Source organism: Triticum urartu, chromosome 2A (assembly GCF_056163025.1).
Source record: "Triticum urartu cultivar PI428250 chromosome 2A, HENAU_Tu73, whole genome shotgun sequence".
Lineage (NCBI taxonomy): Eukaryota > Viridiplantae > Streptophyta > Magnoliopsida > Poales > Poaceae > Triticum > Triticum urartu.
The window spans coordinates 25,477,118-25,549,206 of NC_141874.1; the positions used below are offsets into that span (position 1 = coordinate 25,477,118).

At 44.4% G+C, this 72,089-nt stretch overlaps 2 protein-coding genes and 1 long non-coding RNA gene across 6 annotated transcripts; 1 reads left to right on the forward strand and 2 right to left on the reverse strand.

Moving 5' to 3' along the window:
- Positions 1-1,625: 1,625 nt before the first annotated feature.
- Positions 1,626-7,352, forward strand: LOC125528299 (ELMO/CED-12 family protein). 2 transcript variants are annotated; one of them, XM_048692793.2, is made up of 11 exons: positions 1,626-2,110; positions 2,897-2,938; positions 3,028-3,115; positions 3,871-3,977; positions 4,276-4,344; positions 4,465-4,580; positions 5,821-5,875; positions 6,002-6,122; positions 6,785-6,832; positions 6,923-7,017; positions 7,121-7,352. In XM_048692793.2, the coding sequence occupies exons 1-11, from the start codon at positions 2,078-2,080 to the stop codon at positions 7,220-7,222; spliced, it is 876 nt and encodes a 291-aa protein (XP_048548750.1). In that variant the 5' UTR covers positions 1,626-2,077; the 3' UTR covers positions 7,223-7,352. The 2 variants fall into 2 exon arrangements, with proteins under 2 accessions (XP_048548750.1, XP_048548749.1); XM_048692792.2 differs by having other exon boundaries at positions 1,627-2,110; positions 2,888-2,938.
- Positions 7,353-9,341: 1,989 nt separating this feature from the next.
- LOC147983113 (Zinc finger (C3HC4-type RING finger) family protein) lies at positions 9,342-13,072 on the reverse strand. Its single transcript, XM_087542850.1, has 2 exons — positions 12,406-13,072; positions 9,342-11,565 (listed from the first exon to the last, which is right to left on the reverse strand). Exons 1-2 carry the CDS (start codon positions 12,781-12,783, stop codon positions 9,658-9,660), a joined length of 2,286 nt encoding a protein of 761 aa, XP_087398976.1. The 5' UTR covers positions 12,784-13,072; the 3' UTR covers positions 9,342-9,657.
- Positions 13,073-66,461: 53,389 nt separating this feature from the next.
- On the reverse strand, positions 66,462-69,429 carry LOC125535245 (uncharacterized). Of its 3 annotated transcripts, none has more exons than XR_015614942.1 (6): positions 68,998-69,429; positions 68,533-68,930; positions 68,322-68,402; positions 68,015-68,151; positions 67,649-67,714; positions 66,462-66,754 (listed from the first exon to the last, which is right to left on the reverse strand). It is a non-coding gene; the product is annotated as an uncharacterized LOC125535245 (long non-coding RNA). The 3 variants fall into 3 exon arrangements; XR_007294606.2 differs by having other exon boundaries at positions 68,865-68,930; positions 68,998-69,426; XR_007294605.2 differs by having other exon boundaries at positions 68,322-68,930.
- Positions 69,430-72,089: the final 2,660 nt, after the last annotated feature.

The following is a 72,089-nucleotide window of genomic DNA, read 5'->3' on the forward strand; positions in this document are numbered from 1 at the left end:
TGGCCTAATAAACATTCAGTTATTTTTTTATCCTCTTCCCTTTTTTTGTTCTTTCACAAAAAGTTACTTTAAGCTTTTTATTATTTTGTTAAATAAATAGAAGTCACCTTTCATTATTTTTTTTCATGGAATTGGTACATGGGAGATTCAGAGGTGATCCAATGTGCCCTAGGTCTCGTTAGTAGGAGAGCTTCCATATCGTCCTCCTCCAGGTCCGATCTCCATCTAAAGTGCGATCCTCGATCCCTACATGTTCCCGCAACCCTAAACCAACCACATAAACCTTTCGTGTGTTCATTAAGTCTAGTCCTCGGTGCACTGGGAACGACTTTCAAATGATTGGCAGTGAATTTTGAGGCAATCTCGTATAGCACATAACACAGACAAATAGGGAAAAATAGCAAGCAACATCGAATTTTTTTACCTTGGAAATTAGTACTAAAATAGTTTTCTTGATCTTTGTTGCACTCTCAACTCCCTCCACAATCCGAAGCACTATCTTTGTAATTTCACTTCCACATATTTCCCAATGTTGTTGAAAATAATTTGTTGAGAAACCATCGTAGCTCGGGGCTTTTGTGGGAAACATCTAAAATAAAGCCCGCTTTACCTCCTCAGCCGAGTATGGAGCCATCAACTTCTTGTGCATCTCTCGAGTGATCTTGCATGGGATTGTCTGCAAACACTTCGTCTGTATTGGACACCCTCTTCGCCGAATAGAGGTTGATCTAGAATTATGTCGCCATTGCCATCCCCTCCAACTCTAACATCCTCCGTCACCTGCCCAACATCCATAACCAGGGATGAAATTTTTTCTGTGTCTAGTCACTCTGAGGTGTAAAAACTTGGAGTTTTTATCCCCGTCTCTTGGCCAGTCAACCCTAGTTCATTGTCGTTGCATCATCTCCTCCTTGTGGAACAATTAAGCCAATCGATCACTTATTGTTGCTTCTTCCCAAGTCAGAACTACTCTTCCCAGAATATTCCTCAAAATTTCAAAATCTTTTTTGAATTTACGAGTCTCGTTTCTGACATGAACAAACGTGTCTCTGTCCCACGCCGATGGCAAAGATGCCGGTGACAAAAGTTTTCCATTAATACCACTAACTGAGAGGCTCTCTTGTTTGCAGTTCCAAGAAGAAGCAATAAGATTGTGTAGACCATCGTGCATTTCCCACATTGTTCCATACTTGAAGGATCAAACGTGTCGCTCCTGCCCCACGTTTGCAAACAAGTTCACCAAAATATCCTCGTGGACTGAAGACACCGCATTCACCAAAAATTATGAAGCTTTTGGTTTGCCTATAAAATAAGGGGGGTTTTTAGAACAAAAAATAAGGGTGTGCGTACGGTTGTAATGTTGGGCCTCTTGTGGACTGTCGAGATTAATGATGGGCTAGATAATGTAACGCAGCCCAAAAGCCCCAGCTCCCATTGCATTACCAAGAGGCCTAGCCCAAGCACACATCATCGGCGATGACGTCAGCTTCTTCCTCCCCACGTCGCCTCCTCCACTCCTCCACTCCACCGCAACCAACGCAACGAGGCGAGCACGAACGGAGGGAGGGGAGGGGAGGGAACGGATGGTGGGGCGAGATCGGCGGCGGCTATTCCCAAAACGCCATCCGTCCAGAGAGGCGAAGGAGGCAGGGCCAGGATTTGCGGGCACAAATACCATCACCAGCCCGTCCCTCTCTCCCCGCTGGAAGCTCCAATCTAAACCGAACCAAAGGAAGGAAGGAGGAGGCGGCCGGATTGGAAACCCTATTTCCAATTCCTCCGTCCTCCTCTTCCTCCCTCCCTCCCTCCCTCCCAACCTCCCTCAATCCGTCTCCCTTGTCCCGCGGCAAGGGCAAGGACAAGCGGTCGGAAAAGAGTGATTCTTTGGCCGGCGGCGGGAGGGCGCCGCGCGCAAGAGGCGGCGATTCCCCCCGCTGATGCGCGGGCGTCCAGACACCGCTGACTGCCTTCTCCTAGCGCGCGCGTCGGGGAGGGTCGGGCGAGGAGGACGACGGGGAGGGGCGGCGGCGGGCGAGAGGGGGCCGGAGGAGCCAGCGCCATAGCTCCCTCTTCTTTGATGGGCATTCCATTCCAGCTCCAATCCCAGCAGGTAGCACCGTCGTCGTCATCTCCCCTTCCCACACTTCTACAGTTTTTTTTCTCAAGATTAGTAGTGCAACTAACATTCGAGATCTCTGAATGCATCATGTCCCATATGTGCAGAGCCGGTCTGTTTTTCTCTTGGTAGAATTTCACGATGCTGTTGTATATATGTTCATCCATCTCTGCTTATGTTAGTTCCTGGTACAAGAAATTTACTCTTTTTGCACAATGTTACCGGTTGTGTTTCTGATAAACGGGAGAAATCATGTTGCCCTGGATTGCATTTTGCTGACACTTTTCATGGAACGTCCAGTCAGAATTGTCGAGTCGCAATCCAAAACTGAAATATACTTAAAATTGTGTTTGCGGATGTAAGTATATCTTTGGAATTTGCACGGCTCTTTGCCCCAATAAGTGCACAGTCGACCTCTAGTTCAGGCACCAAGTCAGCATCAAAGTCCTGCATTTTTATGGTGTATCACACATACATGTACACGTCGTGAGAGCCTCGTGTAGCACCAGCACATTCTTCTAGCACCGGAATGTGCAGGCATCCGTGTAGTTGCGATAAATATGGCACACTATGTTGATCATGGGTGGGTGGGGGTGAACATCCTCTCTCCGAGTACTAAGCTAGAAGCCCGTGCATTATAATTTATCCATTGGAGTTTTCTTTTGTGCTTTGATTTTACTTTTGAATGTAAAATGTTTACAACTACCCAAAAAAATAAGCTCCGTGTGATGTGATTATTAACTTATCTCTTTTTTTTCCCTCTTTTTGAAGGGAATACAGCAAGCGAAGGCCCTGCTAGCAGAAAACAAAATAATGATCAAAGTATGTATGAATTATTTACATGTACACCGGGCAGTGTCCTTGTTAGCTGTTTGCCTAGCTTTAACTCTTTATAACTGTACATCTTGTAGAAGGAAACTTCTCCATCTGAACCTTTTGGGGGGCAACCTGCGAAAAATGCATCCACTCCGAAGCCAAATATGGCAACTGCTGCCAAGGGTGATTAATTCTCTCAAGAGCCTTCTCACCAATATTTATATATTTGTTCTTGCTTGCTACATATTTCTACATTTTGCTTGTCAGATATTTCTACAATTTGGCTTCTTAAATGTACAACTAATTTTAACTTTAAATCGGCAACACATTATTGTATACTGAAGTACACGTAGAATATTTTGGGAATATCTTATGTCAATCTGGTGAGCAAACCGGAAATTAGTTATATGATTCCACCACAAGGTAGTTGCACATCATAGGTTGCCTCTTTTACACGTGTTCTAGGCCAGAAACCTCAAGAAGGTAGTATCCTTGTTGATGTTTTGTTGCATACTATGACACCGCTAAAAATGACAGAATTATTTTTGTCTTCTGTACAAACGGTCAGAAACTCTATCTGATTCCAGAATATTAGACACATCCATGTTGCAACTTAGAATTCTACATATTTGACATGACATGGATGCCATTGTTTTCCCTATTTCTTTTATTTGGACTCGTTAGCATCAATTTTTTAATGGAACTCATTGGCATTGTGAACATCATAGGCATTGATGGGGAGCAAAATCCTAATTCATGCTCCCTGAATGCCTTGTCAATTTGATCAAACTTATTTGGGAATTTTTCATTCATATTTTTTCTGTAGGTTTTCCTTGTTGTCAGTTGTGCATTCAATAAACCTAGCATATGTGTTATGCTTCTCTGAGAGAGACGTTTCATTGCTAATGACTTACTGTTTTCTGATAACCTGACTGCAGTTAATGCTATGGTCGGAAATAGGACATGGTTTGGAGGGCTTTTCACTGGCTCAGGTAAAAAGCGTCAAGTCCATGCCGAGAGGAACTTTGAAATGACCCCTCTTCAGGTAAAGTTGTATTAGGATTCGCAAGCGAAAACACATACTATCTTTCAACCATATTCTCCCCCAAAAAATCACGATTTAATTTTTCTGTAGTAGAACTGTTGGTTGTCATCTAAAGTAACAAATTCCGTTTCGAAAAAAAAAAGTAACAAATACAGTATCTGGCTAGTTAACTTTACAAGGATTTGGATGATCTCTTCTTTTCTGATATGATCTATTGACGGCGATCCTACATGTCTGCAAAATGCCTTCCCTTTTTTTTTTTTTTTGCAACTGAACCAAGCTTCTTTTAACTACTCAGGAACAAAGGATGCAAAAATTAAAGGACAGACTAAACATACCTTTTGACGAGACCCGACCAGATCATCTGGTATGAAATGCAATAAACAAAACTTACACCCAGTTGGTTAGTTATTTTCCCATTTCTACCATACCGACTTCCAATTGATGATTGCATCTCCACTGTATTTGTTTCGGACTGTGGTTGTAGACATCCCTGAAGGCTCTTTGGAAAGTTTCCTTTCCCGATACAGAGCTCACGAGCTTAGTTTCCGAACAGTGGAAAGATATGGGGTGGCAGGGCCCAAATCCTGCAACTGATTTCAGGTACTTCTTGTTCTAATTGTATGATTTCTTTTTTTAACTTTGAGAAAAAAGGGGGTTGGCCTTTGATATCCATTATAGGAAACCAACACTACAAAGTTCAGTACGTAGAAGTAAACACCCCAGTATAGTTAATAATTGCATCAGTATGGCTGGAGTAAGTTTCAAACAACTTAGCGAGCAGACTACATCTATGTTTAACATTCATTCCTGAAGTCTTTGCACTGTGGGTTGCCATTTGTGTCATCAATTGAAGATCTCAACCTTAACCTGCTGAAGTAGTTTGGAGGCCAGACACAGTCAACTGTGTGTGTCCTCCACTTCTACACCTAAACCCAGAAGCTTAACCAGTGATAAAGTCTCTCAAAAAAAGGCTGTTGGTTCATTGGGCATCAGCCCATCCAAAACATGCATTGTTCCAATCTCCTCGAATAGTCCACAAAACAGCTGCTAACCCAATCGAGACCAGATGCCTTTTTGTCCCGGTCAAACGAGTGCAACCATGCTCCCAGAAGATAATTGACGTTCATGGGTACCGCGAATCCAAACGTGTGAGGACAAGAGAAGAAAATATGGTCGATATCCACTTTGTGGCTACAGAACAGATATTTCCTTGAACCCATCCAACCTCTGTGTGTCATAGTCTCCAAGAAACCAGCCAAAGGAAAAGAAAAAAAACTGGCCCTGGAAGAATATTAATTTTCCAGAAGAACTTATTTCTACTGAAAACTTCCCACTGGCGGTTAACCTCCACTGGTATAGTGTTGCTGCAAAAAGACTCTAACTGAACCCACAATTGAAAAGTTCGTCCCAACGAAGTTCAGTGAAAAGAGATCTGTTCCCTGGAGACTGGAATCTTGTTTCTAAAAGTAAGATTGTACAGTCAGAACCCAGCCAATCATCTTCCGGAAACCTAACATTCCTCGAGTTAACCAGCCTCCTTTGGCAGTGGCAGCAGTCATAAGAAGATCCTTAACCTCCATCAGACGAAGCCAAAAATTACGAATTGCCCAAGTTTGAATTTAACTTGAATAAGGATCGAGTTGAGCAAGTATTTATTCGTAAACAGTGTACTCCCTCCGTATTTACAGAGGGTGTACATCATAACCTGCACTCAAACTGTATGGTTAGTTTGCCTATCTATTTGACAAGTATGTTTTCTCTGTTCTTTAGCTCACTCACTAGCTTATCTGTTCATATGTGGATGCGAAGAGCTTAGAAACGGTCTGATTTTGATTTTCAGGGGCGGTGGATTTGTGTCACTTGAGAATCTTCTATTCTTCGCAAGAAGATACCCGGTATGCCATTTCAAGCAAAATGAAGTCGATATTTTAAACTATTTATGTGCTGATGAGAAAAGTGGCATTCGGCTTCTTCATACTGACACACTATATGCTGTTGCCGCTTACCTGGTTCATATGCAGGCTTCTTTCCAGAAATTGTTGCTGAAAACACAAGGAATGCGAGCCACATGGGAATACCCCTTTGCGACAGCAGGCGTTAACATCTCACACATGTTGATCCAACTGTTGGAGCTTAATTCAGGTATACACTCTACACGACTAAAGATCTTTCCATGTACATGCATATATATGTATGGAAATCTAACCTGATAATTACATATGGCCTGTATGCACTGTATCAGTACTGATGAAGCCAATAAATCTAGTGGTGAGGGTACATGTACCATGTGCTGCATCCTCACAAGTCAAACCACTAGATCAGCATAGAACCCCAGAATGATCTGGTGCTGGACCTCATTAGGGATATTTTATTTTTGAAATATGAGGAATCTTCTAACTTGATTATGACCATTTAACCATAATCATTTCAATAAGCACACATACAGCTGGCGCTAACTGCTAACTGACGGCCAACAACAGTCTTATTGTGCTGTGATTAGAGTGGCCCTGCTATTATTACCTGTATACATACATACAGCATCGGTGGGTCTCACCAGAATCATTGAGCCGATGGCCAATAATTCTAAAATTTCTATGATTTGCACAAAGGCTTTGCTTGATTGTTCATGTGCTGTTTGAATGCGAGTAGTTGGCTGCAATTACTGGATCATTGTTGGTTTCATAATTGGCAGTAGCTCTACTGGTTTTTTCTTGGTTCATCTAACATATAGAATTGGTCAATGCCGCAATCTTCTATCATTGATGTATTATTAATTATTATTTTTCTAAACTTTGGCTGCTCAGCTCGACCGAAAACTTTGCCGGGGATTAACTTCGTCAGAATGCTGTCCGGTGAGCTCGAACCCGCCATGATTCATCTCCGGGTTTCAAACCGCTCTGTTATTCTTTGAGAAACACTAACGCCTCGCTACATCCTTTTAGAGCACGAGGACGTGTTCGACATCCTGTACTGCATAGCCTTCGAGATGATGGATGCTCAGTGGCTAGCGATGCGCGCCTCCTACATGCAGTTCAACGTAAGAGCACGCTCTCTTTCGCTTAAGCAGCATGTCATGCCATGTTTGTGTAACCTAACGACGACGATGAGCTAACGGGTGAATGAATGGATGGATCCACCAGGATGTGCTGGAAGCAACGAAGGCGCAGCTGGAGAGGGAGCTGTCTCTGGAGGACCTCCTGCGGATCCAGGACCTGCCAGCTTACAACCTCTTGTTGAAATGAAGTAGGCTTGAGAAACGAAGAAGAAATATAAACCTGTAAACTGTACGTTGGGTTCCTTCTCTCCTGTGTAACCGACCGATGATGAAACAGGCAGAGTTTTGCTATGAAAGCCTGAATGTGCGTTCTTTCAGCATCACAGTCTCTCTCAACCATGTGTTTCTAAAGAGGAGCTGCTGTGTGTTGCGTTTACAATGTGCCTTATACCGAGCACCCCGCATGGGCATCCCGCACAAACCCTATGGCGATGATCTGGTCGCACCCACGCGGCACGAAGCATTTCGCTTTCTGTTTTCTTTCTTGATCCTGAAGTTACGCGGGTGAGAGAAGGTAGAATTTGGAAAGTTCTTGTGGGGATTTCCTCTTGATTCCCTCAGCGGATGAAGGCGGTCGCTTGGTAGTGGTCTGCGGAGCATGCTGTAGATGGTGATTGGTTTGTAGCTCTGGATTTCATCCGGGCCATACATTGTAATAAACTTGCTGTGATTTATTCAATCAATCGTCTGCCCATTATACCTTTAAAAATATAAGAAAGTGGAACATGTATAGTGGACATGGCTAATTTTGGTAGGTTGCAATGCCGAACTTCGGTTTGGCTAGGCTCTGGTCCGAAAGAGGTCCTCGAGATTTTTGAACGAGATGTAAACTGAACTTTCGAGTAATGCAAGAATTATTTTGCCCAAAAAAAACAAATGTACAGCAGAAATTTTAGGCATTTGCACATATCGGGGGAGACCCCATCATCGAGAGCTTATGTATGTATAGATGCAAAACTTTTTTTTACGTTGGATTGGAAGGAGGAAGGCACCGCATAAAGAGTAGTGCAAAAGGAAGAAGAAAGAGAGGAAAAAAAAGGATTGCTCAATTAATTGAAGAGAAACCGGGTGAAAACCTGAACAATGACAAGCCATTACTGGAATTCAAAACATTGCATTGCATGTTCTCAGCTGTTCATAAAATTTGGTGGTGTTTCAACATCGGAGGAGCTCATGACAAAAAAAAATAGACAAAATGAGCTCTGAACTGTGTGTTTTTTCAAACTTGCTCACATGCCTGAATTCTGTTTGTTTTTATCGGGAGCCAAATCGCCGCGTCCAAAAATAGCTACTCCCTCCGTCTCATAGTATAAGAGTGTTTTTTACACTAGTGTAGTGTAAAAAACAGGTAGTATTTGTTTGATTATTATTTTTTCATTTGAGTGAAGAAAAAAGCAGGGAGATGTGTGTCGTGTGGGTGCAGACAAGCGGCGGATCGGATCCGTTGGGCAGCAGCAGCAGCACGCAGTACCTGCAACAGTGTGCTCATGCCCTGCCAGAGGAGAAGAGAACAGAGGCGCCACTGTGCCGGGCACTGTGGCCACTGTAACCAGAACCAAGAGTCCGTCCACTCCATCCAGGACAAGCCTAACAGGAAGAAACTGTTGTTAGGGCATGCACAAAGGAGGAAGAATGGCAAGAGGAGGAATGATCTTTGCAATGAATTGATGTGATGAGCCGCACTGTGAATCCTTAATTGTAACTGTGTGTGTGTGTGTGTCTGTATGTGGTATGCAATGGACATCCCTTGCTCCAGCCAATCACTCCACTGCTCCTAAACATTCCCCTATCTATATCTATCCATCTATCTTTGACCCCTATCCTATCATGCCCTAATGCAAACACACAGCACACACACACACAAGATGCATCATGCATGGATCACTCACCAAGTCAGCATCACCTCCCTGGATTGTCATCTCACCCAACCACACACACAGCACTTTGGTGCAGGTCAGGGTCAGGGGATCTCCAGGATCAAGATGGTGTGTGTGTGTGTGTGGTAGTTCAGGTTCAGTGATCGGCACCCACCAGGTCATTTTCACTGTGCTGTGCAGCAGGGTGAACATTGGGCGACTGTAATGGCAGAAGAAAAGCAGAGCTGATGGATGGATGATGAACAACCATCAGACAATAGTGCATTTGGTGTACTCAACTTTGATTCAATGAATGTTGTCATCTCTGACGGATGCAGCTACAAAAGAATGGGGCAGAGCTTCTTCTTCTTCCTCAGAGAAGAAACTCGGAGGAGAGCAGAGGAATTGATAAAATCATACACACACGGAGAAGGGCCAATTGCCATTGACTGATCAACCACAAGCTCAAATCAAGAATAAATCAAGTCTTATAATTACTAAGGAAAAAACATGGAGTAATTAACAAGAAGGAAAGGAAAGGAAAGGAAAAAAGCAATATCATGGAGGATCCTAGTATTTCACTTGGCTACTCTTTTAACAACAATGGCGGCAGCACCTCTAGCCGTCCGTCCGTCCACCGCCGCACTCCGGCAGGGTCTTTTTCTTCAACTTCTTCACGTCCGATTCACAAAACCAAACCAAAAAAAAAAAAAAAAAACAGCTTTCCTCGTCGTCGCAGAACCCTGAGCTCCGTCGATCGTCGCCGTCAGAAGCGCGCGTTCTCGAAGCCGTGGAGGTCGCTCACCCGGTTCATGGACTTGCGCATGATGGCCACCTTCGCCAGCTGCTCCGCCGCGCGCCACGCCGACGTCGGCGTCAGCGGCTCGCCCCCTCCCCCTCCTCCTCCGCCCGAGGACGCCCGCGGCGTGCCCGACGGCGTTGCCGACCGGGATGTTGGCGTCGGTGGCTGCTGCTGGCTGCGCCGCCACCGCATGTCGCTCAGCTCCGTGTCCAGCCCGCCCAGCAGGTCCTGCTGCTGCTGCGTCGGCGGGGACTGCAGCACCAGCCGCCGCGCGGACGACAGCAGGTGCGTGGCCGTCGAGAAGTCGCTCAGCTCCGCCAGCCGCCGCGACTCCGCCACGGCGCGGGTCGCCACGAACAGGTCGTGCAGCCGCTGCTGTGAGGAGGTGGAGGAGTTCCCGCCGCCGTCGTGGAGCGGGGGCAGGAGCAGTGGCTGCTCGGCGCCGCGCACCGTCTCCTGCGACGCCGGGTCGCGGTAGGCGCACCGGACGGAGAGCGAGTGCGGGTGCGCGCCCAGCGGCGCCCGCAGCTCCACCAGCAGCTCCCGCTCCTCCTCCGCGTACATCTCGCCGAGCCGCACGCTCAGCGCCGACCCGCCGTTGCCGCCGGCGCCGCCCGCGAGGGCCACGGCCTGCTGCCCGGCGCCGCAGGAGTACACCGCCGTGATCTCCCCCGTCGGGAAGGTGAGCTCCAGGTGCACCTCCTGCATGACCACGCTGACGAGCCCACCGAGGCATTTCGCGAAGGCGTGCTCCGCGGGGGCGCTCGACTCCAGGTGCTCCTCCTTGGGCGCGAGCGGCGACCGCGCCGGCGCGTCGTCGGCCGGCCCGGCGATGGGGATCTCCACGTGGGTGAACCGCGTGGCCGCCGCCGGAGCCGCCTGCGGGCGGCGCAGGGAGTGGTGGTGGTCGCCGTGCTTCCTCGCGTCCTGCTGCTGCTGCTGCGTGTCGGAGAGGAGCATGACGGTGGCGACGGGGTTGCGGTCACGGCGGTCCTCGAGGACCTTGGTGGCCTTGCGCAGCGCGTCGCCGGCGCAGGCGCTCTGCGCCTGCTCCTGCCCCTGCGCGGCGGCGCACACCACGAGGCGGTCCACGATCTGCCGCGCCGACCGCTGCCCCTGCCGCGACATCCGGCGCAGCGGCATCAGCCGCTTGGCGGCACCGGAGAAGGCGACGATGGAGAGGCGGTCGGCGGGGCCGAGCGACGCGATCACCAGCCGCATCCCGCGCTTCAGCATCTGCAGCTTCTCCCCCATCATGCCCTGGCTCACGTCCAGCACCGTCACCAGGTCGATGGGCGCGCGCCGGGACGCCGACGACCGCAGCCCCGGCGCCTTCACCTTCACCACCACCACGTACTTGCCGTGCCTCCGGCCGGACGACACCAGCGCGGCCTCGGGCGCCACGGTCACCGCCAGCCCGGTCCGCGCCCGCGGCGGGTGCGGGAAGAAGCCCCGGAACTCGCCCTCCGTGCCGGCCGCGTCGCCCTCGTCGTCGTCCTCGTCGGCCTCCGGGATCGGGTTGAACCCGCTGCCGTTGGCGGCGGACTTGGGCGCCAGGAGCGGCTCGTCGTCGTCGTACACCTTGGGCACGCCTGCGGCCTTGGTCGTCACCGGCGGCGCCTTGCGGGAGTCGTCGGAGGTCCTGCGCTTGCGGTGCGGGGAGCCGTCGACGTCGAGGTGGAGGCGGAGCGAGGCGAGGAACGGCGCCTGGCGCCACGGCGCGGAGCAGAGCGGGCAGGCGAGCGCGCCGGAGGCCGCCGCGCGCGCGTGGGCCGCGATGCAGGGGAAGTGGAAGGAGTGGGAGCACTCCGCCGTGAACACCGCCGCCCCGCCGCCGTTCTTGACGCCCCGGGTGCACACGCCGCACCGTGCCTGCAGACAAAGACCGATCAATCACCCACCCACTCCATGGAAGAAGAAGAAGATAAACAAGTAAAAAAACCATTCCATGAAAACCATGAGCTAAAGCAACATCGGGATGAGGAAAAGATTTTGCGTTCGTTCTTTTTGGGCAGTAGCTGCAGTAGGATTTGAGTTAGGATTGAAAATCATTGGACGGCTGCTCAAATCAGAATCACGGTAAAGCTGATCTGATCCGATCCGAAGCAACTTTTCCCCATCTAGGCTCGACCTCGCACTCTTTCTTTCACTTCACACAAAGGAGGAGCAGAGCAGCCTTTTACCTTGTCCTTCTTCTCCCATCACACGATTGCTGATTGCATCCATCATCTTCATCTTCCTCCAAATGATGAGATTCTTTCTTCCGCTTCCATTGGAACATATAGTTCTCGAGCAACAACTTGGAGAGTTCACGGATTTGTTTGTAGCGTAGCCGAATTGGGGGTGTGCCGAAAGGAGATCTCGTTCGAGGAATGATGAGAAAAGGTGGCACGGAGGGAAAAACAAAAGGGAGAAGTGGGGATTGGAAAGCTGCTGCGGTTATAATAATTGGATAATCACGAGCAGAATCGAATCGAATCGAATCTCAAGATGAATGGGGATTAGGACGAAACAGAGCAATGATTGATCCCCATGCTCTGCTCCACTGTGAAACGGGAATGGGGATCGCCGAGCGCCACCCGCCATTGCAAGCGACAAGCAACACGATAACCATACTGCATTCGATTCGGGAGCTCTCGTCTCGGGACTTGACTAGAGGAGGAAGAAGACGGGGAGTTAGGGAGAAAAATGGGGGCTTTGGATGGTTGTTACCTTGGTGGGGAGGATGGAGGCCTTGAAGAGCGCGAATCTGGAGGGGGATCTGGGCGAGGACGGCGCGGAGATGGCCTGCAGCAGCGGCACCCGCTTCCTGGCCGACACCGGCGCCGACGCCGGCTGCGGCGGCGTCACGGGCGCCACGCTCTCCGGCTCCGCCGTCGGCCTGGTGCGGCACCGCAGCGCGGGCGTCGACGGGTTGCTCCCCCCGCCCCCGCCGCCCATGCCGGAGAAGAAGGCGAGCTTCCGCGGTGTCGCCGGCGCGTCGCCGCGCGCGGGCGGCGGGCGGCGCTTGGCGCTGCCGCTGCCGCCGCCGTCGCTGCTGTCGTCCCGGCTCACCGACGTGCACAGCGCCCTCCGCCACCCCGTGCCCATCTCTCTCTCCACCGCCGCCTCCTCCTCCGTCCTGCTGCCGCTAGCTAGCTCGCTGGCTGGCTCAGAGTCTCCGGGGAGAGGAAGAATGGCGCCGGCGCCTCTACTTATATGATAAGTGTGATGCTCTGCTGCTGCTGCTTGGTCGTCCTGCCACCACCATGAATCCGTCACATGGGGCGCTGTACCTCGCTGCTGCTCCGGCGTGTGTGAATTGTGGTGGGATTGGACTTTGGAGGGAAGTTATAATGGGGGAGGGGAGGGGGAGGGGGGAGGCGGGTACGGTGGCTCGGCTGGCCTACGGGCGAACTTCGGCTTCCATGATGGAGTAATTTAGTGCTGCTCCTCATGTGATAGGGGGTGGGAGGGGTTGGCCAATTATTACGGGAAACCTCTGCTCTGCTCTCAGCTTTCTTTATTGGTACTAATTTGTTACTCCTCTTTTGAACACCTTCCTCCTCTTTTGTGTAGTAACTATAATCACGGCTTCATTATTACATTTGTGTAGTGTAAGTATTATTTTTTGCTCCGTGGAGGAAAAGAAAAGGGTGAAACCCTAACCGATCGCTCTCCAGTTGCGATCCATGCTCCGATCTTCCCTTCTCTGGTCGCCGCCCCGATGATACGGGGCGGAGGGGTGGGGTTTCTCATCTCTAGTCTTGGGTGTAGAAGGCTTTCTTTGGCTGGAATTTGGTGTCGTGTGACGAGTCATTGTAATGACGATGGTGATGTTGTCTTCAATACAGGTCTCTTATCGACGAACTTGGGAGGTTTCACTCTCGATGGCCTTCATAGACGATGACTTTGGGTCTTCTTGCCGTTTATCAACACGCCTTCTTCGTGGGAGTTGATAATGGTTTCGTGTCTTCTTCTACAACCTTTTGTTTGAGCATTCACAAGCAAGGACATTGCCTTTCTGGTAATATTGGTGTGGCTGCCTACCTAGATTGCGGTAGTGTCCCTGGTATGCTTGCGTGGTTAGCTCACGAGATGATCCTCTATAAGTCAATGAGTCCGAAGTAACTAGCTCCTTCGGTTCGAAAAAGTGTGGATCGACCTTCTAAAGGTCTAATCTCTTATTCAATTTTTCATACCAGTTAGTACATCCATCCACAACAGAACGGAGTCACCCGCGCGAGGGTCATAGTTATTTTAGAGCAAATAAGTGATTGGTAGGATTTTCAGAATGGGCACACAGAGCCACCCATTAATAATAATGAAACTCTGTGCAAAGGTTCCCATTGTAATATGAGTTACCAACCTTTTACCACTTGTAGTACCCAAAAACCCGACTACATTTTCCAATTGAAATGGGAAATGACTACCTGCATTGTGTATCCAAAATAAACATAAGAAAACATGATGTCAGGCAGATACTTGACATATTCCCCCTCGGCCAAGCCGAAGCTAACAAGATAATCCACGCCAACAACAAAAGCTAGCAAGCCTGTTCTCAGAAGTTATTTCTTCATTATAAGTTATAGGGTAGAAGCAATAACTAGTATAAACCATGCTTCAAGGTAGATTCTTGCATGTTTGGAGTTTTGTCTGGATCCACAGGTACATCAACTATTGGCCTTACATGGCCTGACATGGATATTCTTTTCTAGTTCCACTCTTCTCCAACGGAGCTTCTCCACGAGAGTTGCGATGACGAACTCACAACCTTTGTCGAGATTCCTGAGGCGCGGTCTCGTGTAACTACGTCGAAGATACCCCCTGACAATTTGATTTGTAATGTTACGAGCGATACGCTACATATATGTAGTGGGATTTCGGAGTCCCCAACTTAAACAGGTATGTCTTTCCCCTCTCGCAGGGTGACTAAGGCAAAGGCTTCCTCCCCTCAATATCCGTCGACGAGACCATGGATTCTCTGCCCCTTTGCCTGCTGCTCTGGCGGTCAGTATCAGGGAGGCGAATCTTGGTGCCTCGGCTCCGGCTAGTAGATAGTCCTCGGAGGAGCGGTGCTCGGCGGATGTCGGCACTTCTTCTTCGAGTCAGTCTTCCGGGCTTCGGTCCTCATCAATTTCGTCCGCCGGAACCGATTAGATGAAGCTCTAACGTAGATTCCTGCTAGTTCTTCGGGGCAGCGAGATTAGCGTTTCTCGTTCGTGTTTCACGGGACGACGGGATTTGATGTCAGGTTCGCCGATTCTAGGGATTGAACTGGGATGGGGTGGATCCGGGGCACTGGTTCTTAGGGACGCGTGCATGAAGATTTTTTAGTTGTCATCGACAAAGTTATATTGACGGCTCCTTCTGACGGTAGTAGTGGTTGTTCGGTGGTCTAGGACCTCGATGTAATTTTTATTATGTTCGAAGTGCTCTATACTTCGAATGAACTGTGTACAGTAGACATGAGTCTTTTTTTCTTCTGAAAAGAGATGTAACTGGATTTGGGTGCCGTGGATGTTTGCGTGGGTCTAATCGGCACCCGACCGGACCGACGCCGAGAAAGCGAGACGATCGACGGCGTGGGGGCCGGCCGGCCGGCGATCGGACCGGACAGGGGCGATACGCATGCATGCACGCACGCAGGCACACGAGCCGGTCGACGGTCAATGGGCGTGCGGGGCACACTGGCCGTGGCCTACTGGCCTCAATGGAAGCCACCGGAGGCGTCGCGACGACGGACATGGCCGGCGACCGATGAGCGGCGGGCGGGGCAGGGCAGGCAGGCGACCGCTGGACGGACGGATCGATCAGCTTGTTTCGCTGTCACGTGGTATAGTGGCGCCGGTACGTTTTTAGTTGGGGGTGTTTGGAAGGTTGCTGGGGGTTTGGATCCATGGATCCGGCCGGCGTGCGTAGGAATGATTGGGCATGCGATGGGAGAGAAGAGAGGAGATGAGAAGAGCTCGTGGCATGGACGGCAACGTCTAGTGGGGCTGGCAACTCAACTGGCATCATCCACCGGAAATCCCGGCTTTTTTATATGGGCCGCTACGTACGTACGTTGAGCATGTTGTATATGTGTGTGTGTATGGACCATCAACTGCTTGCAGCACGTCCCCTACCAGCTTGCGTGGCCGCTCGCAATAATTGGGATCAGCGGGGAGAGGAGACCTGTCATCGTGAGTCTAGTGCTTGTTCAAGTTTCTCTCATCGGCAAATACCGATCGGGGCGTGAGTTGTTGTGTTTGTCCTAAGTAGTCGATCGTCGGATTTTCACAACATGGACGATGTTGCGGTCGCCGGTCGCAACATGGAAAATGTTGTGGTTTTCCGTTTTGTGTCGGTGATAGTTGTGGCGAAACCTATGATCTCACACCACTGGCGCCGTCCCCCAGCGCAACTCGTGCAACCTTGCAGCAACAGAGATGTACCCGAAGGAAAGCACCGTCGAGAGCCGTGATCGCATCATCGGCCACCGACGGGCCTTCAAGCGGTGTCTCTTGCACTGCAACACCGCACCAGCGAACTTTGCGGCGGCCCGACGTGTACGCTTACAGGCCATTGCAGCAACGGGGCGTTGGCGGCTGTCACCCCTGCAAGAGCAACTGGTCGGCATTTTTTCCGTATTACCGGATATTTTATGATTATACAATATAAATGAATTCGGTAACATACATACCTTCACACATGTTATAGAAAAAGAATCTTTGTGAAGACCATGTCCAATCCAATAGGTAACACAAAAATCCACTTTTCTGCAAGGCAAGAAGATCCTAGAGAGGATGTGGATGGCGGTCGCCTTACATGTTTGAATGTGTCTGCGGACATTTTACCCGCGGGCCGCGGAGCGGGAGAGGGAAAGTTGGCGGCGGCGGCGGCGGCAGGTGGTGCGCCAGTGTAGTGTACAGTAGAGCAGGTCCGTTCCGTGAGACGGAGGGGAAGAAATAGTCGCAGCAAATGTGGGAAAGCGGTGAGTAAAGAATGAGGTGAAAGTGAAATGAATGGGGTTGGGCTGGGGTAGGCGTAGCTTTGGGCCTAGACCTCGGGATTCGCCTCCTCGCCCGCCGCGCCCTCCCTGACCCTCACTTGTTCTTCTCTCTCTCTCTCTCTCTCTCTCGGGATGCAGCAGCTGGTACTCCTAGCTGCCTGTGCATTGGCATCTCCGGTTCCTCGCGGCAGGCAATTTACTATGCGGGCTGCTCACTTGGTTGGCACTACTCCTACTGCTACGCCTCCGGGCCAGCCAGGCTCCAAATGTCAAACTCAAACCAGCCGGGTTAGTACTAGTACATCATCCGTGCGTACTGTACGTCCCTCCGCCCGTCGGATCACCGGTCGGTCAAACACGCACCGCACCACCTGCCTACTGCCCTCCCTGCTCCTCCACACTCCACCCCCACGCCACGCCATCCTCGGCGGCCGCCGACGCGCTCCACCGGTCGGCGTCGGCGCCGCCCGCCGGGCCTCCCCACCACCGACGCCGCACGCAGCTTCTGCCTTCGCCGCATCCGCTCGTGCCTCCGCTCCCGCCGCACGGCGCATGTGACGGTGAGACATCAGGTCAGCGGCAGCCGTGTGGTGTGTAAAAAGGCACGCACGCACGGCACGGTGTTGACCTTTCTTGCATGCAGGTGTTCGTGCGTGCGTGGACACAAGCTGCGGCGTCGACTTCTTTTTGCACGCACACGCACCGTGTGTGTGTGGCCGTGTGCATGTTTCACACGGCGGCCACCCACGGGACATGACCCCCGGCCACGACCGTGTCGGAGCCCCTTTTTTTCTCCGTTTCACTTTCTTTTGCTTGATTTGCCACCTGCTCTGCCGCTTGTCCGCTTCTCTGCTTTTCCACTGCTCCTACTACAAGTTTGGCATCGTCTGCCCTACACACACTAAACAAACATGCAACCTTTTCTTTTCTCTTCTCTTTTCTAAACTGAGGCCAACTCCAGCGCAGCGCACGACCCAAACAGACATCCGTTTTGACCTGTTATCATTCGTTTGGGGTGGCAATGGGTTCGCCCATGTTTGCTTGGGGCCGTTTTGACCTGCTATCGTCCGTTTGGATGGCAATGGGGTCGCCCATGTCCGTTTGGGACCGTTGCCGTGTCGGTACGCCCAACACGCGGCCGCACCCCGTATCATGTCTGGGGTGGACGTGATATAAAAAAATCACAAATATTCAAAAAAATGCCAAAAAATTAAAATAAACGCAAACATAAAAACATACAAACATAATTAAACAGTCTTCACAACCGCAGAACGGCCCCGTTTCACGATACTTAACATAAACATAATTAACATCAAAAAACAAAAGAAACGCGCCGCCCCTGCGCTGCTACCGTGCCCGTCGCCGTTGTCGTCCTCATCGCCAGTGAGGTCTATGTAGGCCGGCGACATCCAGATGTGGGCCGGTCCCTGGAAGGTGAAAGGCGGAAGGCTCCTGGAAGGTGGGAGGTGCCTGCACCACCTCACCCCGTGACGACGTCTCGCGCTCCGGTGACCGCGGCGACGTAGGGCACCAATTCATGGCCCCCACGCCGTCGGCCATGTCCACGACCGTGCACGACCAGCTCCACCGCTGGCCCATTAGGCCCGGGTGAAACGCGACGATGGGCTGCTCCTCTAGCACCTCCTCCATCACCTCCTCCCTCATCTCCAGCTCCGGCACGAGCACGTCGCCGGCCGCAGAGAGGGCAATCATGGTGTCCAGGCCCTCCCATTCGCACTCATCGTGCGTGTTCATGGAGTCTTCCATGACACGTTGAAGGAGTCGGGCCTCCTCCTCTGTCATGCGAGGAGGTGGTGGTGGCGACGGACAGGATGAAGGCGACGACGTCAGCGTGATGCCGTGCACCCACACACCTGGGGAGGGCTCGGAGCATGCACGCGTCGCTCTGTACGTGGCCGCCGCGGCCCCGATGAGGTGACAGCAAAGAAGGACGCGCGCTGTGTGTCGCCCTCGTCCCGAAACCATGTGTCCCACATGGCGAAGTCGACGGCGTATCTGGGGTCGTAGAACAAGTTGTCTGGCAGGAGGCGGCGGCGGTGTTCGATCTCCTCGCAGCGGGCACGGCCGCTCGTCGGGACCGGCGGGATCGGCACCCGATCCGTGGATAAATGCCAGTTATTGGGCAGGGGAGCGGCGTCCTCATCTCCCAATAACGACGGCAAACATCCGCGTGGATCTAGTGCCGGTCGCGCTCGTTGACGGCCGTAGGGGCGATGGTGAATGGGGGAGGCACGAGGGCCTGCCGTGGGGGTAGGTGACCCCCTGCCACGCGGCCCTGATGCGAACAAGCGGCGTGTCCGTTTGCTGTCCGCCTAGACCTATACCGAGCGCATGTTTGCATTCGAAATTGGTCAGACCAGACACAAAACGGAGAAGATAAGTTCAGGCCGTTGAGCGCTGGGCCGTGGGGCCTGTCTGTTTTACCCCAAACGAACGAGACCGGATGGAATGGGGTCGCGCGCTGGAATTGGCCTGATGGACCCAATTCTTCTTCTTGTCCTTCTAGCCAGTTCTACTGCTACCACTAGTACCTTTATCGATCCCACGTACGTACTTAATCATTCTTGCATTCATTCGACAATTCCCGAGGAGCAAAAGCAAAGCATCGCTCCACCGTGCATCTTCCGGCCACCACCACCTCCAAAGTCGCAGCAGCATGGTTACGTACGTACGTACCGCTAATCCCAACCCTTGTCTCCACCTGCCTGACCGCATCGTCCCGCCCATCCGCTTTTCCTCAACTTGCTCTCCATCGCTTTTCCGCCGGATTCACGGGCCACCACGTACTACTACCACTAGCACTACGTGGAAAACTCACCTGACCACCATCCAAACACCAATCATCAAACCACCATCCAAGTCCAAGGATTTTAATCATCCGTCAACACATGGCCATTAAGCTGCTACCTCACCTCACCACCATACAAAGATCAATGATCAATGAAACGAGCAGCGGGACGAGGGGAGGAAGGATCGATCATGCATCAACACATGCCGATTAGGCTGCCAGCATCATATCATATCGCACTAGTACATGGTGGCAAGCAGCAACTGTAGTGGTGTACGTACTGTACTACCGCTACTAGTTTGGTGCCAAGTTGCGAGCCTGATTGGGCCTAGTTGCGCCTTTGTTTATCCGCCTTGTGGATCGCCGAACGTGGCAGACGATCGATCGTCTGTCCAAGGCTAACCCCCCGCCTCCGACTTGATTAATTAGTGCTGATCGTCTCTATGGCCGATGGTGGGAGTGGGAGTGGAAGATTCTCCTGCAAAGTCAACAGATCGATCCACTGTACCCAGTAAATTATCTGGGGCCGTCTGATGGCTGATCCCCTCCCTTCCTCCTCCACCGATCCACTGTACCCCTTCCAAGATCTACTATATGCTAGTACCATTTTGATAATCTACAAGTATCCCGTCTCATCTGGCCTCCTACTGCCCCTCAACAAAAAAAAAAAAACTGTCCTCCTACTGTCTAGTTAGTCATTTGGCAAATCAGATTTCCCCGACCTTCTATTCAGCACTGGAAAAAGGTTATATGCCCACTCACTCGTTCAGACCGTTTATTTCTTTGTTTTGATGAGATTTCCAAAGAGGCCACTTCAAAATAGATGTCAACCAGCCTAATATATTTTGAATTTTTTTCTTACCGCACTTTACATTGGTGCCCAGTTTGTTACGTGGATAGCTAGCTTACACGCACGCCTGTTCATGGCTAGTTCTTTGGTGTTGCGCAGAAAAAAACACCAGGGGAAAATAGTATGAAAGGAAATAAATGCTGGAAAATAAGGGGAATATAAATTGCATAATAAATTTTAAAATAAAAGCTTAAAACATTATGAACAACCAAGGTAGCTGTATCACATTCACACGTTGACGCTCAAGCGTGACTAACTAGTAAAAAGATCCCTTAACGTCTGTGTACTACTCCCTCTAATTCAAAATGTAGACTACTTTAAGTATGATCAACCATTTAAAAGTTTTAGTACCAATACATATTTTTATACCAACATTGATATTTCAAATTATTTGATCCATCATGAACGCATGCTTTCTGTATTCTACCTGTTAAAACACATCTAATTTTCCAAAAAAACCACTTTGATGCATGTGCTCCCGTTAGCACTGTATTTTGAATACTGTCAAAAAAATATTTCTTTAAAAGTTTAAAAAATTCAAAAAAAAAACTACATGTTCATGGATGTACACTACACATATACAAATTGATGTGATGAAATAACTACCATGTGAGCTACACAAAAAAGACAAAATTGTGATTCTGGAAACACGAATATTGCATGTACTGTTCACTACTTAGAAATCACCGTTTTGTCAATCTTGTGTAGCTCTAAATTTTACAAATTTTCTTATGTACTCATTTAGCAGTTTCTTATGTGCTACACCCTCTGTTCCTAAATGTAAGACATCTTGCCAGTTTAAATCCAACCTCTTCTCTGATAACTTTCTTGCCACCACATTTTTGTTAGCACCAAACTTGCATGACAATTATCCGTTTTTAGCTACCAAAGTCAACCACAGTACTAAACTAGCAACCTTTTGCTTTATCAACATTTTTATCAACTTTGTTACTTGAAATTAGATGATCTCACTGGGCTGTTAATGAAAGCATGTTTTCTGCATTCTACCCGTGAAAATGCATCTAATTTCTTACTATAACAGCATGTAACAAAATCTTATCTTCAAGTACGGTGGTTGTGCGTTTGGAGCGCTGCTTGGGAGATTACAGAATTTCATTCTTTGTGAGCAGTCTACTTGTGAGTCGTATCCATTTTCGTCCGATTTTTCATAAATTAACTGGGAAACTCTCTTCTTCTTCACTAATCAAAGGGACAAATCTTTTGCTTCTGTTTCAAAGTATATGCCATATCCTTTTTTCTTGAAAAAAAATGTGCCATCTCCAAATCAACAACATCAGTTTACGTTCTTTTTGAGGGGTTGGCATACGTTTACGTACGAGTACAAGCTCTTCCCTTTAACTTTTCTTGCCACCAAACTTGCATGGCAATTTATCCATCTTTACCCACCAAAGTCAACCACACTAAACTAGCAACCTTTTTCTTTATCACGTTGCCGGATCTGCCTAACCATTTTCAGTATTCCATGCGTACCCTACCCCATGTGTAGAGATGCGGCAACAAAAAGTCAACCAGACGGACACGACGCAGAACCAGTAATGATACCACACCATCAAATCGTCAACTAATTCCGCTAATGAAAATGGATTATGTCCACATATATATCATAGTTTAATGAGAGCCCTCTTATTTGGAGTACATATGGAGGATACTACGTACTCTAGCTAGTACAAAACCGCAGGTTGTCGAGCCAGTTAGAGTGCTGTGTGAAACTTTTTACTCGCTGTCATGTCCTAAAAAGGTGACGTTAGGCCTTAATCCAGTAACTAATAAAGCAGGCCGGGCGACATGGGGAGATGAAGTAGGCAGATATGCCCGCCGGGTGATAGATCATACTCCCTCCGTTTCTTTTTAGTCCGCATATAAGGTTTGGTCAAAGTCAAGCTTTATAGAGTTTGACTAACTTTATATTAAAAAATATAAACATTCACAACATGAAATTAGTATTATCAGATGCACCATGAAACGTATGTTCATACTGTATAGTTTTAGTATTGTAGATGTTCATATTTTTTTATGTAAATTTGGTCAAACTTTGGACAGTTTGACTTTGACCAAATCTTATATGCGGAGTAAAAAGAAATGGAGGGAGTACGTAGATAGATAGAAAGATCTGTCTCAGTTCTAAGTCTAGTCCAGTCACGTCGATTAATCGGCGACTTTAAGCCACCTTGCATGCCTTGCCTCCGGTCATCATCAGCCCGTCAAAATCTAACCAGTCGAAATCAATCAACGGTCACACATCATCCTCACTTCCTCTATGCTAACTGATTGCTTCTACTTCAATAAAAGAAGAGAAAAAAAACACTGATTGTTACTTCTCTCTGTCAGTTGTCGGCACCATGCAGTTCACTCATCTTGTTTGCTTCATGATTAATTAAGGTGCATCTCCGTTAGAGTCTCGTCTGAATTACGGGTAAGCTACGTACTATATATGCCCTAATTACGTGCACCTCTTCAGAGAGAAGAGTAGAAGACCGACCTACGGGTGAGAACGGACCACCACGGCACAACATTATTAAAGCGTCTAATTTGACGTTAAGTATGTATCAATGCATGCATGTTCATCATCGTCACACATGACGTAATCCTGATCTTACACATACGGGAGACAATCTCAATCATCATCTCTCTCGAAATGTTCCCCATAGATTTGGTCAAACCCTGCCCTGCATATCTCCACATTGATGGCTTGATTGCATTGTCGCACAAACAAGTCGTGTGTGATCGTGTTGCTTCTGGATAGTTGTGTTCAAGTAGACCACGATACGCAAAGATCATAGACACCACTAACACATGATATTTATTAACGAGGTTCATTCTAACCCTATGATATCCCGAGAGGCTCAGAACAATGACTATGTGCAACATTGGTCGCTCGGGGAGCTGGCTGCCGGCACATGCTGCCCGCGGCACTCCTGCTTGCCGGTTGCTACCAAGTCGTCATGGGGTACATTGTATGATGTCCTCATTATTAAGAGGCTTAAGATGTGAAGTGCAGCCCGAGTGTAACACTAATAGTACCATATTCGAACACCAACTACAACTCAAGTCCAAATGTAACGCAACATGTAAATTTTCAAATTACATGGAGTAGCTCATATGCCAGATGGATTTTCGTTTATCTGTAAATGGAAATAATCTCCAACGAGTATAACTTTGAAATGGATTTTTTTGGACCTAAACTTTGACAAACACTTTTCACTGTTGATGTGTGCGTACATCACTCCCCCCCCCCTCCCCCCACTCCCAAAGTCCCTCCAATATTTTGTTGCAAGAGTGTTCATCCGCCTTTGTTTTGCTTCTAAGCGCACTGCTCATGAAGCAAAAGTAAAACAAAGAAATGAGGAAATAATAAGAGGGAGAAGTTACCACTAATTTGAATGTGATGTCAAAAGTTTGACGAATGAGCTTTCAACAATACTGGTATGAACTTCCAAAATGGGCAAAATTGTGCAATAGTTCTCTGGCCACACACGATGCTCAAAGCCGGCATAACGTGGTAAAAGATCGGCGATGCTAACCGTGGCAGAGGATAAGAGTATGGCAAACAGTTAGCCCCAGAGGTGCTGCCCCGCAGGCCAGCTAGGCTCGGATGCCAGCGTGGTGCTAAAGCGATAGCTTGCAGAGCACATCGGGATCCTGCTGAGGAGACATCCTCTCCAGGAGAGAAAGTATGTGTGTGTGTGTGTGCGCGCGCGCGTGCGCGTGCACGCACGCACGCGCGCGCATGTGTGTTTGAGAGAGGGAGGGGCAAAAGGGGAAGAACGAGAGCGGAAGGAGAGAGACCGGTGTAGAGAGCAGCTCGGTGGGAGGGAAGGCTCACGTCACAAGGCTGATGCTGCGTTGGTGGTCTCATCCCTTCGAACTGACGTGGCTATACTGAGGCAACACCAAGGTAATGCTACCATAGTTCATGCCCGAAGAAATCTTGAGGTATCAAGGTGGCCTCCACCAAATCATGGACCAAATATTAGTGATTCACTATTTTACAACACATGCTTCTTGGATGGCCTTCTTTTCGGAGGGAGAAATTTATTGATATTGTCAAAGTACAACAGGTGGTTTGGATGCAGCAGTTCGGTGCCCAGGTGGAGATGCACCTGGGGGTGAACAGTAAAATCATTTTAAAGGAAACAAATTGATTTTTTGTTGTTGTGCAATATGCTCTTATGTGTGATGTCCTTGTAAAATTTGATGAAGTTTGGACACTGAAGGAGCTCGTGGCCAAAAAGGGCAAATTTTGGGTGTTTGAGAAACTTTTGAAAACAACATTGTTCATGTCTGATTTTGTCTTTTTTTTTTGCCACGAACTCCTCGAATGTGTAAACACTCCGAAATTTTACATGAACTTCTCAAATCTGAGCATCTTACACTACAAAAAAAAATTTGATTTTTTGATTTTTTTTCTGCTATTTGCTTTGATTTTACTGTTTACCGGGTGTAGATGAGCCTGGGCACCAAACTGAATTATCGAGGTGGTTTTTACTTCTTCACAAATTGTAGTTCCTTTCTTTAAATTCTGTCAAACATAACAAATTTGAGAGATTATGTAATCTAAATGGAGAGTCCCTGCCAATTTTTTTAGTGGGTTGCACAACTTTTCTTAATGAGAGAATCCCTACACTATGAACCAAATCAGTTTTTTTAGAAGAACCAAATTAGATGCTTTTTTAGAGACAATACCAAATTAGATGAAATTTTTTTGGTCAACCAAATTAGATGAATGAACCAGGTGACATGAAAAATGGGCCGGCTGCGTTATGGAACTCGAGGGTCCACTGGAGCCCGGAACAAATTGATTGGTAGTTGTTGATTGGATTTTGATGGGCCGGCCCACTGGGTGGGCGGTGTTGGATGAGCATCGTGGACTTGAATGCGATATACGTGGCCGGTTTGGAGCGACCGTTACTACAGTTTTATACGGGAATTTCTTTTGTTACTCAAAAATAACAATACGGGATTTCCTAAAAACAACACGGGATTTTCTTTTAGTAAATAAATCAATGCCTGCACTGCTGCACACTCACTACGCTCCTACCGGTGCAATGTACCGATTCGACCACGTACGCACACGTCTCTATCTTTTCTCAACAGAGTACAACATAGATACACACATGCACACAGATACACCCACCCTTATAAATGTGCACACACATACTCTGTCCCTATAAGCATCTCCAAGATAATGAGATGGCATAATATCTTGAGATTGATAGAGTCGGCATAGACATCTTTGAAGTCAACGGGTCTTCCCACTCAATAAACATCATCAGAAAGTCTGAAAAAATTCAGCAAAATGCAAGCATCAATATTAAGTCTAAGACTTAAATCTTGATGAGGACATAACCATCTAAGCTACGCCCAGTTTGCCGCACGTCTCTAGCTAGCTAGCCACGCCATGAATGTGGGCATGTGGCTAGTGGCCACGTAGGTACATATGCATGTATGTATTTCCTTCCCACAAAAGAGCACATATATATGCATGTATATGTAGGTATGGACAATTGGGCAAATGGATCATGGACGCACTTGCCTGAACAGTGCACTTTGAATCTGGATTTGTGTGCATGTGTGTAGTTGCAACAGGAGTGGCTTTGCCGGGAGGACCGGATCAGATCAGATAATCATATGCATCTCATCATGGATCGATGCGTGTTTGGACGGCTCGGTCGGTCGTGGCCTTATACGTGTAGACGAGCAATCATCATGGGCAGATCGATAGATAGATAGATTTTTTATTGACCTATTTAATCTGTAGGGCTGGTGCAGTGCTGGGTACGCGATGTATTTGTAAATAGCAAAAATGCCCGTGCGTTGCAACGAGAGAAAATAATTTTCTTAACATAAACTAATATAATAATAATTATTTAATTTTTGATCGACGTGAATTATTCCCAAAATCAAAAAGATTTGTGTTTTCAACCATACCGTCTTTGCAAAAACAATTAATGCGTTCATGGATTTCCTAGTTCTGGAAGGAAAGGGGTTGAAGGAGTAGTGGAGTAATGTCAACTATTGATGTTCTATTCATGGTGTGAGAGAGCTTTGAAACTGTGATAACTTGAGGCTCACTGATCTAAACTCTTACGAACTAGTCTAACAAAGTGACATGAAATATTACATAGGAGCAACATTTCAATGACTACGTCGATGTGATGATAGAATTTGCAACCTCTAGTTCACGTCCGTGGATGGCATGGATCGCGGTGCACGGGAACAAGAATAACGGTCGGACCTGGGACATAGTCTAGGAGGTTGACGACATCCAGATGAGTATATTGGTGTGAGTAATTAAAAATTCATAAATTGAATGCGACGTAGGCTTGAGACGATTGACATGGAATGAAAGGCAAAATTAATTATTCACGAAGCGCGAGTCAAGCTCTTGTTTATCTGAATGGAATTTTATTGTTGTTGTGCTCGTATGTGTTCGGCTAAAAGATGTCTAATTGTTGAAGGCGTGAAAAAAGCACGGTCGAATATCGAGTATGTGCGTGCACGTCCATCATCGCGCATGTGAATATACTTGCAGCCCAAAGTTCCATCCTTCCTTTTAGTTCGCCTCATCCTTTCCTTTTTAATAGGAATTAGACATTCCACAATTTCGTTTCAGGAATTTATTCTTCCATTTTAGTTCGCCCAAACCTTCATTATAGCTCAAAGACAGCCACAATTCCGTTTGACCATGAAGATCCTTCCTTCCTTCCTTTATACCCCCTCATCACAAGGGAGCCCATAATCTTCCCTTTTAATAGCCTCATCCTTCCTTTTTTAATACCCCAAAAACAGCCCGCAATTTTGTTAAATATGAAGATATATCCTTCCTTCATACCGACAATTCACACCGTTGTCTGTAAGGCTTCTTGTTGATATTACGTGAAGCATGCATGTCCTACACAAACTGGTATAAGTATATCTAAATGAGCGAGGTGGTATTATTGAACATCAAATAACGATAGCTCAGCTGGTCGTAGTCGCTACCAATTCGATAGGGCTTGAAGTCACGAGTTCAATCTCCAACTTTACCATTTTTTTTTCCAGCGTGGCTCACGGTCCAAAATAAAAGGCCCATCCATGGCCCATAAGAGAGGCCAGGCGTGGAGAGATTTGAGGGCCCAACAGATTGTTTGATCGACACGGATGTAAATTTTGATCGAGACTGATTTCACGTATATAAACTGGTATAACGGTTTTTTAGTACCACCTCGCGCATATGTTTTAAATTCAAACTGAAAGCGTAAATTCACGGGAAGAAGCGTATTATAACGGTGAACCCATGGAGTCAATCCGTACTTTATTATTAGGGAAAGATATACGTGTGCATGTATGTATGTGCGCTCTACATTGATCGTTTTTCTATGAACAACAAACCTCCGCTCTAGTTCCATTACAGGAACCGTCACAAAGTTATTACAAACCCAAACAAAGCGGAAACAAGACAAAATCGGCAAATGGAAAGCTGGACGGCTAGCTACAAGTTTCAGCCGCCACACACTATAGCAAAAGGCTGTGGCTAGATCTCAGTCGATTTAGACCTAACCAAGTCTCAGTCAAATGACATATTATATAAGAAATAAAAAAGAAAAACTAAAAAAAATTATGCACAGATCTTAATGCAAGATTTCACAAATATAGCATCAACTGAAATATAACCAAGTCTTAGTAAGATTGATAGCAAAACTCCACATTACATGCATCATACCAGACAGAGCTAGGCTGGTGCGGGGATGGTACCGAGCGATGTTACGGGCAACATTATATTTTCATCCTGCACGCAACTTCAAATGGAAAGCTGGACGGCTAGCTACAAGTTTCAGCCGCCACACACTATAGCAAAAGGCTGTGGCTAGATCTCAGTCGATTTAGACCTAACCAAGTCTCAGTCAAATGACATATTATATAAGAAATAAAAAAGAAAAACTAAAAAAAATTATGCACAGATCTTAATGCAAGATTTCACAAATATAGCATCAACTGAAATATAACCAAGTCTTAGTAAGATTGATAGCAAAACTCCACATTACATGCATCATACCAGACAGAGCTAGGCTGGTGCGGGGATGGTACCGAGCGATGTTACGGGCAACATTATATTTTCATCCTGCACGCAACTTTTTTCTTGCATAGATGCCCTATAAGCGAAACTGTGTGCATGCACGGAGGAGCTTTTTTTGCCATTCAAAGAAGCGATCTTCCAGTTATCATCGAGATGGAGACTTGTCACATCCCTGATTTTTTTCCAAATCTGGTATGTTGAAAATTCACTAGGAATTAAAAGTTTTTTATGAAATACCCATGAATGCCGAGGATTGCTTGTGATTAGTCTTGAATTGTTTGTTGTTGTTTGATTGTTTGCTTAGGAAGGGCGAAAGCTAAATGCAACCAGTAGAAACCTAGCCAGCCTTTGGTAGGAGCCTAGACATTTTTGAAGATGTTCATTGGGCATAAGACTATCCATAATAAGTCCCAAGAAATATTCAAACCAAAATATTTGCCCAGGAATTGGATTGGATCTGTTTTGAAATCAATTCAAAAGTCAAAGTGAATCATTTTAAAATGGTTTTGCATTTATTTGGCAGGAAGATGAATTTCATAAGACTTTCCAAACATGTGAAACGTCAATCGAACATGTCTTACCCCTTGAAAAACGTCAATCCGGTTGCCGTGTATGCCCATAGGACTAGGTCTAAATATAAGAGTTTTTTAAGGGGCAGCAGTGACTTAGTAACTTGGTCTCAAGTAACCTGGCCAGTTCCTCGCCCATAACTTGACGCTTAGGCTTGGAAAATCGGTGGAGCACCTGTTTGACAGGTTTGAAACCTTTAATTACATTCAGGCTATGCTCGGTCAGATCTCACGGGATTCCTGGCATGTCAGAGGGGTGCCAGGCAAAAATATCTCATTTTTTTAAGAAACTTGCACAGGACCTCGTCAGCTTCTGGATCCAGCTGCGCGCCTATGGATGTTGTCTTATTTGGGTCCGTTGGGTGCGCCTTAAATTTAACAATTTCATTGGTTGGTTTGAACGATGTGGATTTATATCTCTTATCAAGGATGACGTCACCCTTGTCAACAGTGGCCTGAAGTGTTGTCAACTCCTCGACGGCGAGGGCCTCGGACAATGATTTGAGGGCGAGCGATGCCTTTTTGTTTTTGGGTCTAAGTGCTTTGTCCGGGTTGCTCGTTATAGTAATCACTCTATTGGGGCCCGTTATTTTGAGGTTCATATACCCATAATGTGGATGGCGTGAAACTTGATGAATGCTTCACGTCCTAGTAAGGGCGTTGAAAGTGCGTTATATCGACTAGAGGGGGGGGGGCTGAATAGGCGATTTTTACGAAATTCTTCACTGAGGAATTTGCTGGTGAGGAAATTCCTTAGCGAAGAACTACTAGCAGCGGAATAAGTACTCAAAAGTAAACATAACAGAATACAAGCATAGTCATCATGATGAAATGAAGACAGGCACAGAATACAGGAAGCGTAATCACAGGATAACACAGGACGAAGACAAACAGACTGAAGAAATTGAACTGAGGAAATTGAGAAAGTCTTCAGTCAAAGTCTTCAAACACAGATATGAACAAACACACAGCACAGTTATGAGGAAATGAAAGAGTTGAGGAAATAAAACCAGTAAGCTCGGTGAAGACAATGATTTGTAGACCAGTTCCAACTGCTGTCTCAGTTGTACGTCTGGTTGGAGCGGCTGAGTATTTAAACTCGAGGACACACAGTCCCGGACACCCAGTCAAGGACACTTAGCCCAAGACAACCAGTCCTCACCGTATTCTCCTTGAACTAAGGTCACACAAACCTCGTCCAATCACTCGTGGTAAGTCTTCAGGCGACTTCCAAACCTTCACAAACTTGGTCCCTCGGCGATCCACAATTCCTCTTGGATGCTCTAGACCATGACGCCTAACCGTCTGGAAGAAACACAGTCTTCAAAGGTAACAAGCGTCGGATCCACTCAGGATCAATCTCTTCAGTGATGCTCAATCACTTGGGGTTTGTAGGTGTTTGGGTTTTGGGTTTTTGGTTTTTGGTTTTTCTTCACTTGATGATTTTCGCTCAATGTCCTCGGAGGATGGGTTGCTCTCAAATGACAAGTGTCAGTTTCTCTCGGAGCAGCCAACCAGCTAGTGGTTGTAGGAGGCGGCTATTTATAGCCTAGGGAGTAACCCGACATGATAAGACATAAATGCCCTTCAATGATATGACCGTTCGGTGGATAGATATTTTGGGACAGTTGGCGCATAGCACAACAACGGTCGGAATTTTTAGTAGCAAAATCCTCAGGGCTATCATGTTCCTCACTGTGTAGGCAATCCGCACTGGCGAATTCCTAACTCCTCAGTCAGGAAAAATTCCTCAGAGACCAGAAGAACTTCGTCTCTGTCACTGAAGAAATTGACTGAACTGTATGAGATTTCCAATGACTTCACTCGAAGGGATTGGTAGATGTAGGATTTTGAGTTGAGCATCATATGGAAATTTTTCCTTAGTATTTCCTCGACCCCCTTTAACAGTACGGTGTTTCCTATGACTCAAGAAAGAGAAAAACAAAACTATGAACACGAAAGTCTTCAAGCTTCATATTTCTCGCATGAATATCAAATCTTCACGGACACACCAATTTCTTCACTTTCAAAGTCTTCATGAAAGTCTTCAGAAATACCAAAATCTTCAGTCGAAGATATTCATTTTTAGGGGTCGACTTTTCCTGTAAATATCAAACTCCTCGTAGACTTATAAATCTGTGTACACTCACACACGCATTAGTCCCTTAACCTATAAGTTTTCAATACACCAAAATCACTAAGGGGCACTAGATGCACTTACAGGCGTCGTAGCCACTTTGGAAGGGCACAACATGGAAGGTCAACTCCTCGAACCAATAGTTCTTTGGAGTTCCGAAAACTACATCGAGGGTGATTTTCCTACTGCATTACGCCTCTTTTCTGGGGATGATGCCCTTAAAAGTCAACCCCTCCACCTCCCTCGTCGCCTGCTGCTCCGCAAGGGCAGTGATGGCTTCTGATGCCTGCTCCGCCACTGCTGGGGACGCACACGTCGGAATCAGAGGCGCGCGCTGCCCGCCGCAAGGGGGAAGGGAGGTAGTGAAGCTATCCATTCACCATCCCCGTGGGTTGCCGGCGGTGCCCGACGAAGAGGAGCGGCTCCTTGCTTGGGTCTACCAGCGGTGACTTACTACCACGGAGACGGACGCTCACCGGCTCCGGAGGAAAAACGCCAAGACGCTCCGGCTAGCCATCGAGTAATCCGAGCGCGAGGCGGCAGACGCAGTGGTAGAGGTGGCGGAGCTCAAGCGCAAGCAGGACCGGGCGGTCCGGTGTTTGAAGGATGCATCACCATCTCCTCTTCTTCGGACGATGTTGACTCCAACTCCGACGACCGCCTCCTACTGTGAATGCCTACAGCAACGCCGGCGATCCAAAGGGCAAAGGGCCATCGAGAAAGTGATGAAGATCCGCCGTCTCCACTTTTAATTTCAACTTTTTAGTAATGTAGTACAAATTGTCCGTCGTTTATGTATATTGAAGTTTGACGATCTTTTGGGGATCCATGGGTGGTCTTTCTGTGAAATGTGCACTTTTATGATCGTTTAATGATCTATATAGTTTTATTCATATTGCATGTTTTAATATGGATATAAAATGCCGGATATGCAATACATGGATGTGGACAACGTAATCCGAGAACTGTCCGGTCAGTGTTGCAGACGCGCAGGAGCATGTCCGTGATTTTTTGAGGGCCGAGATTTGCTGTCCGCTGCTGTAGATGCTCTTCTTCGTACGTCTCGCTCGTCAGTTCACTTCATGGGGTCAAACACGGCAAGGCATTCCACCCACTGGCCTAGCGAAAGCTGGTAGCCTCCCTACTCCACCACACGGCCGCCCCCTCCGATCGGCGTCGGCCCTCCCTCCGCACGCCACCGTCGATCGACCGACCAGCCCACCGACGCCGCACGCACGCAGCTTTTGGCCCCCGCGCGGCGCACGGGCGCCGGTCAATCAGGTTAGCGGCAACCGTGTCCGTGTGTAAAAATAGGACACACGCCTAGTTGACCTGACATTCAGGCGTGGATTCCCTCAAAAAAGGAAAAGAAAACATCCAGCTGACCAGATGTGTGCATGGTTCACAGTTCACACGGCTGCCATGCATGGCACGCGGCGCTCTCCCTGCTTATTAGCGTGTCCATATATGATATATCTATCTATCCGAACCCTTTTTCACCGTTGCTTTTCCTTTTTCTTGGATTTACTTTTGATCCATCCATCGGTCACCTCCTCTGCTGCCTCGACTACAGTACTTTATCTGTTTTTTTAGTCTGTATATAAGATATTGTCAAAGTTAAACTTTGTAAAGTTTGACCAATTTTGTTGAAAAAAATATCAACATTTACAATACTAAACCTATATGATATGAAAATTAATTTCATGATGAATGTAATTAACTATATTGATTTCATATCATGAATCTTGATATTATTTTTTATAAACTTAGTCAAACTGACAAAATTTGGCTTTGACAAGTCTTATATGCAGATCAAAAAGAAACGGAGGGAGCAGTAAGTTTGACACATTCTTGCTATCCAGTGAATTCATCTTCTAATAATTCCCTCCCACCCTTTAATCATTCCCGAGGAGCAGAGCATTTCTCCACCGTGCATCTTCAAACAGGCAACAGTCGCAGCAGCAGCAGCAGGGTTACGCTACGTACCCAACCCTTATCTCCATCTGCCTGACCGCATCGGCCACTTTTCCTCAACTTGCTCTCCACCACTTTTCCCGCCACATTCACGGACTACTCCCTCCGTTCCAATATACTTGTCTTTCTAGGCATTTCAACAAGTGACTACATACGTAGCAAAATGGGTGAATCTACACTCTAAAATATGTCTACATACATCCGTATATAGTAGTTATTTGAAATGTCTAAAAAGACAAATATTTAGGAACGGAGGGAGTAGAATCGTACTACGTGGAAAACTCACCTGAGCAATCATCCAAACAACAATCATCAAGCCGGCATCAAACAACAACAAAGTGGAAGAATCATCCATCAACACATGCTAATTAAGCTACCTCACCTGTTCACCGTGCATAGTACAAAGATCAATGATCAAACAAACAAGTAGGAGGAGGAGGAGGAGAAGAAAAATAATCATCATACACATGCTAATTAAGCTGCCACCGTCCTATCATATCGCACTAGTACATGATTGTACTAGCTAATACTCATACACATGCTAACTAGCAACTGTATTGTTGTAGCACTACCACTGCTAGTTTGATGCCAACTTGCAGGCCTCATCGGGCCTACTTGCGCCTTGTTTATCTGCCTTGTGGATCGTGGAACGTGAGGGACGATCATCTGTCCAAGGGTAACCACCCCGACTTGATTACTGACGATCGTATGGCTGATGGTGGGACTGGAAGATTCCCCTTCAAAGTCAACAGATCGATCGACTGGAACGACTAAACTATTTGGGGGCCGTCTGGTCGATCTCCCGACTTCCTCCTCTACTGGTCTCCTTTCGAAGATCTGTTACCCATTTTATCCAGATCCAGGGTACTGCTGTCTAGTTAGTCATTTTGCAAATCAGATTTCACCGAGCTTTTATACAGAACTGAAGAAGGTTATATACTCATTCGTTCAGACCATTTTCCTCTTTGCTTTGACGAGACGATCAGATCTTGAAAATAGATGTCGATCGATCGAATAAATTTTGATTCTTTTCCTACTTCACTGTGCATTAGTGCCTAGTTATTCACACATGCTCTATGCTTTCTTTCTTTCACTACGACCTACTATTATAGTTATACTTTGTACTTTCAGTTGTCTAATACATTCTTCATTGTTCTATGCTGCAGATACTTATTGCATTTGTGTTTAGTCGCATACTACATTTCTGGGTCGTCGTCTACCACAAACACAAAACGCTAGGAAAAAATACCATGGAAAATTTAACCGGACAACAAAGAAGAACCAGGTGAAAAACCAATGGAAAAAAGACAAAGAAATATTGGATACAAAACTTAAGAAAGGAAATACTCCCTCCGTTCTTAAATATAAGTCTTTTTAGAGATTTCAATATGGAGTAGATACGGATGTATATAAACATATTTTTGAGCATAGATTCACTCATTTTGCCCCGTATGTAGTTCATGTTGAAATCTTTTAAAAAAACTTTTATTTAGGAACAGAGGGAGTAAATAGCATAAAAGAGGGGACATGCTGGAAAATAAGGGAAATAGAAACAGCACAATGAATGAAAGTAGTGCTAAAAACATTAAAGTAACCCGGCAGACGGTGGCACGAAAGCGTGACTAACAAGTAATAGCAAAACTTTTTAAAAGCTTGAGTATCACTACAGAAATTTTTACCAACATCTTTTTAGATGATTTTTTTTACCAACATTGATACTTCAAATTAATTGATCTCATTGGATCTATCATGGAAGCATGCTTTATGTATTCTACCCATGAAACACATCTACTCCCTCCGTCCCATAATATAAGAGCGTTTTTTTACATAGTGTAGTGTCAAAAACACTCTTATATTATGGGACGGAGGGAATAATTTGTAAACAACCATGTTGGTGCTTGTGCTGCAGTGATCACTATATTTTGAATAGTGCCATAATGGTACTTTGGAGTTTCAAATAATTCTAACATCTTTTTGTATGTTCCTATGGGTGTGCACTACCCATGTGCAAATTTAAGTGATGAAATAAGTACCATGCGAGCTACGCAAAAATGACAAAATCCTGATCGACTATTTAGAAATCCCCATTCTATTTTTCTCTAGTTCACAAGTTTACAAATTTGTTACAAACTTAAGATGTGTAATATGCATCCATATGAACATGTAGAGTTTTTTAAAAGAATTTTTTGATACATTAAAATATGATTTTTTTTAACCATTCAAAATTATCTGCTCCAATGCACTCGTGCTCCAAAAATGTCTTATATTCTAATTTCATACACTAAGAGAGAATAGTCAAAGCTCCATCTTCAAGTATGTGGCATGATCCAAAACTACGGCCTATGATTTACGTGTGAGTTCAAGGTCTTCTCATTAACTTTCTTGCCGCCAAACTTGCATGTCAATTTATCCATCTTCGGAGATCAAAGTCAGCCCCACTAAACTAGCAACCTTTTTCTTTATTATCACGTTTCCCGATCAATCTGCCTAACCATTTCAGTATTCGATGCGCGTACCCAATCTGCATAGATGCGGCAACTAAAAGTCCACTAGGCAGACACGATGTAGAAGCTACTACTGATAGGACACCATAAAATCGTTTACAAATTCAGCCAACGAGAATGGATTATGCCCACAGATCATAGCCTAGTTAGAACCCTCTAATTTGGAAAACATAGAGGATATCTACAAAGCGCAGGCTCTCGATTCAGTTAGTGTGCGTGTCAGATAGTACTTTTTACTCGCTGTCATATCTTCTTTTTTTGGCGAGGACTCGCTGTCATATCCTAAAGGTGAAGTTAGGCCTTAATCCAGTACTGACTGATAAAGCAGACGGGCGACATGGGAGATGGGTTGGGTTGATGAAAGTAGGCATTAGGCATATATGCCGGCCAGGCGATAGATCATAGGCAGAAAGATCAGTGTGAGTTCCAAGCCCAGTCCAGTCACGTCAATTAATCGGCGACTTTAAGCGACCTTGCCTTGCCTCCCGATCGTCATCAGCCGGTCTAAATCTAATCAGTCGGGATCAATCAACGGTCGCACATCATCCTCACTTCTTCTATGCTAACTGATTGCTGCTACTTCCCTGTCCGTAGTCGGCACCACGCAGTTCACTCATCTGAATATTTGCTTCATGATTAGCATGCAGGCATCTCCATTACGGCGCAGCAGCAGCAGCAGCTACTAATTGCCAGTCGTTGTAACTCGATCGGTTTAGCAAATCGTCGCGGCTAATACTGCATAATGACGTGAGGTTTTCTGAAGGGGAGACCGACGGCGACTTGATTGCAGTGCGCTCCTTCGTCGGCGAAAAGAGAAGCAACTTGATATTAGTACGCGTAGTCTCTGCTGGCCTAATCAGCTTTCACAAGTTACGTACGCTCGAGAGTCAAACAGGATTGTATTTCTTAAGCTTGCACCTCCGATGTACTAGTAGCTAGCCACCTTTTGACTTCTGATTTCACTCGCGGCTGAGAATGGATCACTACAAGTACAGTGTATTATTAGCGCACCTGATTTGACGACCAGCATATATGTTCACCATCGTCACACATGACGCAACCCATGCATCATCTCTCTCGAAATGCCCCCTAGTAGATTTGGTCAAACCCTCCCTCTGCATATCTCTATATTCATGGCTTGATCGCACTGTCGCACAAAGAAGTCGTGTGTGATCATGTTGTTGCTTCAGGATAATTGTGTCACAATAAACCACGACACGCAAGATCATAGACCACACTAACACATCATATTTATTAGCGAGGTTTGGCCCAAGAAGACAATATCTTCAGAGGCACGGAGCAATGACTATGTGCACTCCTTCTCAAGATACTGCAACACTGGTGGCCCAGGGAGCTGGCACATGATGTCGGGCCACTTCCGTGTGCCGGTTGCTATCAACTCGTCATGGGGTACTATGCATGATCTCCTCATTATGAAGATGTTTAGGATATAAAGTACCCCCCAGTGTAACAATACTAATAGTACTATCATAATCCCACACCAACTACAACTCATGTTCAAATATAACCCAACTTGTAAAATTTCAAATTGCATGGAGCGGCTCATATGATTTTTTAATTGGTAAATAGAAATAATCTCCGACAACTATAACTTGATCTTGCTTTCTTGGAACTAACCTTTGAATTATTTTTATGGGCACAACTAATTTACAGTCAATCATATGCGCTACAGATGTGTACGAACATCATGCCCCACTCACCTCCATCCACCATTTTGTTGCAAGAGAGTTCATCCGCCTTTGTTTTGCTTTCTGAGTCCACTACTCATGAAGCCAAAGCAAAACATAGAAATGAGAAAAGAACAAGAGGAGGAACTTACCACTATTTTGAATGCGTTATCAAAAGTTTGTCGAATGAGCTTTCAACAGTACTGGTATCGACTTCCAAAATCACATGTTGACCTTTGAAGTACCCAAGGAAACGGAAGGCGAGAGCAAAATTGTGGCTTAGTTCTCTGGCCACGTATGATGCTCAAAGCTGCCATAACAAGGTAGAAGGGCGTCGATGCTAGCTGTGTGAGAGGATAAGAAAGCTTGTGTTATCAAGGTGGGCCCCACCAAATCATCGAGTAAAAATAAATAAATGAATCACTATTTTACAATGCATACCTATTGGATGGTTTTCTTCCCGGAGGGTGAAATGTATTGATATTGTGAAAACACACCAGTGAAAAAATTATTATGTGAATGTGGTTTATTTCTTTAAATTTGGTCAAACATAAGTATATAACAAATCTGAGAGATTATTAATCTAAATGGGGAGGCTCTACACAATTTTTTTTAATGAGAGAATCCCTAAACTATGAACCAAATCAGTCTTTTGTTCTTTTCTTTTACCCCCCCCCCCCCCCTCAAGCTTGTGTTATCAAGGTGGGCCCCACCAAATCATCGAGTAAAAATAAATAAATAAATCACTATTTTACAATGCATACTTGTTGGTTGGCTTTCTTCCCGGAGGGAGAAATGTATTGATATTGTGAAAAAACACTAGTTAACAAATTATTATGTAAATGTGGTTTATTTCTTTAAATTTGGTGAAACATGAGTACATAACAAATCTGAGAGATTATTAATCTAAAAATGGGGAGTCTCTACACATTTTTTTAATGAGAGAATCCCTAAACTATGAACCAAATCAGTCTTTTGTTCTTTTCTTTTAGCGTGATGAACCAAATCAGATGATTTTTTTAGATGAACCAAATTAGATGAATGAACCAGGTGACATGACAAATGGGCCGGCTGCATTATGGAACTCATGGGACCAGTGTGGAGCCCGGAAAGTTCGATTGAATTTTGGGGTCCCGGCCCACTGGGCGGCCGGTGATGATGTATGCCCATCGTGGACTTGAATGCGATATACGTGGCCGGTAGGAGCGGCCGTTACTACAGTTTTATACGGGATTTCAAAAAAAATATGCCTGCACATACACACTGACTTCCTACTGTTGCAACCGCTGGATTGGACATGGACTTGATTGATCACCAGAACGAACCGATACGACGACCACGTACGCACACGTCTCTTGCTAAGCTAGCTACCACGCATGTGGCTAGTGGCCACGTCAGTACTAATGCATGTACATATTTTCTTTCCCCCCAAAAAGTACGTATATATGCATGTATATGTACGTATGGACAATTGGACAAATGGATCACGGACGCATTTGCCTCAACAGTGCACTCTGAATCTGGAATTGGGTGTATGTGTGTCAAGACTTAAGACGCATGATGCATGTACAGTGTGGCGCAGTTGCAGCAGGAGGACCGGATCAGATCACGTAATCATGCATCTCATCATCATGGATACGATCCATCTTCATCGAGACAGATCGATGCGTGTTGGCCGGCTGATAGAGCTGGTGCAGTACTGTGTACACGCGATGTACGTATGTAATATGCGTGTGCGTGTATGTATGTGCAGTTTCATAACACGATCCGTGGATCTATGTATGTGGATGTACGGTGGTAAGAGCAACTCCAACAGCTCTCTTAAAAGACTTTTCGTGAAAATGGTTTTACAGGATGACCGTAAAATTTGAGGGAAGTTGTATGAGAGCTATTTTTTTGTCAGTTCCAATAAAGTTCTTCCCCTAAAATCTAAATTCTCCTAGTTTTCATTAAACATAAATACAAATGACATATGTATATTTCAAATATCATCATAATAATTCAAACAATCATACATTGAACTCACATATTCCCTTCGTTTTTTTAGTCTGCGCATTAGGTTTCTCTAAAGTCAAACTCTCCAAAGTTTGACCAAGTTTATACAATATATTATTAACATCACAATATAACATCAATATCATTAGATCCAACATAAAATATAATTTTTATATTATATTTATTAGGTATTGTACATGTTGATATTTTCTAATATAAATTTGGTCATATTTTACAAATTTTGACTTCAAACAAATCTAATACGTGAAGTAAAAAAGAAACGGAGAGTATACTTGATAATAATTTCAAAGCAAGAATATATGAAATTTGATTTGACAGTGAAATTTAAACTCAAACGTAATTGATGGTCCAAAACAGTATACGAAGTTGAATGACCATGAAGCGCCCACACATGCTCCACCAGACCATCATGGAGTTATTCATGAGCGGCACTGAACCTCCCCACTTCGGCTTCTTGTCTGTCATCGTTTCTGCATACGACACTTCACTAAAGCACAACTACGTTTTTCACTCTTCGAAGAAGCACAACTACGTTTTTCACTTTTTGGAGAAGCATAGCCGTGTGAAGCACAACTGTGTTTCACGGAAGTAGATGTGCTTCACCATGAAGCACACATGTCTTGTCACTCTTAGGGAAGCACTATGGTGTTTCATTGTGAAGCATAACTATGCTTTTCACATGTTATGCTTCATGAGAGAAAAGCAAAAAAAAAACTATTTTTTCACGCGAAGCACTGTTGTGCTTTCTGAAAAATGTTTATGCGCTTCAAAGGAGCAAGGGGAATTCGAAGTAAGAGAGCAAATAAGCATTTTCGTGACATTCTCGAAAAATGTTTATGCAATGTAAAAATAATAATCTTTTCATACTTTAATAAAATGTTTCATACCATTAAAAAATGTATGTGATATTATAAATAAAAACCATGCATTCCAGAAATATGTTCGTGATTTTTTTGCAAAATGTTTCTACAAGGTAAGAAAAATGCTCGTGTAGTTTTAAAAAAGTTTGATGTCATTAAAAAATGTTCAACATGTGTTTGAAAAAAAGTTCAACGTGTATTTTAAAAAATGTTTAAAACATGTATTTACAAAAGATGTAGATTAAGTATTATTTTTTTCAATGTGTATCAATTTTTTACACAAGTACAATAAAAATATACAATGTATATTTAAAGGAAATTATGATAAGCATTTGATGGGACATCCGCGTGAATATCTGCCTTAGTGCTTATTATAATTTGGAGCATTGCCCTTGAAATAGAGTTGCCACTGGAATTGGTTTCCCAATGTCACTGTTGAAATCAATGTCCCTTCGGAATCGTCCTCACCATCCTGCTCCGTCCAAGCCCTCGCCATTGTGCTCGGGTTTAACTGGATGTTTGTGTTTTAACTGAATATGTATTAAAGATTGGAAAAAAAAGGATGCTCCATTGATGAGTGGGACGTCCCATGATATGGAGGCTCACTAGATGAGATGGCCAAATGGCTGGGTCTTGGCAAGATAAGTAGGTTGATACGAACTTGATTTTCCCAATCATAAATCCTACCATATGCACCTTTTTGGGCTTCTATTGAATCGATAAATTGGATTGTATATCTTTCATCTTATTGATTTTTATATTGACTTTGATATGTTCTGTGGATAATGCAAATCAAACCTATTGATTCCCTATATGAGGCAATCAAACCTAGATCCAGTCGGTCGGATGTCGCAGTTCTCTATCGATCGGGCCTTGTTTATTATGCCAGATGGGTTGATTGATGTTGGGCTAGCCAAGTGATTCTCCTAGCATAGACTCGGGCCATTTGGGCTCACTGGGCCGAATACTGATTGTGGGCCTACCCTAGAGGGATCCAGCCGTCACTCAGCAACCTTCAGTCTCATATTAAGTGCAATCGCCGATATGACGAATATGCTAGAGTGGCTCTTAGATATCAAAGTCAACCACACTAAACCAGCAATCTTTTGCTTTATCACGTTGCCCGATCTGCTAACTATTTCAGTATTCGATGAGCCCTGCCCCATGTGGTAATCAAAAGTCAACTGGGCAGGCGCGATGCAAAGCCACTAATCAAATCATTCACTAATTCCGTTAATGAAAGTAGCTTAGGTCCACATATCATAGTTTATTTAATACCCTTTGTTTTGGAGCACATATATATATATATATATATATATATATATATATATATATATATATATATATATATATATATATATATATATATATATATATAGAGGATGCTACGTAGCACAAAAGCGTAGGTTCTCGATTCAGTATACAGTGTTGTCAGGAACTTTTTACTCGCTGTCATGTCCTAGAAAGGTGATGTTAGGCACTAATCCAGTAACTAATAAAGCAGGGCGGGCGATATGGGGACATGGGTTGGGTTGATGAAGTAGGCATATATGCCGGCAAGGCGATAGATCATAGATACATAGATGTTAGTTCCAAGTCCAGTCCAGTCCAGTCCAGTCCAGTCACGTCAATTAATTGGCGACTTTAAGCAACCTTGCCTAGCTTCTGATCGTCATCAACCAGTCTAAATCTAATCGGTCGCGATCAATCAGCAGTCGCACATCATCTTCACTTCTTCTATACCATCTATACCAACTGATTGCTACTTCAATTTATATACCAACTGATTGCTACTTCAATTTATAAAAGATAAAAACAGTGATTGCTACCTCCCTGTTAGTAGCCGGCACCATGCAGTTCAGCTTGTTTGCTTTCATGATAAGCATGAATTAATCACGAAGACCGGCGTCGACTTGATTGCAGTACGGTACAAACTATAGAGAGTCAAACTTGATTGAACTTATTTCTTAGACCATCATTAGGCGTGACGCAAACTCGTCATTGTTGCACATACAGACAATCTCAACCATCATCTCTCTCGAAATGCCCCCAATAGATTTGATCAAACCCTCCATGCATATCTCTACATTGATGGGCCGATGATCGCATTGTCGCAAAAAGAAGTCATTTGTGATTCTGTTGCTTCTAGATAATTGTGTTACCACAAACCATGACACGCAAGATCATAGACGACACTGGCACACGATATTTATGAACGAGCTTTAGCCTAAGTCTGCAATATCTCCAGACGCTCGGAGCAATGACTAATGTGCGCTCCTCCTCAAGATACTACATCATAGGTTTGCGTGGAAGACTGCAGATGTTGCCGGGCCACTCCCGCATGCGGGTTGCTACCAACTCGTTATGGGGTACAACATGTGATGTCCTAATTATTAAGAGGCTTAGACTACAAAGTGCACCTTGTAAGACTAATAGTATCATTTTTCATGAAAAGCTCCTTTGGTGCACGACATTCAGTGGTATGCTTATCGGCGCCATTGATTTGCATGTGGATCACCATCTAGCATTTAATGACCAATGTATAAGGGAGCTGTGGCTGATTTTCATCCGGCAGTATTCATCGCGTAATGCAGCACCTTGGTCCTGGATTCATCCACCTCGCGTAGCATATGTCCCACGAGCCAGCTCCTTATTAGGTCGGAATCTGGAACTGGTTACATTTTGTACCAACTCGAGGCACAGGTACAAGATCGACACATTAGGCTGGCCTCTGTCACACATATATCCCGGGGAGCAATTAATGCACCTGAGCAATTAACTTGCTACTTCAATAGTTTTTTTAGTTGTCATGCAATCACTAGTGGATAATTAGTTCGTCAATTTACCTAACCATGGCCCTGTTTGGATCATGGGGTTAGAGCTAGTTTGGGTTAGTTGAAGGCTCAAATAACACAAAAGTATCCAAACATAGAGGATTAGAGTGGGTTAGTTCCATCTAACCAAACTATCCCGGTGGAGAGATGCTTATTTAGGTTAGAGTGGGTTAGAAAATAACTCTAATTCTAACTGTGTTAGAGTATCCAAACAGGGCCCATGGTGTACTAATCGGACAATTGCGTACAGTTTATATGCACCCCAATTACATGCATCCATTGCTAATCGGCTAATTGAAGCATGCATTTGCATTTAAGTACTAATCATGTCATTTTTAACTTCTCATGCCGCAAATTGCCTCGACACTCGCTCGTTCTGCAGCATTGTAACCTTTTTTTCTTGATTTGACCAAACAATCCTTATCGTCTTATCACCACGTGCACTTAAATCATTTACTGTTCTTCTCCCACTCCCCACCTCTCACCTACCGGAAACGCTCACGGCGGCGCTCAAGATCAAAATCTCCAGGGATCCCACCGGCCACCGCCACCGCCGCCGGCACACAATCAACACTTTACGACCACTTTTTCAATAGCTCGGATGCTTCCACCCCCTTTTGTGGCTCTGCCGGCAAGCTGAACCAACCGTCGATCTTGTGTACGATGAGTTCGACATGCTCATGATCTAGGGTTTCAAAGCTTTTGCACCAAAGGGGATTTTTTGGAACTGTTTGTGCAAGACACGTCTCCTCACTCGAATGGCTGGTGGTAGCATATTTATGGCGTCGTTGTCACGGCCGTCCTTCGGCCTGTCTCCGGACCTATATGGGCCAAAACAGATTCACACACACAGTCAGCAGTAGCGCAGCCCAATCCGCCCGCACACTCGAATACTCGCCCGAAATAGCATGCATGCACCACATGTCTCGCCAAAATATACATACTGTATAAGATAAAGTCAGGCCATGAGTTGCATGCATGCATGCACATTTACCAGCCCGCCATCTTGATCGGCCCCAGCCATTCTTTTTAACTCCATGCCCTCATTTTGTACATAGCACGAACATGTCACAACCCGTATCACATGCATGCGCCAGCACACAAAATATCCGCGCCCCCTAAAAAAACACCATCCAACATCTTGCTCACACCACCACACTGTCAAGTTCTCAAGAAACACTTCCTTCCTCAAAAAAAAAGAAACACTTCCAAGCTCTCAAGAAACTAGCTGTTGATCTATGATGGAAAAAAAAATCAAGCTCAATTAGAAGAACTCCATATCGCAAGAACATAGCTTCAAAATTGATACCTTAGTTGCCCCTCCATGTCGACGAACTCCATATTTCTGTCGAGCATGCAATAGATCCAGCCGAAACACCAAGAGCTTCCGGTTTACGTTTTTGCTTTTATGTGCCACGCCCAGGCTGGCTATATTAAGTGGTGTGAAATGCATGGGCCCGGGCTAAGACAACACGCACGTAAAATGTTGGCCGGGTACTTGTGGGGCCATATCATCTACCACATGCAAGGGTACCTGAGCCGATTTTCGCACAGGATGCCATCATGCTTGGTACAAGTGATAACGCAAACCGGGTGCGGACACACCATACTGGACCACAACGTGAGTATATAGTACCATCCGTATGTAGTATATGTCCCACGTATTGTTCCTACATTACGGGCTGTCACTGGTTCCTTGCATCACGATGCATGCAGTGCACGACTAGGATAAAGTGCGCCAATGCCGCCGTGTACTGAAAGTGCGCTCCGCATTTTTCACACCTACTACAACTTATGTTCAAACGTAAGGTCACATATAAATATTTAAATTGCATGAAGCCACACTCATATGCCAAATGGATTTTTGTTTATTCATAAATGGGAATAATCTCCAACAGCTATAACTTTGAACTGTTCTTTCAACTAAACTTCGAACGGTTTATGGGTGCAGCTAATTTACTATCAATCATATGCACAATCATGTTCTGATAGCTTGGCGTATCATTGGGCCGTGTACTGTGTTCTTTGATTCATATACAAAGCGGGGCAAAAGCATATTTCGAGACCTATTGATATATCATGACATTTTGCCACCCTCACTCCCTCCACATTTTCGCTATAAGAGTGCTAATCCATCTTTGATTTGCCCCGCAAGCAGATCACAATGATGCCGAAAGAAAACATAGAAAAGGATGAAAGAAGAAGAGGATGTACTTACCGCTAATTTGAATGATTTATCAAAATTTTGACGGATGCGCTTTCAAGAATTCTGGTATTGACTTCCAAATGAATGTTGAGCTTTCGAATACGCAAGTAAATGGGAGGAGATGGACGAGGTCGTGTGACAGTTTCCTGGTCATCCACAATGCTTGTAGCTGTGGTAAAAAGGTCACCGGTGTTAATTGTATGAGAGGATAAGAAAGCTTGAGGTATCAAGGTGCCCCCATCAAATGGCTGACCATAAAGAAGTGATTCACTAATTTTCATCAAATATATTGTTATTGCCTTGCTAGGATACGAGGTGATCTTTTTTTGATTCGGTCCAATGTTACTGATTTGTCATTGCAGATGCTGATATTTTTTTTTCTAAAAAATTGGTCAAATTTTACAGTATTTGACTTTTGGAAAATTTTATATGCATTGTGTCTTACTATCTTAGAACCGAGTGAGTATAAAATCTAAATGGAGGGCCTGTATGCAAGTTTTTTCTCTTAATGAGAGAGTCCCTAAACTATGAACCAAATCAGTTTTTTTTGGGGGGAGTGAACCAAATCAGATGAATGAACCAGGTGACATGACAAATGGGCCGGTTGCATTATGGAACTTGATGGACGAGTGGAGCCCAGAGCAATTGATGAGCTGCCGGCCCACTGGGCGCGCGGTGTTGGACGGCATCGTGGATTTAAATGCCATCTGCGTGGCCAGTTGGAGCGACCGCTAATACAGTTTTTATTAGTTTAGTTTTTTTCTTATATAGAATTCAGTTCTATACGGTAATGAAAATCCATACGCTGTTGTTTTTTTTTTGAAAAACTTCCGATCTATTCATCTTTAATCATGGCAGTACAACGAACACCTGGAATAAAAATTACATCCAGATCCGTAGACCACCTAGCGACGACTACAAGCACCGAAGCGAGCCGAAGGCGCGCCGCCGTCATCTCCCCTCCATCGCCGGAGCCGGGCACAACTTATTGTAGTAGACAGTGGGGAAGTCGTCGTGCTAAGACCCCATAGGACCAGCACCACAGAACAGCAGCCGCCGCTGATGAAAAATAACGCAGATCGGAAGGATCCAAACCGAAGACACACAAATGTAGCCGAACAACGACGAGATCCAAGCAAATCCACCAAAGATAGATCTGCCGGAGACACACCTCCACACGCCCACCAACGATGCTAGACGCACCGCCAGAATGAAGGCTAGACGGGGAGACCTTTATTTCATCTTCAGGAAGCCGCCGCCGTCTCGCCTTTCCGAGTAGAACACAAACCCTAACAAGATTAAAAAAAAACCCTATTAAAAACGGAGCCCTCCCGCCGGCCCTTGCCAGGATCTACCGCGCCTTCATGGCCCTAGAACCACCGAAGACGAGGTGGATCTGTGCCGGCGTCGGCGAGAGGCACGGACCCTAACTTTCTTTCTTGGGCGATGGGTTCTTGGCGAAGAGCAGAACAGGCAGGCTAGGTCATCAATACGCTGTTGTTCTCGAATAAAAAAACCTTCCACTGTTGTAACCGCTGGACTGGACTTGATTGATCCCGAGTCCTGACTAGAACGAACCAATACGACGACCACATATGTCGTATGTAGCCGTCTCCAAGCATGTGGATGTAGCCACGTATGTATGCGTGCATATGTATGGACAACTGGACAAGTAGATCGTGGACGCATTTGACTGAACAGTGCACTCTGAATCTGGAGTTGTGTGGATGTGGTTGCAACAGACAACTTTAAGAACTATCATTTCGTACGGAAATGATGTAGCTGAGTAAAACGATACTTTTTTTTGCGGGGTTGAGTAAAACGATACTATAGCTGTACTGTAGCTAATGCATTTTAAAAAAGCGAACATTTCTCAAATTTCGAAATATTTTTTGCAAGCACGAACTTTAAAAAATATATGAAATGTTTCAAAATCTGAATGTTTTCCCGAAAATCCGAACATTTTTTCGAAAAATTTGAACACTTTTTACATTTTCCAACATTTTTCCGAAGTTCTGAACATTTTTAAAAATTCCAAACATTATTTTGAAAAGCCAACATTTTTTAGAAATACAAACATTTTTTCAAATTGCGAACGTTATCTTGCAAAACATGAACATTTGTTGAAGTTTACGAACTTTTTGCTAAACACGAATATTATTTGAAAATCTGAAAATTTTCAACTTTACGAACATTTTGAAAACACAAACATTTTCTAAAATTTGAGAAAAATTTATGAATACACAAATATTTTTTCAAATTTGCGAACATTATTTTTGAAAACCCCAAACATATTTCAAATTTGCGAACAATTTTGAATTCTAAATATTTTTGAATTTTGTGAAGTTTTGAAAAAATAAAAATAAAAATAAATAAAATAACAAGAAGAAAGAAACAGAAAATATAAAAACGAAAACGAAAATAAAAAAGAAACAGAAAGGGAAAAAAAACTTAAAGGAAAACAGCCACAAAAAAGAAAAGGAAAAAGAAAGAAGTTGCCCAAAACCGGGAGAAAACCACCCGCCTGTAATAGCTGCTAACCGCTAACGGGGTGGCGCAGATCGAGTCGATCGCTTGTGAAGCTTGTGCGAAGCCTAGACAGCTTGACGCAATGTGCGTCATATAGGATTTTCCTGCATGTACACATATATGCGATCCAATCACAATACGATCCAGCCAGCCACACGCACGCAAAAAAGGCCAATTTGGCTGCTCCCCTTGCCCAGAGCTGCTTTAAGTTCCGTGTAAGCTGAGAAGTAGATGCAGCCCAATCAACCAAATTTTCATACAAATGATACCCCCCACACATTGTTATTAAGGAATTTCTGTTTGCTATATATTTTGATGAAGTTGAAAATGATTACTACTATATTTTGAGGTTGATTACCATGTTTAACTAAGATAATAAAGAAAAATGATGGCGGAGCGGTGAATCGTTGCATGCATGCGGTAACCAAAATAATTCAGTTATTATACATTCCAAGGTCCATTACAATGGGTAACTAGGAGAAAGCATATAATACAAGGAAAAGGTGCGAGGCGAAGGACTGTCGGTCCATGTAGTAACCAAATTAAATCGATTACTATATTTAACATGCTCGATTAGTAGTAGACGAAAGAAAAATGCGCGCGATCTGGTCGGAGTGCAGAATTAGCATTTTGCGCTCGGGCTTACTACAGCGCCAGTGTGTGTGTGTGCGTGTGTGTGTGTAAAATGCATGATAGCATGTTTGACGTGGCTCTTTTCCCCAAGCATGATTGCATGCTGAGGTGACATAGTTGCATGCAGAGATTAATTGAAGTTGTGGAGATCACTCTATTGGGTATACTAGGCAAGCATTGTGATGACAGTCACTTGTGTTTCTTGGATGCAATAATCATCTAGTCACATTTTTGCAAAATAAATGCATATATCGTAACATTACCTCGCACCTAAGATTTCATTTCAGCCAAATAGAACGGCGTGGAGGCATGCAATTCAATGTTTTGCTAATTAATTCACTCGCACAATCCATACCCTGTCAAATACATTTTCATGAGAGCTTACATTGGACGACCCAGAGTGATCTCTGTTCAGCTACTAGATCTAGACGATGAAACTAAAAGTCAAAAAGTAAATAAAAGTGGCATCCCACTCTATCTGGAATTTATGTTTCCCCAGATGATACGTACATGAGGGACATTTTAATTTTTGTAGCTTTCTCTAGATTTTTTAGTTCAACTAAATGAACTAATTTTTCAAAAGTTACGCCGTTTCGTGGAACAAAAGACGGTCACAGGGTACCATAAAGGTCACATATTGCATCACTACTCTCTTTTCCTAACTAATACGTTACTGATATGTTTCTATGGACTTTTAATTATCTATAAAGTTGAGAAGATACATTTTTTAACTTTTCTTTTGAATGGGACCTTCCAGGTGTTACGAAAATTCTACTCACAGGAAAGGAATGGTTTGTCCAAATAATCTTTGGTTTGACTGAACCAAGACGGCTTCTACCCATGATGCTCCTCTGGCGAATATGGCATGTCCCGAACGAGGTAGTTCATAACAAACCTACCCCGCTCGTTGATGTTTCCTGTTGTTTTCTCTTAAGCTATGTTGCTTCGCTGAACTCCATTTCTGTTAACCCGCGTGCTGGCCATATGAAAGGAAAGTCTCCTGCCCAGCCATGCTTTCCTCTAACAGGAGCTACACACAATATTCAGAGCCAAGAACACAGGCGGTGGACTCCTCCAGGGGGTGGGTGGGTGAAATTAAACACGAACTGCTCTGTACTGAATGGTGCCGCGGGAACAGGTACGATCCTCAGAGACCATTGTGCCAGCATCATCTTCAGTTCATGCAGATATCTTCCAGCTCGTGATGACGTGCTCGAAAATGAAATTCTGGGCATTCGAGAGGGCTTGCTACTTGCTTTGCAATTGAGTAATCTACCGGTTGAGGTTGAATCGGGCAGTTTGGAAGCAGTGATGATGATTCAGAGTGGAGATACAAATAGGTCTAAATATGCTTTTGATCAAGCATAATTCTTGTATTACTCATATTGCACGTAGCAAAAGCAATGCTAGTCACTTCATGGCAAGCTTACGAGCACAATGCCGAACTGTTGTCTGGCTTGGGTCAGGTCCGAATGAACTTTTAGGCATTGCAAGTCATGATTATAATACTTAAGTTTGAGTAATACAAGTATTGTCCCGTAAAAAACCATTTTACCTTACTCCTACCATCTTGTACAGGGCCACTTACAAAAATGTCTTGTCTGTATAAGATCCAACCACTAGTAGAAAAAGGATCAAACGTGAAGCACATTAGTGCCGGTTTGTATTTGAGCCGGCACTAATGTATACATTAGTGCCGGTTCCAACGGCTAGCCGTGCCGCTTTCATTAGTACCGATTCGTGCCACGAACCGGTACTAATGAGAGTGGTGGCAGGATGTTGTCAGACAGGTGCCCCTCCAGCCCCTTTAGTACCGGTTCTTGGCACAAACCGGTACTAAAGGTCGTCCTACATAAACCCTTTGTCCACCCGAGCCCGCTCTGTTCTTCCCCTTTCCCCTCTCCTCTCTGTTCTTCCCCTCTTCCTCTCGAGCTCATCACACATTTTGCCCAAAATTTGTCAAGATTTGAAGGCCCCCATCCATTCAAATGATCACAAAGGTTAGCAACTTTGTCCTTTCATCTCTCATTGCTAGATTAGCTCTTGCAATGCTTTATATAGTGATTAATTTGTGAGTTTAGTAATTTGGGAGGATATATATATATATATATATATATATATATATATATATGTGCTAGTATTTGATTTATATGCAATTTGAGGTCAAAAATAACACTTAGTTTGCATATGTAGGTGTGGTTTACTTAGTGCCTTCTAAATCTCCATCGTAGCCACCGTCGATCGCCCGCACCGTCCCGTCGCAGGCACCACCTTGTGGTGAGCCTCTAGTTCATGAAATTTTATATAAAAATTGATGTTTGTGTGATTTGGATATATAGTTACTCGTATAATTATCTTACCCGTACGTTGTTTGTTATACATATAGTGCCATGGTTTTGATATCCGTCCCCGTCGGCCCTAGTCCTTGTTATGATTCGGATGTGGTATGTATATTCTCTTTTAAAACTAGTTGCATTTCGTGTTTATGACAAATTATGCCCATCAAGTTGACATAGAATTTTTTTTCTAGGAGGTATGTGAACCGGAAATTCCAACCGACCCTATTGCCGAGAGGTTAAATTTAGTTGAAAGAGAAAACGAGTACTTGAAAGAAAAATTGAAAAGAATTGAGGGGGAGAAGATGGAATTGGAGTTGCATGTTGCCGATGTCGTCGATGATCACAAGATGAAGATGGAGAAAATGCGCTTGAAGATTAGAAAGATTAGAAAATATGCCATCGATAGTGAGACTTGGTATCATTATGCTGTTGGATCCATTGTTACCTTAGTTGCGATCTTGATCGTATTTGTTGTTGCATTTAAATGCTTTAGCTAGAGAGTTATTTGTTTGTTGCATTTAAGTGTTGTATGAACTTTATGTATGAACTTGTATTAATTTGGTCTATTCGGTGTTGTGTAATGAAGATGAGCCGGCAATGGATGTACGATGACCGATGCTCTCCCCAGTTCGTTGAGGGCGTGCATACTTTTCTGCTTGCGGCTGAGGCAAACAAGCGGGCGGATGGTTTTATGCCTTGTCCATGTGCTCGTTGTAAGAATGGTCACAATTACTCTACGTCAAGAACCATTCACGTCCACCTGTTTAAGTCCGGTTTCATGCCCCATTATAAAGTTTGGACCAAGCACGGAGAAAGAGGGGTTATGATGGAAGACAATGAAGAAGAAGAGGACGACGACAGCTATCCTGGCCATGGGTTCCCTGAATACGATGATACAACAATGGGGGAAGAAGCTGAGCCGGTAATGCGGGAAGAAGCTGAGCCGGCAATGCGGGAAGAAGCTGAAGAAGAGGCATCAGATCAGCCCGTTGATGATCTAGGTCGGGCCATTGCCGATGCAAAGAGAAACTGCGCAAGTGATTTGGAGAAGAAGAAGTTGCAGCGCATGTTAGAGGATCACAAAAAATTGTTGTACCCGAATTGCGTAGGTGACAAGAAAAAGCTGGGCACCACACTGGAATTGCTGCAATGGAAGGCAGAGAATGGTGTATCTGACAAGGGATTTGGAAAGTTGCTGGTAATGATAAAGGATATGCTTCCAAAGGACAACGAATTGCCCGAGAGTACGTACGAAGCAAAGAAGGTTGTCTGCCCTCTAGGGTTAGAGGTGCAGAAGATACATGCATGCCCTAATGATTGCATCCTCTACCGCGGTGAGTACGAGGATTTGAACGCTTGCCCATTCACAGTGAATATTGACCCGAGCATCCCGTTAAATGATGAAGATTTTCCATGGCTACGACGCAAAAGGACACACGCGAAGAAAAAGTTTCACACCCAAAGATCTGGGATGTGATCGGCTTAACTATCATCACTTTCTTCTGTGTTTCACACCCAGGAGGGAATCTCTGTAATAGTTAGGGTAGCTAGTTATGTGTTTTGGCATTTGAAACGCGAAGAAATTTTACGTGCAAGCAAATTCTTTCATGCATTTACTGATTTTTTCAGTTAAATGACCCTGAAATTGAAAAGCATTTCAAATGAACTCAGAAAAGGATGAAAGTTGGCATGGTATCATAATTTCACCCACATAGCATGTGCAAAAAAGTAGAGAGGGTTACCGAAAAAACTGGATGCACTTCGTGTACAAAATGGACAATCTGTTTCGAAGTATCAGGGTTTCGGACGAAAACTCATCCGTTACAAAGGCATTTCATTTTTTAAATAACCTAAGCATTACCAAATTGAATATAATGATAAAACACACTAATATTAAACATAAAAAAAAGAATCACTGAAAAATCTATTTTCAAAGTTAAGTTATTCACAAAAATAAATAAAGCAAAAAAAATAAGAAAAAAAGCCCACCTACTGGGCCACATCGGCCTGCATACGACTAGAAACCCAAATTCAAGTTGGGCCAGGATGCAGGCCCGCTAGCCCAGTAGGCCCAACAGGGCATCGCAGAAGAGGTAGGCCCAGAAGGCCTGCTTAAGAGAGGAGCTCGAGACAGCAGCGACGGCGGGGCTTATAAGCAGGTGCGAGTGCCCCTCGGCTAGCGAGGTGGGACTAAACTTTTGTGCCCCTCGCCTGGCAGCGCACACCCTTTAGTACCGGGTCGTGGCACCAACCGGTACTAAAGGGGGGGCCTTTAGTACCGGTTGGTTCCACGAAACGGTACTAAAGGGGGGTGCTTCCCGCCGCTTGGCCTGGCCAAAACAGGCCTTTAGTACCGGTTGGTGGCTCCAACCGGTACTAAAGGTGCCTTCTATATATACATCACTTCGAAAAATTTCATTCTCCCTCTGTTTCTTCCCGATCGATCGACGCCGTCGCCGCCCCCGTCCTACGCCGTTGCCGTCGCCGCCCCCGTCGCGCGCCGTTGCCGTCGCCGCCCTCATCCCCGTCGCTGCCCCTGTCCCCGTCGCCGCCCCCGTCGCGCGCCGTCGCCGCCCTCGTCTCCGTCGCCGCCCCGGGCCCGTCCCCGTCGCGCCGTCCCTGCGTCGCCGCCCCGTCACGCCCCGGCCCGTCGCCGCCCCGGGCCGTCGCCTCGCCGTCGCCGTCGCCCCGCTGTGAGCTCTCCCCCTCTAACCCCTCTCCCTCGCCCCCGGTGGCCACCATGGGCGCCGCCCCTCCCCGAGCCCATACACACACAAGCATGATGAACACACACACACACACACACATTTCCTTAAGTTAATTAGTATATACGTATTTTGTATGTTTAATTAGTTTAGATTTTTCAGATTATTATTTTTTCACTAGTATATATGTATGAATGCATGTTAGATGGATATAATTAGTGTTTAATTAGTATGGAATTTTTTATATAATGTTGTTTTTCTGTTTTTAATGGATGTATAGAAGTTGTTTTTTCTGTTTTTAGTGTTAGATGCTTAATTAGTATGAAATAGCATATAGAATTTTGACATATGCAATGATAGCATAATTAGTGTTACATTTGCATATAGTATTTGTTGTCGACGATGCCCGGCCCGCATCCTCGCCGTCGACCCGTTCGCGATGACGTCCCGCTTCAGAGGACCCATGTCCGGGACTGGGCTCTGCCGGGCTGGCACTGGGAGGTGCTACCTTTAGGGGCGCGACGCTTGGTGAGGAACCCGGCCCCGGGTCCCGTCGTCGACCCTCATCTCCTTTGGTGGCATTCGCGTGGGCCACTTTCGGTGCGGAGGGAGCCGGCCCCGCCGGAGGTGGTACGTCGCCGTGTCAGGGAGGAGGACGAGCACATCCATCGCTACATGGCTGCTATGGACGTCAGGTTCTCCAATACCTGGCAGGTTCTTTGGGGAGATCACCCGAGCTATGATCCAGTGATGGTTCCTTCACTTTGGTTGTCCACCGCCTAGATTACTCTCTAGTATTTGATCTTTATTAGCTAGCTAGCTAGCTAGTGATGTATTCGATATATAATATTCGAGATGATTTATTCGAGATTATATATATTATTTGAGACGATGTATTCGAGATTATATCTATTATTCGAGACGACGTATTCGAGATTAAATCTATTATTCGAGACGATGTATTCGAGATTATATCTATTATTCGAGACGATGTATTCGAGATTATATCTATTATTCGAGATTATACTAAATTGTTTTATATTTCTTTTGGCATAGTTAAATAAAAGCTATGGCGGACAATACCGACAGAGAGAGAGAACAGACCATGTTCGATATCATACGCGGGCCAGATGATGATCAGAATGAAGAAGATTTTGACGGCTCCGAATTTCTAAACAACACCGGAGAGGGTGATATGATATTCGATCGCGACGACCGAGAAGATGAAGTCATGAACTACGACGAAGAACATGTTGATCCTGAAACAACAAACACCGGCGAGGTATATATATTTATATAAGCAGGAATCTGGTGATCATCGCATGTTTTAAATGAGTTGAAGATATATTAACGAATCGATCTTTCTTCTTTCAGCCATCCGGATCGAGCAAATCTTCAGGCAAAAGGATGAAACGAGGCCCGAACAAAAAGTTGAAGGAGGGCGTAAAGTACAATATCGAGGCATTCAAACCTAATGGCGAACCATTAGTGCCTAAGAAGATTGCGGACAAGTTCGTTCGTCAGTGCGGAGTTCTTGTGAAGGACCAACTCCCGATCTCCCTTCAAGAATGGAGAAAGCCAGCAAAGCCACGTCCAAATGTTACTTTTGTCGACGAGAATAAAAAAAAACTGCTTTGGAATACTCTCATGGAACATTTCACCCTACCAGATAATTTCACAGAAGCAGATGTGCGGAAAGTCAAGGACGTTGCTTTTAGGAAGATGGCGGTTGCATTCAAGAACCACAAGAGAACGACGTGGGAGAAGTACGTCAAGGGAGGAAGGAAGACTCCAGTATTCGAGGGGATACTAGAGAATCAAAGTGCTCATTGGGACGATTTCGTGAAATTCAAGGATTCAGAATTAGCTAAGGAACGGTCGAGAATAAACAAGAAGAATGCCGAAAAAAGGATAAGTTCCATAAGCTGGGGCCAGGTGGCTACGCGGTGGCAATGCCTAAGTGGGATAAGTCTGAGAAAGAGATGGAGGATGCAAGTGTCACTCCGGTTACTAAGAGCTGGCCCCCCAGGTGCAGGACTTGGTTCTATGCGCATGGGGGGGAGTTGGACCCGAAGACAGGCAATCTTTCGACGAAGGCATGTCTGAACGGAGCCGACGATGCGCTACTTGTTGCAATAGAAGAGGCTCGATCGGGGGTGTTCCAGGCCAACAGAGAGAACGACGAGCTTACGCGTGCCCTGGGAAATCCTGAACACCCGGGAAGAACACGAGGCAAGGGCGCTATTCCGTGGTATGAGGGGTTTTCGGACTGGAACGCCAACTACAGAACCCGTGCGAGAAAGAAGATTGTGGAGGAGAAGAAGAGGAAGATGGAGGAGGAGCAGAGGAAGCGGGACTATGAACGCCTTCAAGGCCTAGAAGCAAGTCAAGCGGAATTGGCCGCTAAATTCCAGCGGCAGCAGGAGCAGATCGACTCACTTAGCCAGCAAAGGGGGTCTCAGCACCTACAGCAGCTAGCGGATGATCCAGCATTGGATACCACCGCCCCATCCATGCCGAGAAGCAGCGTGGGTTCCGCCCCGGGCGACGCAGTAGTGCTGGATAGATACCCCGTGGATGACATCACGGAGAATACTAACTGCGAGCTACACTTCAAAATTAAGAACATATCCATGAAGGTGGCGGACGCCGTTGCTTTTTCAAATTCCCCCGAGGCAACCTTCCATTGCAACCCGATTCCAGCGGGCTATGCTCGTGTCTTGGTTGATGAGGTGGTGGACCCATATTCGGAGCTACAGCTTGACATTCCTGGAGGTGACGACGAGCACACATTGGGAGAGTCCATACATCGTGTCATCCTATGGAGAAATGATTGCATCATCTTTCGAAGTCCGCCACCGAGTCAGCAGACTCCCGCTCCTCCAAGTCCACCAATGCGTGAGGCCACTCCTCCTCCTCCAAGTCCGGCGAAGTGTCAGGCCACTCCTCGTCCAAGTCCGACACAGCGTCAGACGTCCACTCCTCCTCCAAGTCCGGCACAACCTCAGGCCACTGCAAGTCCGGCACAGCTTCAGGCCACTCCTCCTCGTCCAACTCAGCCCCGTCAGCCGTCTCCGCCGCCTCAGCAATCGCAGAAGAGACACCCCGCAGCTATGGTGCGTAGCGGTACGAGTCGAGGTCATAGTACAGGAAGTACAGGCGGAGGCAAGCGATATAAATATGGTCCAAACCTCACTACTCCTCTTCCTGTGAGGGCTTACGACAGGACCGAGGAGCAAACCAATGCCATAGTGCAGGCAGAACTCGGCGCCCATTTTGGACCGAAACCGCCACCGCCGCCAAGGGAGAAAGTGCCTGTGGAAGTAGTTGACCACTTCATTCGTATGGCTCAACCACCAGCTCCTAAGCCTGTTGACACAGACTATGAGCGCCACATCAGGAAGTTACATCGACGACGTCTACAGAAGGAGGCGAGCTCGAGCTCGAGCAAACAACAAGCAGCTGTCAAAAAATGCGGGAAAACCGTTGCCCAGCTGGGAAAACAGGCGGCGCAATCGATCCCCCCGCTTGTTGTGCCGCCAACAACACGTGACAGTATGCACGCCCAATATTATTGTGGCCAAACAGTTTACGTTCCCGAGGTGGGCGATGTGGTAATAACCCAGGAGCATATAATGCAGGCTGAAGAACTCAAGATCACTGTTGGACAACTCCTCGAGATCGAGGACATGCCTGGGATTACAAAGGAGGAAATAAAATGGAAATATGTCCGGGGCGAACCTTTGGTCGAGCCAGAAGATGTCAACAAGCTCCCAACGAGAATGTATGAATTGCATCAATGGTACATGGACATTACCAAGAGATCCAATCGAGAGTCCCTCATGGTGTATGTCAAGAAGGATGATTACTACCATGAGAAAGCTGTGGTTGTTGAGTATCCTGAACTGTTTCAGTTATACAATCAAGACGCACTCGACAAATCTATCGTCAGTTGCTATTGTCTGTAAGTGATTTCTTTCTGTAATTTAAGTCTCAAGCTAGCTGTAGTGATTCTTTTGATCAATCATTACCTGTAATTATCCTCACTATATTCTTTTCTGTGGTATTATGCAGGATGAAGATGTATGAAATGAGAAAAGGTGGACGCTATGGCATTGGGTTTATTGACCCAAACACCATTAATGAATACACATGGAAAATAAACAAGCATCAAGAAAAAGAGGTAGAGGACAGCATGCTAGAGTTCTTGAAGCGCCTCAAATACAATGAAGATATACTACTTCCTTACAACTTCAAGTGAGTCACACTTTCTTGTACTACAAATTCTCTGTTTTTGCCTACTAGCTAGCTAGCTACATGTTTTTGCTTACATATGCCCGCTTAATTAAGACATGCAAACGTGTGTGCATGCAGATTTCACTGGATCTTGTGTATCATTAAAGTTGACGCCGGAACAGTTGAAATACTGGACTCGCTACTTAAAAAACAAAGTGACTATAACATCTTGTTTGGGATAGTCAACAGGTAATTTCAACCATTATTAACTATATATCTCGGCCTATTTAGTAATTCGTCATTTCATGATATGAACTATTTAATAACCCCTTTATTCATTTTATTTGTCGGCGGGCAGGGCTTGGGCAAGGTTCATCAGCGTCACGGAAGGCGAATGGAAACCAAAGCTGAAATGGTTTCGATCCAAGGTAAGTAATTAAGTAGTACTAGCTAGCTAGCTAGCTAGCTGCCATCTCTTTAATTATCATGCTTGATTAATTATTATCTGATCAAATTAAATTCCATTCTCGTAATAAAGGCCCTGAAGCAGGCGCAGGGGACTGATCTGTGTGCATTCTGCGTTTGCGAGAACATTCGCATGATGGCGTCCGAAAGGAGCAGATCTCAAAGACAGGAATGGGTACGCTTGTCAGAACACTATTCACAATTTTTACACCATTATCGATATCTAGTCACACAACTAATACACATGCATATTGATCTCCTTCTTAACAGTTCAAAGAGGTGCGGGACAAGCTCCTAGAAACGGAGCGCGTAGAAGCACTTCAAGAGGAAATAGCGGGATTTTTGCTCGACCAGGTCATAAATCCGAAGGAAGAATACTATTACCCGCTACCGCCCCCATGAACCACTTCCAATTGTCATCGTGCTCCGAAGGCACCAATTAGGCTAATGCCACTGGCTCCGAAGGCAACATGCATATGTAGGAGAAATTGTATATAGCTATACATGTGTGTATGTGTGAATTAATATGGTTTGCGAGACATTGATGATATATATATGATTGGTTCTACTAGAAATTCTATATATATATATATATATATATATATATGCATAACGTGTACAATGTGTAGTACCGTAAAATACAAGCAAACAAAAAAGAATTAAAATGGAAAACACAAAATTAAATGAAAAAGAAATCATAAAACCAAAACCCCCCCAAACATTTTAGTACCGGTTGGTGTTACCAACCGGTACTAAAGGGCTCCCGGCCCCCGGAGCTGGCTCGTGCCACGTGGTTGCCCTTTAGCACAGGTGCGTGCTGAACCGGTACTAAAGGGGGGGGGGGGGGGAGGGGGGGCTTTAGTGCCGAAACGTTAGTGCCGGTTCCTAAACCGGCACTAAAGGGCCTTACGAACTGGTGCTATTGCCCGGTTCTGCACTAGTGAACATGCAATCTAGTCAATTATCAATGGATCATCACAATTTTTTATGGTGGTTTAGATTGCTTATTATCATGCACCAGAATGTATGATGACAACAGTTTTCATGGTATAAATGACCGAGATTGCACACATTGCTACTTAGCAAAAAGAAGAAGAGAAATCACAACTAATTTTATTTTATTATAAATAACAGTACTTCAAATGACTGAACCACAACTTGATATTTTTTGTCCAATAGGATAATAACCACACGCAATAACAGTGACGCCTACTACGGGGTCAATGGGGCCAAAGAGAAAAAAACGGGACCAAAGTAAAGAACATCTGATCCCCGACATCACATACACGCCAGCCACAAGCTAGCTTAATAATTAATTCAGAATTTAAGCTTTCAAAGCAAATGCATGATATCACTTGACGAGGTAAATGGCCGAGACTACTATCACGGCGGCCGTGCATTTGGCGGCGAGTAGCATGAGCCCCGCGGCTGCGTAGGCGCGCAAGAAGAACTTGTCCAAGTCATTGTGCAGCTGAGCCATGAGCTTAATGTCGTTAGCGGTTAGCCTGATGGAGCGGTCCGCATGCTTGGGCACATTATTGAAGCCCTGGTCAACAAAGCGTCTCAGTCGTAGCTGAAACCGAAGCCAGCCCCTGCGGCCGTTGCAAATGCTAGAGCAAAAATCTGAAAGATATTTATATTGTTAAAGTCATTTAAACAGCTTACCTCCTAAGACATAAGAGGTGTTTTCGATCTTAGCCGTCCATTTATCAAGGGTATATTTGACCAAAACAATATGCAAAATATTGAAAACACTAGAAAATAGGAAATTCTAAATGTATTATTTTTCTTTATCATGTATACCAAAGATCCAAGTAACACTTCCACATATAACGTGCATGCCTTATACTCCCTCCGTTTCTTTTTACTCCGCATATAAGTTCTGACTTACGTTAAACTACATAAAGTTTGACCAAGATTATAGGTACTTTTTAAATGCTCACATTATCAAATCAATATCAACAAATACGTCAAGGACTTAATTTTCATATAGCCCTAAATATTGTAGATGTTAATATAAATTTGGTCCAGCCAAACAATTTTGACTTAAGAAAAATCTAATATGCGGAGTAAAAAGAAGCGAAGGGAGTACATGGATTTTTTTGTTGTGTTTTATTGTTTTCAACATGTCTTTCAAAATACAGGTACAATAACACTATTACGTCTCATCATTATACAATCTATTTACTAATACTAGCCAAATACCCATGCGTTGCAACGGGGGCATTTATTCTAGTGTTTCATGTAGGATTTTTTTATTGGTTTGAGATTGAGATAGGTTGTGACGAGGGAATCCATAGGGAAAGGTAAGGGAATATAAGATGTGATTGAGATTGTTTATGTACAACAACGTGATTTGATTTTGTTTGTTTGTTTGCTTGCAATGTATTTCTTGCTATAGCTTTATTTTATTTATGGTAATTACTTTGCAATGGATTTCTTTTCTTGGAGATGAGAAGGTGGGGTCTGTTTTTAAATAAATAAATAGGGTTTATCATGTGGTTTCAAAAAATAATCAGTGGGAGGGTGGAAGCGATGGATGCGAAATCAACAAACTCCCATTTAATAGTATAGACTACCATATACTATATAATAACTATACTAGTTTTATTATTTTCTCGATCACATCTTAATTTGTTTCACATAAAAATATTTCCATCTGAAATGATGCTCAATTTTTTCCTGTTGCTTTAGGTGACTAAAATTAGCAGAATTTCCAAGTTTACATAAATATGAAACTTGTAAATTTGAATGGTAAAAATGGCATGTTCTATTGATTGTTAAGAAGAAGAATTGGCAAGGATGTGAAATGTATGTATGAAAAATAGAAGTTTAGCATGAACATCATATGTTTCCTTGTTCAACATTGTGTTTTATATCTTAATTATTTTCTTTTTAGGGAATTTTTTCATTTCAATTTTATACAAAGGACAAAGCCATAGTAATCTTGCAAAATTGTTGATGATATCTTACTTGCCATGAGTTATTAATAGTAACATTAGCCATTAGATTACATGAAACAGATGGTTCATAGTACTTTGGTAGCCTCGTAAAATTTCTAAAATATAAACCAGGCACTAAAGAAGTAATGATTGGTCAAATACGCCTTAAATTTTGAGCTGAGGGAGCATTGTAGTATATGGAAAGTAGTTACGCCACTACGAAAGTGTGTTACTAGCCTAGGATATTGTTTGATAAAGTGGGATATCAACAGAACACACTCTAAAATAGTACCACTTTTGATGGCTAAAGTCCAACTTACCGCATCAACACATATGAGGAACAATGCCACATTTGTTTTTCCTCCAATCACTCTCTTCTTTATAGCGATGGTGACGGCAGCAAGCGGAACCATCATGAGGCTGTATGCACATCCAATGACAGCGATAGCCAAGATGTACCTATAACAACCAAGAGTAACGTACGTCATAAACATATATAAACCTTGAAAGGACATGAGCCTAGCTCATGTAATCGGAGGAGTAGATGTACGAATCCACCACCTAGGTTCAAGTTCTCCTAGATATAAATTTTGGTTCTAATTTATACAATAGATGGATCACCAAATTTTCTATTCATCATCTAGGATCACATTAAGATGGGGGGTCCAGAGTTGGATTTGCATACATGGCTGTTTGGGATGATACACACTGCCAAAAGGAGAAAACTAGGTGTTTTGTCAAAATACCAATGGCTTAAGTCAGAAATGACACGTCAATGATAACCTACTAGTAATGGGGTGCAAGCTGATGGACATGCCACTAGTAAGAGGGGCCCAAAATATAACTAGCATGACTGATTACTAGTGGCGAGCGGGAAAACGCCACTAGAGTATTCGGTTGACTGGTGGCATGCACATACATGCACAAGCGATTAGTAATTGGATCATTCTATTAAAAATTGAACCAGGTACTAGTGATGTGTGCATATATGCACACGCCATTATCAGCCTATTACTAGTGGTGTGCGCATATAAGCACCACTAGTAGTCTCTGCATCATATAAATATTAATAAGTTTTTATTTATAAGTGCAAATTAAGTGATTATTCTTACAAGATTGTAAAATAACCATACATAGCCAACATAATAATTTTTTTACTTGGCTAAATTTACATTTATAAAATATATAATATAAATACATGTGTGTGTATTAGTTTTACTTTTCCCCAACAAAGGTCTGAATATCTTCCTTATTAGTTTGTCTTGATTGTTTTCACACTAAATATAGGACATTACATATTTCATGCCAAAGTTTAGCATTTTACGGTTCATTTGTTATATTGTTGTCATTACATGCATTTCTAGGCATGTAACCTATATAATTCCAATTTGAATTGCAGGTACACGAAATAATGGGCACAAATGGGTTGAAACAACTAACTTGTGTTATTGAGTCTATGTTCATGCCTTAAAACATCAAGTTGCCTATATTTGACCATCAAACTAGAAGTTATTCTTTTTTTTTCTTCTAGAAAATACAAATACAAATGAAGTAAAAAATAATGTAACTTGGAGTTGTTTCATATTGTGAAACCTAAAGGTTATGGTAAAAACATCATGGAGGTTTCACACAAAGTTGTAATCTTAACTGCTTAAATACCCAACAATTTCGAAGAAGAATAGTAGTTTCAAGACGAAATGAGTGAGGTTTGAAGGTGCATTGTTGAATGTTTTCATCGGTGACCTTGTAAGTTTCTGTACACTCAACATATACCATTACATATTTCATGTTAAAATTTGCAATTCTTCAAACTCTTGAGGTCATCTCGTGGTCCCATGTCAAATTCTAGAATTTTGGACTTCAGTTACTTATTAAAAATGGATAAGAAATAAATGCAAGTAAGGGTTCCACTTACTAGTGTCGTGTGCATATATGCACGTGCTACTAGTAACGAAGTACACTGGCATGCAGTTCCTGTGCACGCCACTAGTAGAACATGCCTCCCTAGAAAAAAATCTACCCAAAAAGGCCCACAAGGCCTAGTTGGTCGGGGTCATACCAGCTCAACCCCCCATTTTCCCTCTTAGTATCACATCTACTTATATCCCAAGCTCTCTCTCTCTCTCTCTCTCTCTCTCTCTCTCTCTCTCTCCTGCACGCTCCCCAAATTGCCGCCACCTCGCCGTTTGACTTCGGGAACCTCTGGCGGCTTCCGTCGCCTTCCCGAGACCCTCTCGGTCCACCCTACCTCTTCATGCATGTAGATCCTACATGCACGCCTCCTGCTACTGACCCGCAGCTAACCCTACTAGTGGAGCTTTGGCCCCAATGCTCTGGGCACCGGCGGGTTTCCGATGCCTCTCGATGGTCTTCACTGATGCCTTTCGTGTTCTCCCTCATGTGGCTCCACCTCCTAGTCATGGCCTTCACAACCCCACATGCTCCGGCTCTGGTAGTGATCAATGATGATGCTCTCGACGATGTTGGGGTCATCAGTCTTGGTTTTCTATGCTCGCATGATGGTAGGCTCGGTCTCCGGCTGTACCTTCGTTGTTGGCCCTGCTGTTGTGTTGCGGTGGTGTTTTTTTCGGCCTCGACTACATACAACCATCATGGTGAGCTCCACCAGCTCCTCTCCTTCCTATTTTGTACACCTTCGACTGCCTGAGCTCTTGGCCATCGAGCCATGACTATGCCATGTTGGAATTGCTACTAGTCATGGGACTTCTAATTGTCTAGGGCTTGGTTCATGTCGTTATGGATCTAGTAAATTGTCCAATTGAGTACTTCTCCATCTAGTTTGTAAATTATTTCATAATTAGCAATCCAATGCTACTACTTATCTTGTTATGCTTTGGTTCACTCCTGTGTAAAGGTGCATGTGATCATACTGGTAGTAATCTATCTTGCCAGATGATGCTTCTAAAGGTGAACTAACATCTTGTTTAGTCTTAGCTAGGTCCTCTTTGAGGTAGTTTTTTAGCTTTAGGTTAATTTGTCGATACATTTAGAGTGACTATTTGAGTTCACTTTCATGTTATTTATTTCTTTTTAAGGTAGGTGATGGCATCTTTTCCATGACATAGTCTAGTTCATAGGAATATGTACTAATGTATGCAAGTCTTAATAGTGGTTTATTGCATGTGCTTTGCTTAAATATTTCTTCTTTAGCATATATTTCTTTTGCTAGTGTATGTATTGTGATATGTTATACTTTAAAATACTTATATGTTGTGCAGTGTGTTATGTGTCTAATAACAGACTAATATACATGTTCTAGGTCAACTTCTTTCTGTCTTCTTTCAAATTCTGATAAGAACATATATTATTTCTTGATCTTCATGACTTAATTTCCTCTTTGCTTATTGTGATACAAACACAAATACTCTTATCTTAGTTTAATTTACTTCTTTATCCATGTGTGTGTGGTGCAAAATGGTCGTCTAAACATTTTCATCTTATATTCGTTCTATTTTTTTCCTCTCCTCTTAATCTGATAAGCACATATGCTTAATTTGTTTTCTCTTCTTTCTTTTCCTCATATTTCCCGGTAAGAACAACTATTTCCCTTGCTTAGCTCAATTTACCTAATGGCCAATAAGAACACATCCAACTCTGCGAGTGATGGGTAATTCACCAGACGCATTTATTCATCTTATAAGAACGATTACTACCCAGTTGCCTAATGCTTGTCGATGACTTGCTTAATATTTCTTTTGAAAATCTAAGAGTAATACCTTAAACTCCCAATGTTTTTTACTCATTTTTGTTGGTAAGTCTTTCTTGGCTTTCTTTTTCAGTAATTTAAGTATTTTCTCTTCTTTCTTGATAGAAAGAGATATCACTACTAATTGATGTCATCATTCTATGGAATTTGATATATTGATGCAATCATTTGATGACCTGTTTCTTTTGTTCTATCAAATAAGTTTTTTGAGTGATTTATGCACTTTATTTAACTAGGACCCGTTGTCTCCCCAACCCTTGTTGGATCACGTCCGGCTGGAGAAAGGACATGCTACACCTCATCTGCCACCTCAGCAAAGTCCATCCCATGGTGGACGACTTACGGGGAAGGAGCAACAGTGACAACTATTGAAGGTGTCGTATGAATGGGTTGGGACCGTCCATTTTTTTGGATTAAACCATTCAATTCATGTGTTTGACAGAATATAAGAGATGAGCTAATTATTTAGGATGGGACCACCAGTCATGCTCACATAATCATACATGCAAAGGGTGGCCATTTGATTCGACCGATTTGGTTGGGTGGAACGATTCAGCATCTTCAAGGCATATTCTCTTTTTTTGACTCGAACCATTCATGTGCTTTATAACCAAACATGACTATTTTCTGAACGATCCCAACCTATTCATGACCATCCTTGCAACCAAACGCACCCTAGAGGCACCGTTGGTGACGAGTGGCACAAGCATTTTCTTTGACATTCCCAAATGAGCATGGCGAACTGCATATATGTATTTTAACCATGTGCAATGGTGAACTATACTATTGTATGAACTGCATCCATGTATTTGAATACATGGATGATTTGTATAAATTAAACATGTTGTAATTTTTAAATCCACAAATTGTTAATACTGGCATGGTAGTCGAAGGGCACTCTGCTAATTTCCACTAATATTTTCTTTTTTCAGTTCATAAATTATTTGGGGAGACTTGCTAGTTCAATGGCATGCCACTAGCTAGTATTCTTATTACTAGTGGAGTCCATGAGTGCGTGAGCTGGCGCACACTACTGAGTACCCACAGTGGGAGTAACATACCGCCTCTTTTCCGTTTTATAAGGCTTATCTCAAAATTTTCATTTTTCCGTTTTATAAGTCTTATTTCTATTGTTTCGCATCACACACTCAGATATCGAGGTGCATTCAATCACTGCATGCAAGGACTAAAAGAAAACTCACCAATGCATGTAGAAATTCTTAGTTATTTATTGGTCATGTATGCATGCGTTGGCAAACACAATTGTTTGATGAAAACGAGCGCATGAATTGTGTACTTTTACAAACTACCAAAATTATTCCACCCACTACAACATGACCCCTCCTATAGCAACGCTTTTTTCCGTATCTAAGAGTCCATATATGCGTTGCTAGTGTCTTTACCAACGGTTTTCAATGCGTTGCCTTATCCAGTGTTGCTAGAGCATAGTGCAACGCTTATATAGCCGTTGGTAAAATGGACCGTTGCAAGAGTACAACACATAAAACCAAATTTTACTACACTTTTATACGTTGGTGCTGAATGTACAAGAACCCCAGATCTCATTGCTTGTCAAAGAGAATTTGCAACACTTCATGTGTCCATACATATATAATGTGAATATTATTATTATATAATATATATTTCTAGCAATTAAATTAATGCTCCACATGTAGGAAAAAAGGGATATACTCATGAGAGGAAGAAATCATATATTGGATGAACTGTTGGTTTACAATAGTGGATATTACATGAGGAACATCATCCAAATATGCTACATAATCTATGTATTTTCTTCACATCAAAACTTTGACTGACATAATCCATCAACATCCCTACAACTAAACTAATACGTAACTAAGGAACATCATCCAACAACATCAACAACATCCATACAACTTAACTAAAACCAAAAGCATCCATCATCATCATCATCATTGCAGTATACTTGCCACGCACCCATATAATCATCCATATATCTTCTGAATCTACAAAGAGAATAACAAATTGAACTGTTAACACACAATGCATTGACATGATGCAAGTAGTCATAGAGGCAAGATATTAGACATGTACAAAGGTTGAAGGCATACAAACACTAAAAATAGTAAGTCGTGTTGTCTCTATGTAGCAACAAAGTCTCTAGAGACTGCCCATTTAGATGTCTTGTTGTTTAGCCTATTAGCTTGAACAAAATAGTTCAAAAAGGAGGCTTGATAGGGGGAGCTACACTTGTGTGAATGAGAAAAGTATGGCACCTCCGCCCAGATGTTGGAAGTTACACGACATTTATCATAATTTGCAGAATAAATCTGTATCTAAAAAACCTTTATCATTTAAACCTTTGAGGGGCTATTTTCTAAAGGTGTGGATTACATCAGCAGTATTTTCTTGAACTGTCAATTCCAACTGTCACAATATTTTATCCAGGTTTATATATTGAGATTTTATGGAAAAGTTTTATCATTTGAGTAAATTCAAAATGGAGGACTGTCTTTATGTATATATCCAGGGTGTTAGCAAAACTTAATAATCAGGAAAGTTGTAATATTTGAACAACACATGGCAGTCTTAGCAAATAATGTACACTAAATACAAAATAAAATACATACATGATCAGAGCATCGACTTGACGATATATGATGATGTTGATTTTGTATAGTTATATATATTTACCAAGAAGATATCTGCGAGAAAATCTATGATAAATCTCCAAGCATGGATATCTTAATGGCCATAACATCTTAATTAATAAATTGTTGAGCTAATCAAAGGAATGAATATTTAGATCACCTATTGTCAAATATATATTGCACAAATACGAAATCAAGATCAAGCTAAATTCTAGAATATATGTTAGCAGGAATCCATAAAGTACCTACCGTCTCGTTGAAAGGTATCAAATTCCGTTAGTAATTAGGCTGATCTGTCCACCTTCACATTATACACTACACATAGCAATACAAAAAGGATTAGTAACTGCAGTAGTATTAGTTTACTCAAGGGAGGGCTTCTCCATTATATCATCACATCAAACAATGAGAAACAGAGGGAGGGAGCCTAGCAGGCTGATACTCAGACTCTTTTTATCTTTTGATGGAATGCCTTTTTCAATTAACGTTGCATCTATGATTTTAGGCTGATGCTGATGTGTGCAAATTTCAGGTTTGTCTCACACATTACCAGCCAACATTAGAAAGGAAGGAGTCATGCATTACATTAAATTACCAGGGGGGAAGGCAAATGACCTTAGAATGTAGTGATGCAAACCATGTTCCAGCAATACACAAAAATTCCGACATATGCATCTCCTCAAGCCATGGTACACCATGACGCTTCTCTGTTTTGGAGCTCATTATGAACGATCAATAGATGTACGCGCAATCTGAATCATGAATTAAATTCCAACAGAACAATTACTTGCGTATGTGAGAAAACAAATTAGTTACAAAGCTCAGGAAATTATTTGCAATCAAATTAGGGATATCCATCAAACAAAATAACATATAATTGTTCAGTATAGTACTTGGTAGCATTAGTTAGATCGATCCGCACCTTGCTGCCACCATGATTGTGAACATCATGTGTCTTTTATGCCTCCAGGACCGCATCCAAGCATCATAGTGCTGCATCAGCCTGCAGTTCTCAAAAATTAATTCATATATACAATTTGTTGTAGGAAGTGGAGACAGGACAACGTGTGTCGAGGCATCATGATAATAGAGGCAGCCAAAGCATCAAGTAATCAAAATCCACCAAAGCAGACCTGTAGGCTGCACTTTCTCACTAGAGCTTACGTCTCAAATTGCATGAGCACAACATAAAAATTCTCAGAAACGAAAACCAACTTCCTTCTTGCTCATTGGATACCTGCAATAAGTTTGCCCTACTTCATCGAATCTATGGTGGCAGCACAAGGGGTTAATCTTGCAGTTCAATCGAAGCATCAATCAACACTTTAGCAGCACAACAAAATCAAATTGATCACATGCAGCAGGCACTTGGGCCCAAATAGTGGCAAATCATAACACCGCCAGAACAACAATGGCTCCTGATGTGCCACGAACCAGAGCGGAGAGGAGAAGTGGAACGACTCACCTGATCCATGTCTGCTTCATCCCGAGCAGCAACAATGTTGTCCACTGGCCATTCCTCCCTACACGTCTACAAGAGAAGAGAAGAGGTTATAGAAAGGGGGAGAGAGAGATTATGAAGCCAGGGGTGCACTCACCGGACGAGAGGAGAACGACATGGCCACCGGCGCCGTCGCCCATGCCCGAAACCCTAGCCATGGGGGGGGGGGGGGGAGGACCACGGGTGGGCTTTGTTGGCCTCAAGCACCAGATCTAGCCAGATGGGAGGGTGCTGCGGTGACAGGGGAGCTCGGGCTGTGCTTCGCGGTGGCGGGATTCGCCGGGCTTCGTCTGAATCATCCGCCGCGGGTGGCGCAGCAAGGAGCAGCGTGAAGAGAGAAAGATGGGCGCGAGAGGGGTGGGTGGGAAGGGGATGTTGCGGATCCTACAGCCTCCAGAGCTGCGAGGTGGGAGAAGAGGATGGGGAGGGCCGGCGGCGAGGTGGGACAGAGAAGGAAGGGGAGGCGGTGGGTGGCGACGAGGTGGGGGAGATAAGATGAATCAGGGGCTCTGTTTCTCGCGCGTCCCTCTCTCCTTTGCTCTGTTTTTTCACCTTATGACACCACACATATCTTACTCTTCACTGTAGAGATAGTAATATAGACTAATAATATATGCATGTTAGTCGTATAATAATTTTCACCTTATGACGTAGTGACGACCCAAACCCCGATAGCCAAATCTAAGCCTAATAATCAAACGGCTTACGATCCAAACAAACGGTTAAGTATGCTGAACATATATAATCGTGTAGTTGTGTATATGCATGCTCACGGCGGCTCACTCACCTGTACGTGTAGACGTCCATGAATCTCAAATTGATGGGTATCCTCCAAACGGTGAAATCGCTGTTGATGTCGGTTTCGGTGACGACGAGGGAGAGCGAGCCGGCGAGGAGGGCGACGGCTAGTAGCCGGAGTGCCAGGACGACGGCCGGCAGAACGATACTCTTGGAGGACGCCATTGTAGCCGGCCACTTTCGGGTGGAGTAGAGTAGAGTGGAGTGGTCCTGAACTGCTGATTGATTGCTTTTCCGCGGGATGAACGTACGCTTTATATGCACTGCACGATCGGCCGGGACTCGGGGTTAACGGGATAGTTAATTTGGCTTCCTAGTTCTGTCGTCGTTCTATTTTGACCCAAGCTAGACGACGACGTGTTGGGATTAACGCGGCAAGTACGTACACCTAGCTGGTACTTTGATCACGTCACCGTTTTGTCCATGGATTCCTGTCGGCCTATTGGATACACGGGGTGTGCTGATGTATGCATGAGCCAAGAGTAAGCAGCTATGGATATGGGTGGAGGACTCGAAGGACAATCACCAAGAGCTGTACTAGGCTACTAGTTGGAGCTGTTTTCAGTTTCATCGGTGTCACTTGCTAACCCGGCAAAAAAAAGTATTAATTGCTAACATCTCTTAACCTACTTCACCGGGGAGCCGTCCGATTCATCGGGATTCCAACGGCCTTGTGCGCATCATATAAGGCCCACTCCAATGCTAGACCCCAAATGGACCGGACGTGTCCGCACTATTAGGAAATGACTTGGTGAACCCAAATGTGTGATGAGCGTGACCTAACCTAACACCCGCTGCTACCTTGGAGAAATAGCACTGGTGGGTAACTGAAGGTGCCCGCCACTGCTGAAGTGACAGCAATGACGGGCATTTCACTGTACCCGCCACAGATGAACTCCCTTCAAGGTCCGGGCTTGGTAGAAAACGCTTGTGGCGGGCGGCATAGGTGTGCCCGCCACTGTTCTGTCAGATAGCTGTGGCAGGCATACCGTGCCGCCCACCACGCGTATCTTTTGGCAACTCGAACCTGTCTAAATATTTTTTATGGCGGGCATTATTTGCCGCCTGCCACACATATAACCCCCTACACAGAATTCTCTGCTACAGCCACACTAAGTCGAATATAATCGGCTACTATTCTATCCCCCTCCGCGTCGTTCGCCCCCTTCGTCTCGTGCGGTCCGTCTGCTCCTGCCGTCGTCTCTTCCCCTCGCCGAGCCCGTCTGCGCCTCTCCAACCGGTATGTCCCAATCTCACTCACTCTCCTCCTTGTTTTGCCACTAGGGTCAGGGTACGGCGACGCCACTGCTAGGGCTACGGGTAGGGAGCTACCGCCGCCACCGCTGCTAAAGCTACGGTAGTGTGCCGCCGCCGCCGCACCACCGCTAGGGCTAGGGTTAGGGCACCGCCTGCCACTGGTAGGGTTAAGTCAACACCGCTGCCGGCTAGGGATAGAGTTAGGGTGCCGCCACTGGTAGGGTTATGTCGCCGCCTCTCGGCTCTTCGAGTATGTCGCTGCCGGTAGTTGTCAACAAGTTCTGTAGGTTCTCGTGTATATATACTTCATCTTATTAGAGTAGTTTGACATATCATGAGTTGAGAAAAAAATAAATAAACAGAGAAAAAAGTGGCATGAGAACTTTTCGTAAGAAAAAGAAAGCTTAAATATGACAAGTGCATGGGCTAAGTAAGCTGGACATGTTATATATCATTTCCAGGGATCCAAAAATGAGTGTCAACGATTTGGTGAAACGTTGATTAATTTGCGTTTCGCCAAATTTCTGGAACTCAATATGTTCATTGTTTAGCAAAGGTCATGCCGGATGTTTTCGTTCATTTTCACCATTTGTTAATAATAATAAGTGTATCATATGTTTAGTAGGGATCATGGTGCTTCCAACGTGCCAAATCTGCAAAAGTAGTTGTGTGGACAGCTTAGAAACTGCAAAGGAATTTGAGATCTTTTTGAATGGGGGGTTTAAAAATTCGGTGGTAACGGTGTTTAACTTCATCATACAATTATAACCATTTTGCAGTCATTTAATGTCATTACCACTAATTTGGTTCACATTTTACTTTACTGTTGCATAGTGTGTCCCATGCAATGTACGGGTGAAATTTAACAATGCAAGAGGTGATACTTTGCTCTTCAAGGATGATTAGGGGCGGTCATTTCAAGCTGAAGTGAAGAAAGGAAAGCATAAAATCATCACCTGCGGCAATGGATGCATGAAGTTCATTTCAAAAAATAAGCTGAATGGGGGAGAGTCATAGCATTTTACTTAGAAGGGTGGGTCAACAGGTTAAGGATTATCTATTTCTGCGGCGAAGATGATGAGGATGGTGAAGATGATGAGGATGGTGAAGATGATGAGGATAGTGAGGATGGTG

Bases quoted from the DNA above. Each gene is read 5' to 3' on its own strand.
- LOC125528299 (XM_048692792.2), top strand. From the start codon at position 2,078: ATGGGCATTCCATTCCAGCTCCAATCCCAGCAG. The intron at 2,111-2,887 runs GTAGCACCGTCG...CTCTTTTTGAAG, and splicing joins TCCAGCTCCAATCCCAGCAG to GGAATACAGCAAGCGAAGGC. The intron at 4,581-5,820 runs GTACTTCTTGTT...TTTGATTTTCAG, and splicing joins AATCCTGCAACTGATTTCAG to GGGCGGTGGATTTGTGTCAC.
- LOC147983113 (XM_087542850.1), bottom strand. From the start codon at position 12,783: ATGGGCACGGGGTGGCGGAGGGCGCTGTGCACGTCGGTGAGCCGGGAC. The intron at 11,566-12,405 runs GTAACAACCATC...CTTTGTCTGCAG, and splicing joins CCTCCATCCTCCCCACCAAG to GCACGGTGCGGCGTGTGCAC.